Source organism: Spinacia oleracea, chromosome 5 (assembly GCF_020520425.1).
Source record: "Spinacia oleracea cultivar Varoflay chromosome 5, BTI_SOV_V1, whole genome shotgun sequence".
In the NCBI taxonomy this organism is placed as follows: Eukaryota; Viridiplantae; Streptophyta; class Magnoliopsida; order Caryophyllales; family Amaranthaceae; genus Spinacia; species Spinacia oleracea.
The window spans coordinates 81,585,214-81,648,813 of NC_079491.1; the positions used below are offsets into that span (position 1 = coordinate 81,585,214).

Consider the following 63,600-nt stretch of genomic DNA (forward strand, 5'->3'; position numbering starts at 1 on the left):
GTTCAGCACAACAAGAAAATGGTCTATATGTGCTAGATACGAGAAAACATATTTAGAACATAAGTACTAAAAAGGCTAAAACTGGTGATTCAGATCTCACATTTCTGTGGCATTGTCGATTAGGCCATATAAACACAAAGCACATGGAATTACTTCAACGAAAGGGAATTCTAGAATCATTCTACTTAGAGAAGATTGATCAATGCGAATCTTGTTTACTTGGCAAAATGACAAAGCAACCTTTCTCAAAGGTGGGAGAAAGAGCAAGCGAACTACTAGGGCTAATACATACGGACGTATGTGGGCCTATGAGTACGAAAGCTAGAGGTGAGTTCAGCTATTTCATAACGTTTACGGACGATTTCAGTAGATATGGCTATATTTACTTAATGAAACACGAGTCTGAATCGTTTTAGAAATTCCGAGAATTTCAAAATGAAGTAGAGAATCAACATGGAAAGAAAATCAAAGCTCCAAGATCGGATCGAGGAGGTGAATATCTTAGCCACGAGTTTGACGACCATCTAAAAGAATGTGGTATTCTTTCTGAATTGACTGCTCCGGGGACACCTCAATGGAATGGAGTGTCGAAACGGAGAAACAGGACCTTACTCGATATGGTCAGGTCAATGATGGGTCAAGCCGAACTTCCTTTACAATTTTGGGGACATGCGTTGTAAACAGCAGCACTCACACTGAATCGTGCTCCATCAAAAGCTGTTGAAAAGACTTCATACGAATTATGGACTGGGAAACTTCCAAAGTTGTCTTTTCTAAAGATTTGGGGTTGCGAAGCATATGTCAAGCGATTAATTTCGCACAAGCTCGAACCAAAATCTAACAAATGTTTCTTCATTGGGTATCCAAAAGAAACAAAGGGGTATTACTTCTACAACAAGTCAAACAACAAGGTATTCGTTGCTCGTGACGATGTCTTTTTGGAAAGAAATCATATTTCCAAATTGACAAGTGGGAGAATAATAGACCTCGAAGAGATTCGAGATGAACAACGAACCAAGAACTCTTTAGAAGTAGTTCAGGACGAAGAACCTCCAAGGTCTTTAGAAGAGCCAGTGGGAGTAGTTCCTCAAAACGTTGTTGCCCCTCGTAAGTCAAATAGAACTAAGGTTCAGCCGGACAGATGGATAGGCGTCCTCTTGACTGAAAACTTAGACGTTCTCATATTAGATAGTGATGAACCTATGACTTAAAAGCAAGATATGATGAGCCCAAGCTCCACTAAATGGTTAGAGGCCATGAAATCTGATATAGAATCCATGTCTGAAAATCAAGTCTGGGATTTGGTAGATTTGTCGGATGGGTTTACACCTATCGGATGCAAATGGGTCTTCAAAATTAAGAAAGAAAAAGATGGAATTGTATACATATACAAGGCTATATTGGTAGAAAAAGGTTACAGGCAAGTTCACGGCGTTGAGTACGATGAAACCTTTTCTCCAGTCGCGATGCTTAAGTCTATTCGGATAATCCTTGCGATTGCCGCTTTTCATGATTATGAAATATGGCAAATGGATGTCAAAAATGTCTTCTTGAATGGTGTTCTTGAAGAGACTGTGTTTATGACGCAGTCGGAGGGTTTTGTCGATCAAAAGAATCAAGGAAAGGTATGCAAGCTTAAGAAGTCCATTTACGGGCTAAAGTAGGCATCAAGGAGTTGGAATAAGATATTTGATGAAGCAGTCAATAAGTTTGGCTTCATCAAGAATCAGGACAAATCTTGTGTATACAAGAAGGTCAGTGGGAGTAAAATTGCATTCCTAGTCTTGTATGTTGATGACATAATACTTATTGGAAACGACATTCCTATGTTGGAGTCTGTAAAGACTTGGCATGGAAAGTGTTTCTCAATGAAGGACTTAGGAGAGGCACAGTACATACTGGGCATCAAGATCTATAGGGATAGATCTAAGAGGATGATTGGACTAAGCCAGAGCACTTACATTGACAAAGTGCTAGCTTGGTTCAATATGATGGAAGCCAAGAGAGGTCATCTACCCATGTCACATGGCACATATCTAAGCAAGACTCAGTGTCCCAAAACATCTGATGAGCGTAGAAAGATGAGTGGAATTCCATACGCTTCGGCTATTGGATCCATCATGTATGCTATGATTTGTACAAGGACGGATGTTTCGTTCGCACTCGGTGCAACGAGCATGTACCAGTCAGAACCAGGTGAGGCACATTGGACTGCTGCCAAGAACATCCTAAAGTACCTGAAAAGGACTAAGGATCAGTTTCTGGTTTATGGTGGTACAGATGAGTTGATTGTTAAGGGCTATACGGACGCAAGCTTTCAAACCGACAGAAATGATTTCAGATCACAGTCTGGGTTTGTGTTCTGCCTCATTGGCGGAGCAGTAAGCTGGAAAGGTACTAAGCAAAGCACTATTGCGGATTCTACAACTGAATTCGAGTACATTGCTGCCTCAGAAGCAGCAAAGGAAGCTGTTTGGATTCGGAAGTTCATCGAAGCACTTGAGATTGTCCCCTCCATTAAAGGACCAGTGGCTTTGTATTGCGACAATAGCGGAGCCATTGCCCAGGCAAAGGAGCCTAGGAGCCACCAGAAGTCCAAGCACGTACTGCGGCAATTTCATATACTTCGGGAGATCGTTGAAAGGAAAGAAATCGAGATTTGCACAGTTAGAACTGACGACAATGTCGCGGATCCATTGACTAAACCGTTGCCACAAGCGAAACACAATGCATATGTAGCAACCATTGGAATTAAGCATGTTGGAGACTGGCTTTGATTTTCTAAGTTTTGTTTTAGAACATTTTTTAGATCTATGTTTAAACCAATTGGTTTAACCATTTCATATTTATGAAATTTATTATTTCATATTCATTTAATTTTGGTTTAGTATTAAATGATAAGTCCATGTGATTCAAATCATTCAAATGGGATGTCAAGATGGATTCTTCGACAAAGAAACACCCATAAGTGAACTTGAATATTGAAGTCACAAAGGATCCCTAATCCAGGTCATTGAAAGGTGGACGACCAATGACTAATGAAGATTAGATTGCAAGTTGATTTTTGGTTCTGTTTCTTGAACTAGTTTGACTGGATGTCAGAATCTTTTGCATAGATACTTATTGGATCTTGTATCGGATTGACCATGAGAACACTTTAAGATATTAAAGTCATGTCATAAGTAGTTCTCATTAATGGTGATTAGAACCATTCCTCAGAACATGAGCGATTATGTTTGCTCGTTTGAGAATTAGTTCACTTTGATGCTAGCTAAACGTCGCACCGTAAAAGGAGGCTATAAAAGCAGTTATTGGGCGTACTATGAATCAAAGTGAGTGTTCATAGATTGCAAGAATGGATTGTCCTCCTATCTTTGATAGGATATGGTGTTGTTGTGTAACAAGGCCTATCGGAGAGTTAGATACTGTAAAATGCATGGTCGTGCTCAGAATGGTTAAGGCTTAACCTTCTGTAAAAGTTTAACAATTCAGCTCTGTTATCCGAGAAACACTTCTGGGCCTAATAAGGATGGCTTGGATCTTACCTTATGTTCAGTAAGTAACACTAAGTGACAAAGGAATGTGAATGGACACTTGTCTGAATGACAAGTGGGAGACTGAAGGAAATATGTCCTTCACCCAAGGTGCATTAAGTCTAATACTAAGGTTCAGATTAATTGCGAACAATTAATTCAGTGAGATCAAGTGATCAGAACAGCTAGCTGGAGCAATACTTCCGATCAGTGAGTTCTAATGAATATTAAGCACACAACTGACTCTTGACTAAACCTACAAGGTCACACCAATGGCATGTAACAGATCACCGGATTAAATGAATCGAAAATTCATTTAATAGCTTTTCGGGAATTAGTTTTGGAAAACTTATTATACGATACGACCTTGCATCGGAATCGTATATCGTATCACGAATATTCGTAAGCTGGGCAAAACGAATAATCGTATCGTACGACGGTGATTCGTCGTATACGATACGATAAATAATAGCCGTAAGGCGTTAGTCGCGAATACGAGCCGCATCGGAGTTGTCGGCCCGTCGAGCCAAGCGCGCAAGCACGCAAGGCCCAACGAGCTAGCGAGCTCGCAACGCAGCAAGCAAGGCAGCCCACGGGGCGTGGCAGCGCGCGTACTAGCGCAGCAGCACAACAACGAGCCAGCGAGGCCCACGGCCCATGCTGCTCGGCTGCGCGCTGTGGGCTTCGGCCTGCAGTGTGGGCTGTGCGCGGGGAATGTCCGTGTGTGTGTGGTGTGGCCGGTCAAGGCCCCTTGGTCTTGGCTGGTTACACTAATATAATATTTGGGTTATTATATTTTTTCACACACTATAACACATCAGTTATCCAATACCCTAAACCTAATTCTAAATATTACGTTCTTCAGTTTTCTCTGTGTGAAAATTGTTCATCCCAAAAAGCAAAAACCTTGTACTTTGTCTAAGCTACAATATTCAAGGCGGATCTGAATGTGTCGGTGAACCAAGTAGAGGAATGACAAGTGGAGTTCTTTGTTCGTGTTCATTGACAGATTACTTGGGAAACACGCTTCGAATGTAAGTTTGCTTAATCTGTGCTTTATACATGTTTCCTGGCTTTGGGGATTGTTCCGCACATGTTATGTATGTTTAACTGTATTCCCCTACAATTCCTTCCTCTTTGCCTCTACGGCCTTGAGAACGTCGACCGTATACACTTGGGACAACCATTAAGGCATCTTCACCAATCCTTTGTCTTCTGGGGACAAACGATTCATAGCCGAGTCTACACAAGCCAAAGAGATCAACGAAGAACAAGAAAAAACGTTATTGATGATACGCACAAATTGACGTAATACTACCTCTATGTAAATAGGGACAAAGGCCAACAACCGCGAGGAAAACCATATTGGTAAACTGCCCCACATGGGGAAGCCAACTGTTAGGGACCCACACGTGACTCTTCGCAGACAGCCGATACATTTCTGCCTGAAACAAAGGTTTTACAAGCCTCCATTCCCTTGAAAGAAGGCGAGGGTAGGCGTCAGTCCTAGACAGGAAGCGCGGCCTGTAATTCCAGCGAGAAAGACGCCCTGAAAGGGTAAGGTCCTCCATTCGAATAATGGACCACTTGGTCCTCACCATACCCAGCTGGATGACTTACCTACTACCGTCTTATAACCCTGCCGACTATAAAGGGTAAACCACCCCTGGGGAGAACGATAAGATGGGGTAATATCTACGAGCCTAACAAAAGATGAAAAGGAAGGGACAACGTCACTCAACGCACATTTGGCGATATAACCAAAAACATTTGCCCGGGAATTAGGGGTCAGCTGGGCCAGCCCTATGTCAAATCCATCCAAAACTTCCATAACAAAAGGGTGTAAGGGAAACCTAAGGCCAAATCGGAAGGTGGCCGTATAGACAGCAACCTCTCCCGAAGAAAGACAGACTACAGTACTATGAGAGCGGGGGCACTTAAAACTAAAACCATGAGGCAAGAGCAAGAAACGCTCAAAATCACGTCCTTGCCCCTTTAGGTACCTCAAACATTTTCTACTTGGGTAGATATCAGAGGGAAATAGATCCACATCCTCTTTTCCACGAACCATGGGAGGAAGATTCTTGGCAAATTCTTCGTTCGAAGAACTAGAAGAATCATCCTCAAAATCCTCACGTGGGACACGAGGACGGCAAGCCACACTCTTTCGTCTCCTTGGAGAACGGGCCACCCTAGAACCCCCGTCGCCTGAATGATAAGAGGAACTAGCTCCTCTCCTAGTCCTAAGGACGGGTTCGAAAAGGGAACCCTGTTGTCCCTCTCTCGGGGTGCTGCCCATGCACCCACATTGGCCGTCTGCTTAATATGTGTCATGCCGCCCTGCATAAGGAATAGGACGTCCGACTTTAACAAAGTAAACAAGAAGTGATGATGTCGTCTAAATACAAGAGGAACGCGACAAGTGACAAGACGTCTCCCCAAGAAATAGAGGCACCAAAAAGAACTTTAATAAAGACAAATGAAGAAACAAAAAACTAATAGGAACACGTACCAGTAAGCGATCAAACTGTTGAAACTCTCAGTCAAAATCGTCCAAACTCCAAGAACAAAGGATGAAGAACCAAAAAATCCAAGAACACTCAAGGCTCTCACAGGAAGATCTTCAAAGGAAAATCACGTTTTCTCTCTCTAAAAACTTCTGAAATGACAAAAGAGAAATGAAAAGAAAACAAATCTTTGTGGAGGTTTTAAAGGGAGGCTAAGACCTTGAGAGCAACCCCACGTGGCACAACTAAGTCAAGAAGAATGCCCGGGCACCCTCCTTGAGGGGAAAATGATGTGGCCTAAACTAAAGGTCCCCCTAAGGGTGACATGTGGTCGTCTGATGATGAAGTTGATACTTCAGAAGGCCCCCATCCAAAGGAATAAAATAGCAGCCCCAAAAAACAGGCCCAACGCAGAAAGGCACACTAAGCCCTATAAACTTCCTCAAAAGAACACATGTCCCAATCACAGAGGTCATCCAATCATGCAGCTAGGGTTTTGGGATCAATTCTCAAGAAACCCTAGCCCTATAAATAGTTTAGATCCCAAGGTAAAAGGGGGCATTCAATTCATTCCCACCTACCTTAAACTATATTTGCTCTGCCTTCTCTCTACAAATTACTTCTCTCTCTAGCCAATACTTACTTAGGCATCGGACGGAATATTCCTACGGGAATATTCTTGTTTTGCAGGTTGTAGGAAGATCGTGCTGACGCATACTTGATACCTCCAAGGAACGCGTGACACGTCATCACCACAAAAGATCCCACAACAACTATTATTATTATTATTATTATTATTATTATTATTATTATTATTATTATTATTATTATTATTACTATTATTATTATTATTATTATTATTTTGCAACACCCCCAAAATTTAGACCTTTTATATAATCAAAAACCCTTTTTTATTTCATATCGTCCAAACCTTGAAAGTGTCACTGCTACATTTATTCTCCGTAGAAAATAAATACAAAGCAACATTATAATTTAAAATAATTAAAGTCAAAATTAACTAAGTGATCTAAAAGGTGGCCAATAAAATACTACAACCAATTCCCATAAAATAAATAATAAAATCCAACTGAAATAGAAATTGTCTCTTGACTAGGTGATTATTCTAAGCGTCTCCTTACTCGTAGCTAAGTACCCTTACCAACCTGCAAAATAAATAGAAAAAGAGACAAGAGAGACGAACTTCCAAAAATCAGAAAAACTGAGTAATTCCAACTCCATCCCGTAAAATAAATAAGTTTAGTTTGAAAACGTTTTGAGCATATAAAATAAGTTTACAAGAACAAGTATTAATTTAATAATCCCATTATTAAACTTATCACATAAAAATAAATCTCTATTATATAAGGGAAGAGGGGATGGACATTTCGGTAATCCCACTTTTGTTATCCCCAATGTAAAAGACAAAACTACCCTCTAACATTTCAAAATTTAATTAATTAATAAAAATGAATATTCATGTTGTAAAATGAAGATGCTACATTATTGCCAAACATTCTCGGATTAAACACTCAAATCAAACAAAATTCATAATTGCCTTTATTATATTCATAAGGAATAATTGACTGGAAAAATCCCAACTTTGAATGTTTCACTTTTATTAATCCCAACTATGGTTTTTTTTTTAATAATCCAAACTTTTACCCCTAATGACTTTTAACAATCCCAAAAACCGGTAACCTGTTAAAATGGTAAACACTTGCAAACTTGGACTTGGGCTTTTAGTTTCTCTCTAAAAAATTTGGTACACGTCATTCATTCAATATCCATTCACCCAAAGTTAAACCCTTTTTGTTTTTCATCTGCTGTAAAATAAAATAAAAACAAAAATCAAACACCTTCCATGCTCGTATGTTTAACCTTAGATTGTAATTTGACAATTTTTTGATTGTAAAAGGAGGTTCATTTTGACATTTTTGTTTTTACTTTGTGTTATTTGTTTAATTTGGCAGGTAAATAAACTTAAATCATACTACATCATCTTCATCGTGCTTCATTTGGTAACCACCATTTCTGCTATGGTTGTATCCCTTTCAAATAACTGAAATCAAAGGTCATCAACCTTGTTACTACTATTAAGTTACTGGTAGTAACCCATTTAAATAAATTGAACTCTGTATCCTTTAAAAAAAAAAACCCAAAGGAATACACCACCTTGAACCCGAAAATGACCCGGTGGATCTAACATATGAGGTTTACTTCGTTCAGCTATTAAATGTCACATTAAAATATGAGGTTTGAAAACATTTAAAATTTTGGGTGGAGAATCAAAGAAAATGACGAAATGAGAAACAAGGGTTATAAGGAGATTTATTAAGGAAAATAAATAAGGGGGAATAAATGCATTTAAAGAAAAAAAAAACTAACTCTCTATTGCCATGTCAGCGCCACGCCATACATTACCTGCTACAGTAAGTAACTTACCTGCTAGGCCCGTTAAAAGTCAATAGGTGTAAAAGTTCGGATTATTAAAAAAAAACTTATAGTTGGGATTATTAAAAGCAAACCACCTAAAGTTGGGATTATTCTGGTCAATTAATCCTATTCATAATTGCATTCTAAAAATTCATGCACGCATTGCGTGCATAAAATACTAGTATTAATTAAGTGAGGGAAAGAGAACGCTAAGGGTCGCGCGTAACCCTTGAAAATGGCCAAAGTAAGCTGAGTACAGAATGTACCTAGTGTGCACACCCCTCACTAATAAACTATGGTCTCCGCGACCACGCACTGATATAATTAGGAGGAAGAATAAGCAGAAAGTTTAATAGAATAATACAAACCTACTAGAAACCTACCGAGTCTCCACAAAATACACCAATAGAACAACATCTAGCAAGGCAATCTATTTCATACCCTTACGGGCTTTTCCCTCTTAAATTCTGGTTTACGTTATTAGCATTTTAATAAGCCCCAACACGCAAACAACCAATCTCAAGGACCCAAATAACAAAACCTGGCATATTATTAATACCGTACTCGAACCGTTCGCATATATCATAGTTCATGCCTGCAATTCCCAATCAGACCATATCAATTAATTGTTGGGCATGTATTATTCACTATAAAGCACTACACATAATCTTATCATAATACGATAAGCAATAGATATTTATTTTCATCAAAATAATTATAATAGCCTTGGTTTTCAAAGCGCAATTTAGAAGGTGGACCATGGTGCACATAGAGCAAGGTGCACCTTAAGAACACTAGTATATAATTAAAAGAACATCCGGTTACAAGAAAAGAACATGAGTATTTTTTTTATTTAGGTTTTAAATAAATAGTAAAATAATATATTATTTTTATAACAAAAAAGTGAAATATTATATCGCATGTTCTTTTGCCGTAGTGTCATGTACTTTTGCTTATGCACATATGTTCTTTTGGTGTACCATGCTCTATGTGCACCACGGTCCATAGTCCACGAATTGGTTTTCAAAGATAAGGGTAATATTATCAAGCATAATGTCATAAAGTCACATTACTCGATCCACCGTTATCGTCCTATCACATAGTAGCACATACACATGTCCAAGACATTTTACTAACGGGACACTAAAAAAATGATAGACATTAAAAATCACCTTTGTGCGCGCAGATTCCCCAGAGTAACTTCTTTGAGTAACACCTAATTATCCTCCCGCTATAATACTACATAATACACAAGGAACTAAATTATCTTATGTAATCCTCACTATACGGAGGAAATGGTTAGGTAAATATTGATTTAAAGTTATAATTTATAACTTTAACGAAGAAAATCAAGCTTAACGTTTAAAGTAAAAACTATCAGTACTTTTATTTAAATCATGGTAAGATGCTTTTTTTTTGTTAAAATTAGGCCCAAAACGATGAAGGAGAACAATCAATTCCCAAATTTAGAGCAATTTATCACATCTTAGCCAATATTTAAATAACAACTAGTGGTTGGGGTCGGGCGATGCCCCGAAGTATTATGTGAATAACAATTAATTAATTCATTATTATATTCAATGAAAATTATGTCTGAATTTTGTTCACAAGATAGTTTTTCTGTATTATATTAATATTAATTTTGCTAAGATAACATATAAAAAATCATAGCTCAATTGGATAACATTTTAGTGGTGAAAGTGGTGGTCGCGGGGTCGAACCGTATGCATACCATTTATCTCATTTGTAAAAACGCTTTTAATATATACTTCGTAGTATAGATATTAAGACTTTGAAAAACCAAGAAATCTTACAACTTAATACTGACTTTTTTTTTGACATTAACAAAACCAAATGTTAAAACAAATACTCTAAGACAATTTCATAGTTTACTAAACTAAAGAATTGAAAAGATCATATGGTAATATTCATACAATAACAGAATTGGAGCATTAGCCAGACGACGCTCCGGTGCGGCAAGACAGGTTCATAGTGACTGGGTTCAAATACACTATCAGCCATGCGGCTTCTTGTGACAGTGATGGTTGTGTCATATATATGCGGTGAACGTGGTAGGTACTGGTGGTGGTTTTCATTGAAGTAATGATGAGAAGATAAAATGGTGTTGGTGATGATGGTGATGGTGGATACGGCAAAAAAAATGGAGCATAATAGTTTCTTTTAGGAGTCCAAGGAGTATGGACGGCAATTTGGTTTAGCAAATAGTATTTATAGCTTAGGTTAGGTATAGGCCAGGTTTCAATAGTTTATTTTAAAACGAATGATTTATTAAAAAAAAATTGGAAAAACTAGTAAGTTAAAATTGTTAACTCAATTAATAAAAAAATTAGAAAAGCCAACTTTTAATCTTAAAATATTCGGTAAAATTCTCAAAAATTCGGGGTATTACATCTACTTCCCCTTAAAATTGTTCCTCCTCGAACTTAAACGTTATCTCTCACATAAGACCCACTTATTTTAAAATTTCAAGGAATTACATTCACCCCTTCTAAAAATAAATTTAGCACCGAATTTTAATGTTATCTCTCACTTATTATTATTATTATTATTATTATTATTATTATTAGATTATCAAATTTAAAGCCAAATGACCCTATCAAAACTCGAAACTCGAAAAATTCCGATTTGTATATTGAACCGAATTCCTTATAACCCAAACTAGACCCGATCTGACCACCAATAAATTGATTTGAACTGGAAATCCGCAATAAGTCCAATTAAAATTGAAACCCGAATACACCTGAACCATACCCAAAGTAAGAGTGATCTAAATGACCCGAAATCATTGGAACGAATCCAAGCCTAATATGAACTAACGAACCTTTTGCCAGATATAGGTTATATGCCTCTCTTTTTATCAAACGGGTGGTCATGCATGTGATGTGTGCGTGACCTTTCATGTAAATATCATAATTTATATTATTAAATACAGTAAAAATAAATGTACTTTAAAATAATACTACTCCCTTTGTTCTTGAATGTTAGTCCTCTTTCCATATTGAGTTATTTTTATTGTTAGTCCCTTTTGGAATCTTTCCATATTTATCCAACATTTTATCCCTATTATACCCTTATAAATATCTATATGGTCCACTTGTTTACCCCAAATAAACATGTTTCCCCATTATACCCCTTAAATATTTATCTCTCTTACGCACATGGGTTAGATTCTATTGAGATTCATGTGACAAGTGTATTTAAGTTGGATTGTCTTAGATTCCAAAAGGGACTAACATTCAATAACGGAGGGAGTACTCCATTTGTTCCATTTTATTTGCGTCGTTTGACAAAAAAACATAAACAAAATTAGTCAAATGGAGCAAATAAAATACGACTAGGGGGAACAATGATTTTCACAAATAACGCTATAAATATTGTGTTCTGTATATTTTCGAAAATAAATTTACAAGATCATTTTCCACTAAAGCTTCATTTGGTTTGGTGTAAAACGTTTTCATGGAAAATGATTTTTCCTTTTCAATAATTTTACGTTGTTTGGTTTGCCAAGGAATGGAAAACATATTTCAATAACTCCGTTAAAGGTTGAAAATCCTTTTCCATTTGAAAAGTTGGAAAACCACTTCTACACTCTTTTTCCTTCTTCCCATCACTCTTCGCAAACGAGAATTTTTTTTCTTTCTCTCTCTAAAAAAGCTCTCCCTCCAAACCTTAATCAACCGCCAACTTCGAATTACCTAGCGGCTCGCCGGTAATCGGTCCCCTCATCCCTCTGATTGCCGGCGAGTCTGATCTCGTATGTTGATCTTGTATCAAGTGTCGAAGATCCAAAGCTGCATCTCTGCCCGCAATTTAAGAGAAGGAAATTCATCGATTCGGGTTAGGTTTGTGAGTTTAATTACCTTCCATTTAAAAGAAGATGATGCTCAGAATCAGGTTGTTTTCTTGCATTTTGATTTTCAACCTATCTGATCTGTTGTTTTGGGGTATGCAGTTTAGGAGTATAGTTTAGTGCTCCTGTGGTGATTCGGTTGGTTTTATTGCAGTAGTGTTGTTCTTCTTTGTTTGTCCCTTATTTTTATCTTTGTCGGGTTCTAAGGAGGTTGGATTTTCAGATCTGTTCATCGAATGGTTTAATACCAATGCTAATTGAATCCCCGCCGTCTCGTAGTGTCGGAAAACGCCGATCTTGACGGTAAAGGAAAAGATTTGGTTAGGGATTCAAGTTAACTGTATCGCAGCCGTCTTGTAGTGTCGGAAAACGCCGATCTTGACGGTAAAGGTAATAGATTAGGTTATTGTCTCCGGGTTTGTATTAATTGTTTTTCCCGATTTGGGTTGCCTCTGTGTCGTTGGTTTTGGTGTTGAGGTGGCTTTTATCCTTCTCCGTACTTTGTTGGCCTGAGTACTTTTAGTAATGTTTATTTTTATTAAGTTCTTTCTGGTTGCTAGTTTATTCTCTGCTGTTGGAAGTGTTAAGGTTGGGATTGTTGGTTCCTCTATTTCTATGCTGGAGTTGCAAGGTTGGTTAACGATTGGGTATTCGGTGTGCGAATGTCCGACGACGAGGGTTGTTGAGTTTTTGGGATTAGGTGTTTCTCCTTCGGTTGTCGATAGTAAGACAATCATTGTAGTTGATGGGCTTGTCCATGATGATTCTACTTTTGAGGGTAGTGTGTCAGGCGTGAAGATGAAGAAAGAGGGTCATAGGGGTGATTATAGGAATGTATGGTGTTCACGGGGCTTGGTTGTTCAGTTCAGATTGTTGATGAGATGTAATCTCATTACCTTCAAAAAATTTTATCCGAAGACTGCTCCCAAAAATGAAAAGCTTGGGGGTTCATAGCATGTTAACTAAGTCTAGTCTTTCTTGGTCATCGAGAGGACTTCGTGTACCCGTTCTTGAGGGTGTCTTGTTTGTTCGTGAGAATTTCCCTTTTCTTACAAAATCGTTGCAACCATTTTGTGAAATTTCCATCTTTCTGTTTCTTTCGTCGTCTTTCAGGTTTATAACAAGTCCGGGGTTCTCCTTACTGTTTATTGCCCAAGCTCCATCCCAAGTGAAAAAAGGAATGTGAATGTGCAAGGTGGAGGAGACGATCAAAGGCCAACAAGCAAAACTTTAATTATATTTGTCGTTTGTAATGTTCTAGTTTTATTGTGTATTTTATTTCGGTATTAACATATGTACATTGAAATTAGCTTTTGTCAAAAAAAAAAAAAATCTTCTCTCTTCTTCTCCCATTTTTTTTTCAATTAATTTTCTTGTAAGGAACCAAGCAAAGGAAAACTAGTTTGAAATTGTGTTTTTTCCTTGGAATGTTTTCCATGGAAAATCATTTTTCACCGAAGTCTAAATCTTCTTTACGTACATATAGACCAAAAGTACAAAGCTCCAGTTGTTCGCAGGGCCGACAAAGGCTATGTGCATCCTGGTCCTCAACATAGGGCCCCCGAAATTTCAAGGGCCCAATTATATTGGAGCCCAAAATTTTTTTTTCTCTATTTTTTGTTTGCAATGCTTTTGGAATTCCAACCTTCATCACTCTTTTATGGAAATGATCACCCTTAGCTATGGTAATTGAATCGCATTAATTTTGATAATTAAGACCCATTAATTGGTTAATTATCTAAATCTTCACTCTCTTTCTCTCATGCCCCAATACATATCTATTTCATAATTATGAATTGGGCCTCACTTTCATGGATTGGGATTTTTTTGTGAAATTCTAAATTGAGGTCTCTATTTCATAATTAACACAGAGCCTTCAAAATGTTTGAGACGGTCCTGGTTGTTCGTAAAAAAATGGGGGGTCGTTGTAGGACATCGTTGTAACGAAGTTAATGGAATAGTTAATTATTTAGCTAACTATAGAGTATATATAGACATATAGTTTAGGGCATTCCATTAATGATTTTTTTGATCGAGTGGGGAATGAGGATTGATCAATTAGGATTTGATTCTATTGATTGAGCCTTTGAAGTAAGGATACATACATGCAAATATGCGATGACAAATTATGGGATACTACAGTCGCATTCATCCTAGCTAGCTTGTTGAGGTGGTCATGGTTTTGGTTGATTTATGAGTGGGTGTAGAGTCAAAATTCGTACTATTTGACAAATAGTGGGCTTGGTTGTTTTGAAAATTTAATCGCCTCACGTTTACATGTCGGCTGTCAAGCCTTCACATCCAAGATAATGTAATACGGAGAATTTTCTCTATTTCAAAATATATTAGTGTGTGGTTCGGTTGTTGCTTCGCGTTTACTTTTAGTGGGATTCACTTTTTGAGTGGTGCCATTATCGAATTTCCACGTAAGATCAGTGGCCGATCAACAAACTTCCTTCCCATATCCTAAAATCAAAACAAAGTCGAGTCCTCTTATTCATGATTAGTATATTATTTTACCCCTATCAATGTTTCCCTTTTTTTACCCTAAATTTTTTGTTTTCTAAGGTTAAGTTGAGAAGAGAAGAATTATACTCCTTCCGTCCTGGAGTACTCTCCCCCGTTTGACCGACACAGATTTTAAAACTATTTAGGTGACTTATTAATTAACTATGTAGTACGGGTTTATAAGAAAAGCGGGACGAGTGTTAAGGGACGGAGAGAATACATTATAAGTTAAGTAATTAATTCTCTTTTTTCCGGTTTTTTCATTATTATTATTATTCATTTAAACTAATTATCAGTCGACATCCGTTCATAAAACCATCAAGAACGAGTTTTAGACATGCATATAGACATTCTTTGAAACACGGGGGGAGGTATGTCAATGGTTTATGTGCAGCATATTGCATAGCTAACTTCAATGTGCTTCTTAATTGCCTTCACATAATCCCATACTCTCTTCTACAGCTCAGTTCCAACCCCATACAACAAATATGTACCCTTGCTCTATCATACCATAGCTTGTGGTATGCACATGCAACACCTATTTAATTCAAAGCCATGCCTCCAAAACCCTTCACTACTTCCCAACCTGGATTATTTCTTAACACTTCCAAGTACCTCTCTGCCAAATAATCTGCAACGACTTGTTTGTTCCAGCTTGCATAGTAACAATCATGCGTAAGCCTAGTGGTTCTAATATGAAGAGTCTCTTCATCCCGTACCTTTGTTGCTAAAATATTAAAGTTTCACATGATTTTCCCACAAGCACACTTCACTCTCTTTGACCTCTTTGTATTGTAAGGACACTCACATCTATTCACGCAATAAACACTCACCTTAGCCTTTTAAATATGAAGAAAATAGAATTCATAATGATTGTCCACCACGTGATGCCTCAATGCCTTTCTAAACACCTTCACTAATGAAAAATTCAAGTTTGCCCTCAACTTCACTGTCCTAAAATCTACTTTGGGGTGGAATACAGGGGCATCAATCCTCTCATCATCAGATGCATGAATGCTTATGTTATCATCAGAATCATACTCAACTTCATCTTGAATTATCGGTTCCTCCTCTACATCTTGGTTAAATCTAGCATCCCTCTCTTTTTTCTTTGAAACAGATTCACCAGTACCTAAAATCACCTTACCAACACCCTCCAAAATTCCCTTATGAACACCAATACTAAAAAAAATCCACTTATTAGATTTTCAAAATCATGTTCCTGAACCGGAACATCTGATACATACCCTTCTTCTTCCTGTGGATCATGCTCTAAATCAAACTCCGTTCCCTTCTTGATAGACTTCCTTTTTCCCTATTTTACCCCTTTTTCTAATTGGACCCTTGTCTACAACCCTTGAACTTACCCTTTATTGACCTATAAACGGATAAACAAGCTTATGTGCAGCCCTCCTAAGACTTGTGAAGGAAACAGGTGGAGTTGTAGTGGGTGTTGCTATAGTAGGAGCTACTGTAGTGGGAGTGGGAGCTGCTGTATTGGGAGCGGCGGACACTCACTTCTGGCCTCTTGGACTCCTTCTAAGTGGGATACACCCAGAAACAGACCTAGCTCTCGGGTTAGTTATAGGGTTTTTTTTTTTCTTGGTATTAGGGTGTAAAATTTACAACCCTGACTTTACTTGGTGTACTGAAACTACCCCTTGCCAACTCCTCACTTGGTTGAGGCTTCTCAAACTCATAAGCTTGCTAATCTAGGGGTTTTGAATAACGTGTATGAGTATGAAATCCATGATTGCTCACCTCACTACTACAAAAATGGGCTAAGGAACCATTGCTAGGGCATCGCATAAGTCACTTATTAGGTTTCTTAGATAAAGGAACCTATTATCTTAGAAGTGCGGTATCTTAGAAAAAAATATAGGAAACCTCATACCTGAAATATATGAATTCTTAGATAATAAGAATCAAAGGAACCGGAGATCTTTCTAAACAAGTTTCTTACTCATATACTACTCAGTATGGTTTCCCAATTAATTAATTTCGTCAAAAAAAATTAAAAAAAAATTAATTTCGACCCTTTTTAAGAGGTAATTCGACTATTATATAAATGTTCTAATCCACATTTCACTCACTCTCTCCTCACCAGTTTCATTGATTTTAAGGGTGTAGCGGTTTTTTCAAAATTTCAATTATCAAAATCCATATATTCCGGCGAACTCCTTCTTTAATTTTCTCAAAAATCAAAATCCAAGAACTCCTTCTTTTCTCTCTCCTCGATCTGCGATTCAAGCTCGGTCATCAATTCCGGCGAACAACAACGGATTCTGGCGAACAACAGAGCTCTCAGATTCGGCGAACAACAACGCAGCCATGGCGGCCTCAAACTACTCCTTCTTTGTCGTCTTTACCGTGTTATATACACACTTCAATATCTTTTCCCTTATTTCATTCTAATGCACAGATCTATTTTCATTGCAAATGAAACCAATCAGATCAAAATTCCAGATCTCCATAAACCTCCTCACCATTGTTTACAACTCTATTATGGGTTTTTAATTTGCACTTGTGATTGATATTGTTATTTGGCGATTGATAAAGGAAGTAATTAATCCGTGAATCATTATTATTGCTTGAATGAGTATTTATACGGCATATACATAAGATATTCTAAGTAACTAATATCACAAGGATATTTACAAGATCAATCAAGATCAATTAGGATCAATTACAAAAGATTGTATACACATAATCTAACAGATATGCGTTGGGAAGTTTGACAGTCTTTGTGTATCAAAAACTTAGTCTTTGTGTATCAAAAACTTAACAAATGTAAGACCATTTCAATTAAAGTAGCAATTTTTTAAAAAACATTGCTAATTGATGATGCCGACGATGTGGGATGGCGGTGGTGATGATTATGACGATGTAGGATGCGGTTGATGATAAGTTTATTGGAAGAAAAACCCTAGTTAAACTTTTTTTTTTGAAGGAATAATATCAGCATATTTAAAATTTATTATAAAAAAGAAATTTAATAAGAAAAATAAAAAACTAGATATTTAATAAATCATCAAAGAAACCGTAGATGATTAAAATATAGTTTCTTAACAAAATCAAAGGAACCGCACTTTGTAACAAAGTGGTTTCCTAGTACAGCCAAAGAAACCGCATATTTCATCAATTCGGTCTCGTATTCTTTGTATTTAAATTGATAGAAAAGGATCTAAGAAACTAGTTTTCTGTCAAATTCGATTTCTTAGATATATCAAAGAAACCAAGCGAAAACTCCGGTCTCTTATGCTAAGAGACCTACTACCTAGGCACCGTATAAAGTGAGGTTTCTTTGCCTTGTTTTGCCCGGTTTCTTAGGCTATTTTTGTAGTAGTTCCTCCTCACGTTCTTGTTCTACTATCTTAACATGATCGTTAAACTCACTCTTATCAATACCCACAACATTTGGATCTTGATTTTTGTATGTTAGTTTCCTCTTTGAGGTCATTTTTTTGAAGTGTTGGTGTTGTGTTCTTTACTATGGAGGAAAAACTTGGTGGAACTATTGACGGGAGGATGTTTGTGGTTGTATAATCAATGTTAGATTTTTCAGATTTTCCAAACTCATATTTTAGGAAAGGATAATCTTATGTATGGACCACTTGTGGAGCCACACAATGTTCAACCTCAACCCCAACCCCCACCCCACCATTCAACAACACATATACAGTTGTGTTTACTACCACCATCAACTACTATTAATGACCTCAATAAATCTTTCTCATCATCATTAGCAACAATCTTTCTCCGTATGGACAAGGTCTTACCAAATTGTATACACTCCTGCCTCCACATTCAACTTCTCATTTACAAATTTATGCAAAGAAGCGCAATTAAAGTTGCTATAAATAAACCCCCCACTCAACCAACATTTTTACCACCAACCCACATAACTTGTTCTTTCTGCGTAGAAAATACCCCCCCCCATAAAACATCCGCAGGCCAAATACAACAGGGGGAACAAGGAGAGCTTTATTTTTTTTGTAAAAAAGAAACAAACGAAAATTTATTAATTATTACCCAAACTATTTCAATTACTTTATCATATTAATTAGGTCTAATTATTCTATTCAATCAATTCAGAATACTTAATTACCCCAAAAATTACATACAAATAATTAAATTCATACCTTTTAGCTTTAGGTTTCCCATCCTTTGTTGTAGCTCCGTTTGTTGAAGCTATGTCGTTTGTTGAAACTCGATTCATGGTAGATTGAGAATTGCGCAAAGATTATAGATGAGATGAATTAAGTTGAGGAGAGACAACACAACAATTTTTCGCAAACTAATTACACAGAGGAGAGAATCATGCACCATTGTACGTTGCGTTGATGAAGAACATGAAGTTGAAGAACAGTTGATGGAATACAGTCTGGGAAGAGGCATAAGCGTTAAGGGTGTAACTGTTGGCGATTAGGATGGGAAATAAAGTCAGTGTTTTTTTTATTATTGTTAATTTTGATTTTTGGGAATTTAATTAAAATTATTGGAAAGTGTATTAATGACATCTCTTTCCGATAGTTTTCGTCGGAAAGTGAGTCGGGGTTGTAATTTAAAGTGAGATATAAAATTTGAGGTTGTAATTCATAAAAATGAAAGTTTGGGGTTGTAACTCGTAAAGTGCAAGCAAGGTTTTTTGGGTTGTATTTGACAATTTTCCTACTCCGTATTATATATATGGGAAGATATAACATCATTGTGGGTAGCTAAAATGGTAAGAAGTGTAACTTTTAATTCAAGAAGTCTAATATTCGATCTTTGCTACATGCTTTATGGTCGTCAATGACATGCCATGATACTTATTGGTGGTGATGTGGCGTAATAAGGAGGGTTCTACGTGGCACATATACGTTCTTATAAACCTCTTTTAATAGATTAGTATAGATGGGCCGTATTATTAGACTTTTTACAGTATTTATATAATTTGTTTTGACTATTTTTTGGTGATTTATTATGCTTAGAAAAAGAAACCTAAATATTTGCAATCTTGTTAATTAGATTCATCTTAATTTTAATTTAATACTTCGTATTGATTTAAAGGAAACACATGTTATTTATTCCCGATTTTCCTTCATTCTAGACTTTAATCATGTGTGGTCATCTAAAAATCTTAGTTGTAGATGTCAACTAACTTAGTCAGTGTAGTCTAGGGAGGATGGTATCCAAAGCCCGAAATCGAATCCCGTTTACAATATTTATTACGTTTCCCTCTGTGGCTTTCTTTACACCAAAAAAAACCTTGTTAACCCTAGCTTGAACAATTTTTTATTTTTTTTTAGTAAATATAATTATGACTAAAGCTCTCAACTTTTTACAAGTAGACTAAATCTCTCAACTTTTTACAATACTTTTTGTTTTAACAAATTTATTTTATAAGGAACACCAAATTTTGACTTTTTGGTTTCTTCCCTGTGAAATACTTATACTACCCCATTAATGTTAATAATATTTTATAATACATATATGTTGCCGCAACTATCCTGGGTCACGTGACCCAACATTCACTTTAAAAAAAATATGTTTCTTTTATTTAAATACGTCGCGATTTTTGTTATCACGTATTCTTATTTATATGTGGTGTAAAATAAATATTGGGTAGTGGGGGTAAAAGTTAACTTAAAATGCTTAAAAGTTACTCTTGTCTTGTATATGTACTCCGTAAAAGTTATCTCATTTTTAGCAATAAAATTTATCATTTAAATAAAATTATTTTTTCAAAATCATAATAATGTACTGTATAAAATTATTCATTTAACGCTTTAAAATGTTTATCTATCAACTTTTTTATGTTATAAATATAAAGAAATCAAAATATATTAAAACTTACAAAAAAATAATTAAAAGTTAGGAATTTTTCAAAATTACCACATTATAAAATTTTAATTTAAAATTGGATTTTTTGGTATTTACTACCTTAAAAATACACCACTTTTGTATTTACTACCTTATGAAAAATTTATTTTAATTTACTACCTTAAAGTTCCATTTTTTTTGTATTCACTACCATTTTACAGTTTTCTCATTTTAAAATTGAGATATCTCTTTCGTTTCTTAATCATTTTAAGTGATTCAAAGCTTATTCTTCTCATTTATGTGTAAGGATTCCATAGGGATCCTACTTTTTAACATTTCGTAAAAGTTTAAACAAATTAAATATTATTTGTAAAACTTTAAAATATTTATGAATTATCAAATGAATTTCTTTGAAATGACGTTATCAATGAAATCCCTATAGAGAAAGGAAAATAATGAACTTTGAATCACTTTAAACGATTAAGAAACGAAAGAGATATCTTAATTTTAAAATGAGAAAACTGTAAAGTGGTAGTAAATAAAAAAAAGTTGGAAGTTTAAGGTAGTAATTTAAAATAAAAATTTCATAAGGTAGTAAATACAAAAGTGGTGTATTTTAAAGGTAGTAAATACCAAAATTTCCTTTAAAATTACCACCTTATAAAATCACAAACCTTCAAAGTTAGTGGGGCCCAGTTTAATGTATTATGTTATTTTTTTCGTTAGTGGGGCCCAGTTTTGAGTTTATTTATCCAAAACTTTCACTTTTGGGTTTAAAATTACCACCTTATAAAATCACAAACTTTCAGAGTTATTACCTGTTAACGAAATTTTTGGAGGGAATACATAAATAAAACCAAAAGTAGGCCCTGTTAACGGAAAAATTGATAGAATCCGTTAACAGATGGTAACTTTCAAGGTTTGTGATTTTATAAAATGATAATTAAAACTTAAAATTTTATAAGGTGGTGAGTTTAAAAAAGTGGCCTTTATAAGGTGGACTTTATAAGTTTGAAAAAGTGGATTTTATAAGATGGATAAAGTTATATATTCATATACACAAGTAAGTGGTTTTGTGGTATACGGAGTATGAGTCTGCCCCAAGAATTCCAAAGGATGATTTTAAGCGTGTTTTTGCTTCTTTTGATAGGACCCTAGTAGTATATCAATTACCCTCAAGGATCACCTCCAAGACAGTCAACCAAACAATACAATTCCAATACACCACAAATAATCCAACAACCAAATAACCTAACAATCAACCAATAATGGACAACAACCAAACACAAATGCGGAAGAACAAAAAATCCATCAACACACAAGAATTATACGTGAAAACCGGCCCCTTCGATGTGAAGAGTAAAAACCAAGGGACTTGTGAGGAGTCAGGCCACCCTTGTAACCTTCTCTTATTATGATAAAATTGAGGGCAAAAGAACCCAAATCAGACATACAAAGGTTCACAACCCACCAACACTTCCATACATAAGAGATGAACAATTAAGAGGAGGCCGGTGAAGAATATCACCCAAAAACGTAGGTTCTGTCAGCAGCAACCACGGACAAACTAGAGAGCTCAAAACGACGATCCAACCGTTCAAAATGAGGCCCTATATATCCTCAACAAGCTGACCAAAAATCAGCACGATCCGACTATTCAATCTCTGGCAAACGACAGTTTTCTGATGACTGCCCTGAAAGGTATGAACCCTCTCTTCTCTTTCTCTCCTCTCCTTTTTGTGTGTGTGTTTAGATCTGATTTTTTTTTCTCACAGCTGACCTAACTCCCCTTAGGTCATAACTAAACATCAAAAACGCTCCAAGATTTCTAAGATAAGCCAACCAATTTAGCTCCAAGTGGACTAAAAACATAACCCAACATTTGAGCTCACAAAGACAAGATAAATTACTTACTTGTGCAACAAGTGGGCTGGACCCACAACATCTTTAACATTACCATTTATTTTTTCTTCCTTCATTATTTATTTTAGTTCCTTCTATAACAAAATCTAAAATTTGCATCAAGGACTAATGCATTGCTAAAATATATAGAATAACGAAGTAGTTAATTTTTTTTTTTTTTAATTTATTGAGAAGAGACATAATTTTTTATTGTTTAATTGGTGATTGTATGTTTGTATATTATATAATTAAATTGGAAACTGTTGGAGAGCTTCATTTTCTGTTTTTTCATAACTATTGGGTATTGATTTTTTTTTAATAGCAGTTGTATACATATGAATATACGAAGTATTAGTTATTGATTGACATGGTTTATGGACGATGGTGATACACCATCCACAAAATCCCGAATCTACCGTTAACATATCAAATACTTCGTACCAATTGCTTGTTGGTTAAGTCGTGATTGAGGCTGAACTTAGTAGGGAGCTAGAACCCGTGTTCGATCCCCCGCAACAATAATTGGGTGGGGACTGGAACCTATCCACCAAGAACTCACCCCAAATCCGGATTAGCCCTAAGAGTGAATCGGGTGCTAACAACAACAAAAAAAAATCAAATATTTCGTATTATTTTAAGAAATATTTAAGGATCCTATTTTAGGAGTACTATATAAAATTCTCTAAATAAATATTATTGTATAAAATTATACGGAGAAATATTTATATAAAATATCAATTACGCATCGCTGCGTAAAAGCTAGAGATAATGCAGATTGAATGAGAAAACTTGGCAGTGGACCACATTATTTTTGGCTCAAAGGTGTTCTTTTTACGTGTGCATCAGGTAATCACATATATGAAGTATACACCACTAAGGCACTAACTTGTCACTTAAACAAAGTAGAAAACCCATGACTTAGCGTGCACAAAGGTTGTTGCATAAATAATGATATTGATTTCTTTCCACCAAAAAAAAATCTAAATAATCATAATCAATTTTGCAGTCCAAGTACCTCTAAATCGCTAATATCGCAGTCCACTAAATAGTAGCGTATGTTTGAAGGTTATTAGTTCTTTTTCCTTTAAAAAAAATTAAATATATTTGAGAAATTCGTAATCAATATTTGATATATATAAGTACAATTGTATTAAGCACGGTGTATACATTAATGGCAAACTCGTAAATAATTGTAAAGTTTTTAATTAAAAAATATATGAATTTTGCTTTTATGTGTATAACTTTTTTCTATACAACATTTATTTTTGAACAAACCAAATTTGTGTTAAATAGAACTACAGCGCGATATATAGCTTGTTTATATCAAATATGAAATATGTACATGGGGAAGCTCAATATAGTTGTTTTAGGAGGAACAAAGTTGAGTTGTTGAACTCAAGTTGCAGGAGATTCAAAATAACAACATTAATTTCTTATTGAAGATGATGAGAATGTTTTTACAATTTGTTATATTAAAGAGTACAAAACCCAAAATAGGCTTTATGCTAAGTACATCAAATAAATATAATTTAACTAAGTTCTTGGAACATGAGTACCCACACAATAATTAAATCCATCATAAAAAGTCATAAAACTTGTGTTATATTTTTTTTAATAAGTAAGAAGAATAGACCCTACTGAATCAACACCTAACACAGGTTAGTCAGCTCAGCGATGCAAGTTTTAGCTTGAGCCACTCCCAAGCATTTTACAGCTGATGGGGCTAGACCCTGTGACCTCCAAGTCACAAGGTGAGTTCTCCACCAACTTATGTTGGTTAACTTGCGTTATATTGTTACGATAGTATATATGATAGTATATATGGAGTATACGATAATATATTATGTTAATATTGTAATATTATAGATATACGGAGTTACCTAATTAGTCTTCCCAAGTAATATATATATATATATATATATATATATATATATATATATATATATATATATATATATATATATATATATATATATATATATATATATATATATATATATATATATATATATATATATATATATATATATATATATATATATATATATATATATACGTTGAGAATTAATGAGAATATGCGGGCTTTAGTGTTATTTGTCATGGTATCATGAGCCTAGGTTAAAAACCCTAGTTTTTTTTCCCGCACGAGACAATTCGATTGAGATTGAGTACGTGAGTTTTTCTTTGCAATTCCCATTATTATGCAAATGTTTATTCTTAGTTATAGTTATGGCAAAGGACGATGAAGCACCCGATCAGAGTGAGTCAACAGTTATGGCATAAGGATTGTCGGGTGTGTGGAGTGATCAAGTGCTCCAAATTATGGAGATTCTATCTAAGCCTAAGCCTAAATCGTAAGGAAATATAGACTTGCGATGGATTGTCAACACAGGCGCTTTGAATCATGCGACGGGTAATATGTCAATATTGAGAAATATCACCACATCTGGAAATTGACCTGTAGTGTTACCGGATGCTCAGATGGAGAATACAAATCAATATGGTTCTGTAACATCGGATGGCGGATTAGTGCTTGATAATGTTTTATTTGTGCCCAGATTAAACTGCAATTTAATATCTGTAACTCAATTAAGTAACGAATTTAATTGTTCCGCTCAATTTACTAACCAAAATTTGTGTGATTCAGGATCACGTGATGAGGACAGTGATTGGCGTAGGTGACAGATAGGAAAGACTATATTTTTTGTGGGGTTCCACGAGTGAGATTGCTAGACTGCTAGTCGTGCAATGTGTGGTTGACTTATGCAATCAACGAATGAGACATCCGTCGGAGAAGATATTAAAGTTACTCCCTTCTGTGAGTAATACTAGTAGGAAGAATAGTACAATTCGCAACGTATGTCCGCGTGCAAAGCAATATAGAGAGAGTTTTTTCGGTTAGTGATCATCATGCTAGTCGAATGTTTGAATTAGTGCATATTTATTTATGGGGTCCTTATAAAACTCCATCGTCATGTGGAGCGAAATATATTTTTGACAATTGTTGATGATTTTTCAAGAGGTGTGTGGATTTATTAAATTGGCAATAAAATAGAAGTTGAGTCGATGTTTCTTAATTTAATTTGTTGCTATGGTGAAATGTCAATTTGACCAAGTCATTAAAGTTGTTCGGAGTGACAATGGTACGGAGTTTAATTGTTCGCAAGGATATTTCATTAAGCATAGCATGTTGTTTGAATTGTCTTATGTTGGGATGCCTCAACAAAATGGGAGAGTGGAGAGAAAGCATCAACATATTTTGAATGTGTTGAGGGCGTTACGTTTTCAAGAATATTTGCCTAAGAAGCTTTGGGGGAAATGTGTTATGGCCGCTTGTTATCTCATTAACCGTACACCTACCCCTATCCTTGGAAACAAAACCCCTTATGAAATGTTGTTTGCAAAAATGCCTTCCTATGCACCTATACGTTTTTTGGGTTGTTTGTGTTATGCGTATAATCAAAGGAGTAAGGGAGATAAATTGACCCAATAAGTTAAAAATGTGTGTTTCTTGGGTATCCTTCTGGAAAAAAAGGGTGGAAGTTGTACGACTTAGAGACAAGAGATTTCTTAGTTTTACGAGATGTGAAATTTCATGAACAATCACTTCCGTATGCGGGTTCACCAAATGGCATTTCTCATTTGCAAAGTAATGTTGAAGTTTGTGTGCAAGGTATGGGTAGCGATGATGGGTTTGATTAATGGTCTTAGGGAGCAGTGGATGTGCATGAGAATAGATATTCTGAGATGCACGATACTAATGTACCGTCTTTGGTCTTGAGTGAGGCGCTAGATGGGGCTCCAGGCCACGCGAGGGAGGTGCTGAATGATGCGCTAGATGGGCGCTGAGAGATGATGCGTCTGATGGAGATACGGAGCGCACAGAGATAGAGATTGAGGGAGTGAAGCATGCAGCTGTGGGCACAGATGATATGCGGTGCACTACGGGTAGTGTTCCGACCGTATTTCATACGAAGGATACGGAGTGTGAGAAGAGGGCGCGCTGCGGGTAGTGCTGCGCCCACATCTAATACGGAGGATACATAGTGTGGAAGAGGGCGCATTGCGGGTAGTGATGCACCTACATCTCATATGCAGGCTACAGAGTTAGGGAGAGGGTGCGTTGCGAGTAGTGCTGCATCCACATCTTATACGGAGGATACATAGTTAGGAAGAGGGAAGCGTGAGATATTTGCATCGACGAAATTGCGTGACTATGCATACAATACGGGAAAAAATATAGTACTTATGATATCCCACATGGGACATCATCTTCCTCGGGTATCCCTTATCCTATCACATATTTTTTTAATTATGAGCATTTTTCGTCAAAACACATAAATTTTATTGCAGCATTGTAGCAAGAAAAGACACCTAAAACATTTAAACAAGCTATGCAACACGAGGGTTTAAGGAAAGAAATGGCAGCTAAGATTGATGCGCTTGAGGAACAGGGTACTTGGACATTGGAGAGTTTGCCGGCAGGAAAGAAGGCACTTGGTAGCAAATGGGTATATACTGAAAATATGCTTTGTTTGATAGCCAGGTTATTCTGTCTAGGAAACCATCAGGAGGAAGGGTTAGATTATAATGAGACATTCGCACCGGTAACAAAAATGGCGGCAGCTCAAACTTTCTTAGCAGTTTGCAGTTGTTAAACATTAGAAAGTGCATCAGATGGATGTACACAACGCCTTTCATCATGGTGACTTAGAGGAAGAGATTCATATGAAGATTCCTCCTGAATTCCAGAAAAATAACTCCGACAAAGTATGCAGGATGATAAAATCGTTGTATGGTTTGAAATAGGTTTCTTGTTGTTGGTTTCAGAAGTTGTCTACGGCCCTGAAGTACTATGGATTTTCGCAATCTGTAGACGCCTACTTTTGTCCCCATTCCCGAAAGGGAAGGTTCGATGATGAGAACATAAATCTCCACTTGGAAACGCATCTCCTATAAAATAACGAATCTCAATCACCCTTTCATTTCAGCCAAAACTGCTATTTATAGAAACCTGCTAAGAATAGTAACTGCCGTAAAAAGTAGTTGTTAAAAGTGGCAAAATCATAAAAGATAGAAACCTGTCAGAATTAGGTGTTGCACTCCAACATAAATCCTAAAAGAGATAGAATTTACAAAGGAATTCTATTTCTGGTATAATTCGAAAATAAGAGTTACGTATTAATTAAATATCCTAACGAACCTAGAGTTCATAACGGGCCCAGACGCATTCCGTCATAAGTTAATACGCACTAAAAGACTCGGATAAATCTCCCAAAAAGCTCCGTGTTCTAAGATTCCAAATCTGACAAAGAACTCGGCCTAGATCCCATTTTCAACGCCTGGATCTGGGCGCCGAAATCTTCGGCGCCCAGCCCTGGGCGCTGAAAGTGCCTGGGGCCGTTTTATCTCCGGATTCTTTTTGGATTCGTATCTTAAAATCTATCTTTCCACACACTCTTTTCCTATAAATACAGCCTAAAACCGACGTGAAAATAACACACAATTCCATAATCTGAGTATTGACTCTAGCCTTAAGCCTAAGCCTCACGCTGCGAAATTGATCCAGCGTTATGTCGCAATCGACCCAAAAGTCGAACAGAACGCACCCTGCCCCTTTTAGCTTGATGAATTAAGCCTAAATACTGGAACATTGCTTGGAAACCCGAGATTCGCTAAATAAAAGGAGAAATAGAAAAGCCAAGTGGTTAGTTTTCTGAGAACCACAACGCACCTCTCAAGGGTGCGTTGTAATGTGTCCCTCATATGATTTAATCGCTTTCATCACCCTTTTATAAAATTGTCAAACTATTAATTTGATTGATCTATCACGCCTAATAAGATAATACCTTGGACAATTGAATTATCATGCTAGGTACCTTAAATCAATATAAATAAGATAATCACGATCGATTTAGTATTATGTGTTGCATATTGCTAAAATCAATTCAGAATAGTTTAATAGTTTAACGCATGTCCCTTCAATTATTTATGCTGAGCTAGTAAGGATAACCTGCCTCTGGAGTATTATCGATGAGCACTCCTCTCGGTAGTTACAGTCCCCCGAACTCTCAATCTCTGCCCTGCGGGTGTACGTTGAGCGATCCCCACACCAGGGATCACAAGGGAACCTATGGCCGTCGTGGTCGAACATAATGGCACTCCCTTTATGTCACGATAACCGTTTTTGTCAGTTTTTCTCATTGTCGTTAAAAAACTGAATGGCGACTCCTATATTACTAGTCGATCGGGTGTAAACTCACAGGAGATCCAATTACACTTGATCTGACAACGTCACGCCCACGAGGGACGAGGTCACGCATTAGCCTCGTGCTTTTTCGACCCCCTCACACAATCGCACATGATTATTCATTATTTACTTTTTCCAAGGGTAAGTTGGAGCTGAGTGTTTACTTATGCTGATGATTATGATTATCGCAGGAAATAATAAATTTTCACTTCAGAGTTTTTAAAGCATACTTAAGTGAATGCTTTAAAATGAAGGATCTGGGCGCTCTAAAATATTTTCTAGGGCTAGAGGTGGCTCGTAGTAGTCATGGGTTTTACGTCTGTTAGAAAAAATATGCTCTGGATATATTTCATAGACTGGATTGTTGGGTGCAAAGCCCGCGGATTTTCAGATGGAGAAGAATCATAAACTAGCATTGGCATACGGCGCAGACTTGACAGATGGTGAGAAATATAGGCGCTTGATTGAGCGTTTGATTTATTTGGTCGTTACACGACCAGGCTTGGCATACTCTGTACATATTCTGCCACAATTCATGCAGGCACCAAAAGAGGAACATTGGAAAGCGTCTCTGCGAGTGGTAAGGTACTTGAAAAAGTGTCCGGGTCAAGGTATTCTACTTCGCTCTGACAGTGCTTTACAGTTGGAGGGATGGTGTTACTAGGATTGGGCGAGTTGTTCGTTGACTCGTCGCTCGTTGACTGGTTGACTTGTGTTACATATTATGTCTCCGGTGTTTTGGAAGACCAAGAAACAACATATATACCGTTTCTCCTCATCTGCACAGGCAGAATATCGTTCGATTACCGCATTGACGTGTGAATTAAAGTGGTTGAAGCAACTACTACGAGATTTGGGAGTATCGCACAAGCAGGGTATGAGTATGTTCTGTGATAATCAGTCTGCCTTGCATATTGCACAGAACCCAGTGTTTCATGAGCGGACAAAGCACATTGAGTCGGATTGTCATTTTATTCGTGATGCAATCAAGTAGGGGATTATATGTCCTTCAATTCGTATGTATAACGAAGGTTCAGTTAGCGGATATTTTCACCAAAGCGTTGGGGAAGGCGCAATTTGAGTTCTTTCTAAACAAGATGGCAATTCGAGATTTTCATGCTCCACCTAGTTACAATAGTATATACGAAGTATACTATAGTATATATTATGTTAATATTGTAATATTCTAGATATATGAAGTTACCTAATTAGCATTCTCATGTAATATATATTATTTTTACTATTAAAGACATGTTCTTATTATGAAAGTATTTAAACAAGGTAATCCATAAAAAAAACAGTTTTTATTATACTTATATATTATCTTTTATCGTGTAAATAAAAAATAAAAAACCGATCGAAATTACGGATTACGATCTAATAATTTATGTAATTAAATAAAATTAGCCGTGACACAAATAATTTGTCGCAAATTACGGCCTTCATAAATCCGCTATTTATAAATACATACAATATTATTAAAATAAGGAAATTTGGTGAAACACTACTTTAAGTTGGGAGGTTTTGTGAATCGCTACCTTTTAAAAAAAAAATTAAAAAATTAACTACCTTATAAGTTTAATTTGTTTGACAAAGATTACCATTTGACGTTTTCCGTTAAAACTCACTTGAAGCAAGTATTAAGAAACGGAGGAAATACCAAATTGAATCAATTTGGAATTTCTTCGGAAAAAGTAAGGTGGTCAAAGTGGAAAGATTTCACACGCATGAATTGAATACTTTAGAACACTTGAATGGAGTACCACCTATTTGTGTGTGTATATATATATGTAACCTTAGAATAAACTTGTTAGCAAAAAATAATCAATCTTGCAATTCAATGAATAATATTCTTATAAATAAGTTGTTCCAATTTTCATTATGGCTCCTATTGATAATGTTCTTCTCTACTACAATTACCTCAGGTTGCTCGGCAACAGCATCATCATGGCTCCTCCGGCATAAAATCCGACATCAATTACAGGATACTTATAGCTCCTCCACCGCAATGAAAGCTACTACACGTAAAGATTTGGAAATCTTATACTATCCTCAAACAATAGATCATTTCAATTATCAACCAGAAAGTTATATGACATTTAAACAAAAGTACATGATTTATTCCAAGTATTGGGGAGGAGCAAAGGCGAATTCGCCTATATTTGTGTATCTTGGAGATGAGCAAGCAATGCCCGATAATCAAATTGATGGGTTAATTCTTCCAGACTTTGCAGCTAAACTTAAGGCTCTTGTGGTTATTATTGAGGTAACTTGCTTTATTTTTCTTAATTTTTTTATTGGTTAATGGGATTTGCATGCATGATTAAAGTTAATGGGTCGGGTGAATGTAGAACTACAAATTGTCAGACCGCATCGTATAATTATAATACAAAGTACGTAGGTATGTAGCAAACAGGGCCGTCCCAAAGTTTTTGGTGGCCTATGGGCGAAACAATAAATTGGGGCCCTACACACCTTAAGTACGTAATAAGTAGAAATAATTTTTCGTAAATAATGTGTACTTTTGATTGAAAAAATGGATTTTATACATTGTCAACTTTTTACTTTCTAATTCTACTCTGCATCTAATTAAACTACCATAAATTTCTTTTAACTCTATTAACAACATATAAAGATCATTGTCAAAAAAAAAAAAAAAAAACTAACATATGAAGATTTAATTTGCACACCTTCGATCTTGTACAATTAAGCATGAATTTTAATATTTCAAACGTTAATTATCAAACTAACGTAACAAAACACAATAAACCTGTAACACTTTAACACAGGGACCTCTACAAATCGCAAAGTTATTTAAAAGACATGTATTGAATAGAAAATGATGTAATAGAGAATCGTCCTAGAATTTTAACAAGTGGGTAAAATATTTCAAAGTGCGATAAATAAGTAAATTGCATATTCCGTAGTCCATATTCGTACAAAAATTCATTTTTTATATTCCGTAGTCCATATTCGTACAAAAATTCATTTTTTAAAAAAATAATCACAAACTAAAACAGAAGGTGTGATTGAAATAACGAAAAAAGAAGAAAATTTTAGGATTCTAAGAGTTTTGTACTCTATATATTTGTGTGTGCTTGATTAAAATTGAGCAATACTAAATAAAATTGAATAAAAAATATTGTTAAAGTTAGCAAATGAGAAATCGAAATTACATTCGGTAAAAAAAATTATACAACAAAGAAATTTTGGCTTTCTTGGGACTTGAACCAGTCACCTTTTGCACCAAATCCTCGCCAACAACCAATAAGCTAACTTAGTTAATACTACATTATGACACACGGTAATTGTTTTATCAATTAGTTTTGGACCAGATTAAAGAGAAACTTGGGCCTTTTTTCGTTGGGCCCTGGGCGAGTGCCCCTTATGCACTGCCCTAGGGCCGGCCCTGGTAGCAAATTACTTCGTATTATTTATTTCTATAATTTATATACTATACATTCAAAATTTATACGGAGTATGCTCTAGTACTACATTTGTTTTAAAAATGATCTTTACACTTTTTATTTTAATCCGTTTTGTAATGTTTTTACAATATGTTTTATTCATTTTTATTACATTCACCCACATTTTTACATACTCTTCATCTTTTGTGTTAATATTTGTGCAAATAGTATTTATTATAACTATCCGTTTTAATGGGAGGTGTACAAGTGTGGTACAAAGTTGTATTGAGTAGTGAGTACTAGTTGGTACACCATATATTTTAACTTTGTATAAGAAAAATGCTTAATTTCTATCAAAAAATTGTTTAATACGAAGTACGTAGTAATATGTTATACATACTGATCTATCGAGTATATTGTATATTCCCCCATTTTCTGAATACTTCTAACAGTTTGACTGAGATATTTATCAATATAATGCACTATTAATATTTTTTTTTTTTCGAACTAATGAAATAATACGAAATATATTTTCATGACTTGAAGCATCGATTTTATGGAGTGTCAAAACCATTTGGAATGTCAATGGAGGAAATCATTAAAAATGCAACCGTTCGCGGGTATTTCAATTCTGCTCAGGCTATAGCTGATTATGCTGAAGTTATTTTGGATATCAAGAAAAGATTAAATGCACATTATTCACCGGTTATTGTTTTTGGAGGTTCTTATGGTGGAAGTAAGTCAACTTCTCTCTCTTTTCTTTTGCGGAGTAGTTTTTATTTTAATTGTCCTTGGTACAAAAAAAATCTAACTTATTTTTGCTCATTTAGAACATACCAAAGGTGGATAGCTTTTTCACATCATTGAAATTGAATTTTCATGGGCAAAATATTAGTCTTGAATTAGATTAAATCTCGTGTACACACATAGTTATATTATAAATTATTATTTAATCAACTTTTTATAAATTATTTAACTGAAACATTTCTCCGGCCTCCTAAAATTATTATATATGTACCCAATAATTAATAAATTTTGTCTTGTGTCAAAAATAAATTATAAATTTTGAATACATAGTTCTTATTATACGTTTTTAATAGGTAAAATCATATCGTCTCACAATAAGACTTGGTGAAGTTTGTTCGATATATATTGACTCATTGCTCTTAAATAAAGGTACAACTTTTTCGTTTAAAAAAAAAAAAAGAACCTTTTTTATGTCACAATTTGCTTTTTGTGTTGATAATCTTCTATCTATCTATAACTATTACTAAAAGAAATACCGCTGACATCATTTTTACCTCTAAATTGAACACGTGTCGCTCTTTCATGAAATTTTTTCCCGCTCAAATGTCACCCCTCTTGATCCTTTACTGAAAATAAAAGCTTAACCCATTTCCATAAAACACTACATTAAATGAGCAGTAAATGAACAACTTTTTCCAATGCTCAACCTCTGTCTTCTTACTCTTCGTTATCCAACCTTAACCTACATCAATATATTATCTCTCATTCCTCCATTATTTTACCACCCACACCCAACGGCACCGCTGCGCAAGTTGTACCCCCGACACCATTGACGCCGACGCCAATCCTTGCAACCTATGCCGACTACCGCCCCTACGCCCCATCCAACTGCCCCTTTTTATTTTTCCCTCATTTGATTCGCATGTATAAACCTCACCATCACGGTCCACGGCTATACCCCTTTCTCTCTCCTCCTCCACCTTCTCCATCCTGTTTTCTCACTCCTCTTTAAATGGGCATTCCAAATTTCCAATCATCATTTTTCATTACCCATTCAGAAGATATGCTTTAAATTGTACTATATATGATGTTTTGTTTCATTTTGTTGAAATTGGTCAAAGTTTAATCTGTATTTAGTTTATGAGTCTGATCAAAGGATGATTAATTTTTTTTAGAAACAGTAAATCGGTGAAAGACTTCTCTGTTTTACTTAGTACTACATAGCAGACTATTGGATTTATTTCTTCTTCCCTTTCTTTTAAATTGTTTATTTTTTATCTAAAAATTTGGTAACCCAACCCATGCCTGTTGAGATTTGGCAACCCAACCTATACATGTAGTTATTAGAAAGGTGTAGCTTTTAAATTGTGGTTTGCATTAAAATAAAGGAAATTATTGGGTTTTAATTATTTCTTCTGTCTTTTCTTTAATATTGTGGTTTACCTTAAAACTGAAGGAAATTGGTCGTAAGAAACTTACATTAATCTTTGATTAAAACCACTGGCGGAGCCAGGAATTCAACGTTAGGGGGCGAGAAATAAAATGGAACTAAAAAATAGGTAGGGGGGGCGAGGAAAAAAATGTAGAAAGAAAAAGGTATGGTATTTAGGTTCCGAACCCTAAACCAAGGAGTATACATGAAATAAACTAGAAACAACCATTGAGGCAAGTAGCATTTAGTGATATATTTTAGTATTTATTACAATATATAACTGTTCTTAAGAAATGTTTGGGGGGGCCGGCCGCCCCCACCCACCCCCTATTTCCGCCTCTGATTAAAACAATAAATCTGCTAGGACTTGGCATAAACTAAAACCAAAATTTATGAAAATTTGACTAATTGTTCAATTATTATTCAAAACTGAAAATGTCTTGGGTTAGTCCATAAAAAAAGTTGTGACAAAACATATTTACGAAAAGATTAAAATATGATAAAATTATAGGTTCCACCTTTTTATTAGCAAATCGACAAATTGGTTTCATGAAGTGCAAAACGTTTATAGGTTGTGAATTCCAAACTAATGTAAAGTGTTTATTATTCTTCTTAATTTTTGATAAAAAAATAAAAATATCCAGACGTGCATCGCACGGGCACTAACCTAGTGTCATAATATGCTACAGTACGGCGTATTATTGTGACATATTGTCACATGTATAAGAGGCTAAGACTATCTTTAATTAAACGTAATCAACCAATGAACGATAATCAACTTATCATAGTCATGTTGTTTTACGTTAATGTTGATTGCTCAATAATCAATAATAACTCGTCGTGTTGTAGCTTATAAAAAAAATATATGTTTACCATTACATCCTAAAAATATAAAACTTATCTGAAAAGAATTAATTTTGTATAAGCGAAGATTGAACACTTTAGTTGTTGAAAAGGACTAATGAACAACATTAAACCCGTCATCATCATGTTGTTGTGCGTTAATGTTAATTTATTACTCGATCAATCATCAACAATGAGTCCTCGTGTTGTTACTTTAGAAAAAAAAAAAAAGTTCAACATTACATCCTGAAAGATATAAACCTTATCAGTTTAGGAAGAAGTGTCGTATAAGCAAAGAGTCTATGAAAAATTTATTATGGGTCAAAATCATGAATAACCTAATGTTGGTGGTATAGTGTATGTAGAACTAGTTAATCCACAACTATAATCTTTTAATTTGTTTACAGTGCTTGCTTCATGGTTCCGACTCAAATATCCCCATATTGCTCTTGGAGCTCTAGCATCCTCAGCTCCTGTGCTATATTTTGATGACATAATTTCGCCTGATCGTGGCTACTTCTTCGTCGTCACTAAGGATTTCAAAGTAATTTTCACTAACTAATCTATCATTTTCTTTGCTCTATAATTTTGGCAAGGGATAAAAACTTGTTTATTATTATGGTTGATATTTGTGGTTGTGTCATCGACTTTGTAATATTATAATGCAGGAAGCCAGTAAGAGTTGCTATAAAACCATCCAAAAATCGTGGGCCGAAATCGACAAAATTGGATCAAACCCAAATGGGCTCTCTTACCTTAGTAGACTATTCAATACTTGTATGTAAGTACTTCGTATTAATTTTACTCCCTCCCTATTTCTCAAGTGTTACGGTTCCCTGTATAAATAACTAGTTTTGAAACTCATGCGATCTAAGAGATTTGTTTTATTAGTTATATTAGCAATTATTTTTTATTTTTGTTATTGGGTGACACATTTTTTGGTATATCGGGTTGTACAAATTAATTATTTATACATTCAAAAAAATATATGGAGTAAGAAAAAAAAAATGAATAAAGTAAGAGAAAGTGAGCGGGAAATTGTAAATATTGTGGGGTAAAAATGGTAAGGTAGTAAATTTTCATATTATGAAACAGACTAAAACGAAAAGTGTAAAGATCATTTCGAAATGGAGGTAGTATATTCTATTTGGTTTAAAATTTGTTGTTTGTGCAATAAATTATGATTTGTGTATTTTTTTTTTTGAATTATGACTTTTAAAAATGTAAAATAAGTAAAAGAACGAAAATTTTGAAAGTTGAAAGATGTGATTATGTATGTATTGTGAGTTTAATAATACCATCAATTTATCGGTCTTATGATCTGTTTTGTTCGACTTATTTTAACTTATTTCAAACAAAATAAGTTCATATAATATAAATCTAGAATAAATCAATTTTTTCATAAATTTCACACATAAATTAGTTTATTTAAGACAATATAAGTTCTTTTCAGATAAAATAAGTTCAGATAAGTTCAGTTAACCTCAGTTAAGTTTAAATAAGTTCAAGTAATATAAGTTTAGATAAAATAAACCAAATAGAACAATTTTTTTTTTTTTTTTGGAGGTAGAATAGAACAAAACCTTAAAACATCATAAATGTGATGAACTCTAAAATTATACAAAAGTTATATTACTGACAAAGTCATGGGTATAGATATATAGCAAATGAAAATAATTTTCTTATCTTAAGAACTCTACCATAAGTACAATGTTAGCTTGATTTTTATTTTATTTTTTGTATCAATTAATTTATACCTAGTCTTTAAAAAGCAAAACCATAAATCTATAGATGACATGTGACATCCCCTTTTATCATGCATAATTTTTTGACATGTGGCATCCCCTTTTTTAATTCATCATTTTTTTTCCTATTGTTTCTTATATTTTATGACTTTAGCACCTTTTCCACTTCATATTCTCCATTCAACATCGATTTACCATTTTAATTTATATATCATTATTCAATCTTTTCCACTTCATCTCTTTCTTTAACACTTAATATTAATTTCATCATTTAATTTAATTTTATGAAGTATATTCTTTTAACCTTCAAATTTCTCACCTCTTTTAAATCATATATTCCTACTCAAATACAAGCTAGCTTAGCCCTCCAAAAAAATTGAATTTTAAAAGACAGTTTAACAACCGCTAATTGCCCGTTCTTGGAACGGGCTTAAGAGCTAGTTTGAATAAAACACTTACCCGTGCATAGCACGGGATAAAAACTAGTTATTCTAAGATATAAACGTTGTCATATACTACCTCTGTTCCTATATGTTCTTTACTGTTACTGTTTTTACGCACGTGAATTAAGATAAAGGAGAGGTGAGTAAGTGGTGTAGTTATTTGCAAGTGGTAAAAATAATATCTTATTTAAGTGTGAAAGTACATGAATAAATATTGCAAGTGGACCAATAAATATTGCAAGTGGATAAATAAAAAAAAAACAGAACAGAGGGTATAATGGTAAACATTGTATTCCAAAAATAGAATAAAATATAAGTGTAAAGATTTTTCAGGAACAAACTTAAACGGAAAGTGTAAATAATTTTCAGGAACGGATGTAGTATATTTCTATTGTAATTATTTTATTGTATTACGCCTTATTCTTTAAATTAACTTATGTGGTGTCATAAATTTTTTACATCATTCTTTTTTGCTTACATGACACAATTAATTAAAAACATCTACATAAAATCCTCATACCATCAATTTATAGAACTTAATCAATTACAAATATGAATATGGTTAGAACTTTCAATTCCTACTTTGAATAGTTATTGTGCATTAGTATTAGTACGTTTTTTTTCCCTTTCTTTAAAGGGTTATGGGCATTATATATCAATTCTTATATTGAATAGTTATAGTACATTTTTTTAAGGGCATAGGCATTATATGTCAATTAATTTTTTGAAGAGTTATAATGATCATTTAAAAAAAAATATATTAATTAAAATATCTACGTGCATTGATTAGTGTTTTTACGGATTAATTTTTTATTTTGGATTGAATTTTATTTTAGATTTATTTTTAATTATTAGAGTGTTTGATTTTGGATGGAGTTGTATATATGGTAATTACTTAATTAAAATTTGTGTGTGGCACCTAGATATTTATCTACGTGGTGCATACATTTTTTAATTTTTAAAGTAAATTAAAAATCTTCTTTTTCATTGGTCGAAACCTAATGATTCTTATGTGGTGTTCTAATACCTCAAAAAATGTGCCCTCTTTATTTATTTATACTAGATTTTAACCCGTGCGATGCACGAATTCTATTAAATTGTTATGTTTAAATAAAAATCCTATATATATATATATACCACTTTTATATACTTCTTCCGTTCCGGAAATATCGCACCATGGTTGACTTTTACTCCTCTAAGCCTTACTTTGACTCTTAATATCTCACATCGTGTGCAAGTAAAAATTATAAAAATTAATATTTAGAAAATATATATCGACAAAAATCTAACATAACCCCAAATGACTAGAATTTCCTTACGTACGGATCACAAAAAATGGCCAAAGACGTAGTGTGAATAGTGTAAAAAACAAATGGTGTGATATTTCCGGAACGGAGGAAGTATTTGATTAGATTATTTTTTTATTTTGCATTGAATTTCATTTTAGATTTTTTTTTAATTATGAGAGTGTTTGTTTTTGGATGAAATTGTATATGCGTAATATTAATAATTAATTAATAAAAAAATATCTACTTGACACTTAATAATATCTTTACGTGGCACTCGACTTTTTTAATTCAAAATTAATTTTGAAATATTATTTTTCATTGGCCGAAATCATTAGATCTTTCTACGTGGCGCTCTAATATTGGATTAATGTTTGATTTTAAATTGAATTTTATTTATTTTATTTTAGATTATTGTTTGATTTTTGATGACTTTTATTTTAGATTTATTTTTTAATTATTAGAGTGTTTGATTTTAGATGGAGTTGTATATATTAGTAATTAATTAATTAATTAATATATCTACGCGGCACCTAATTAATTATCTACGTGTAAATCAATTATTTTTTAATTATTAGAGTGTTTGATTTTCGATGGAGTTGTATATATTAGTAATTAATCAATTAAAATATCTACGTGGCACCTAATTAATCATCTACGTGGCACTTTATTTTTTTAATTCAAAAAGAAATTAGAAATCTTATTTTTCATTGGCTGAAACCATTAGTAATCCTAGGTGGCGCTCTAATATTTCAGCAAATATTCCTCCATTGGCCGAAGCCATTAGATTTTTCTACGTAGCGCTCTAATATTGGATTAATGTTTGATTTTAAGTTGAATTTTATTTATTTTATTTTAGATTATTGTTTGATTCTGGATGAATTTTATTTTAGATTTATTTTTTAATTATTAGAATGTTTGGTTTTAGATGGAGTTGTATATATTAGTAATTAATTAATTATTTAAAATATCTATGTGGAACCTAATTAATTATCTACGTGGCAATCGATTATTTTTTAATTATTAGAGTGTTTGATTTTCGATGGAGTTATATATATTAATAATTAATTAATTAAAATATCTATGTGGCACTTGATTTTTTTAATTCAAAAAGAAATTAGAAATCTTATTTTTCATTGGCCGAAATCATTAATAATCCTAGGTGGCGCTCTAATCTTTCAGCAAATATGCCTCCTTTATATATGTATATTATATTAGATTAGATTAGACTAATTAATTAAAATATCTACATGGCACCTAATATGTACGTGACACCTAATTATTTATCTACATGACACTCGACTTTTTTAATTCAAAAATAAATTAAAAATATTATTTTTCATTGGTCGAAACAATTAGTTTTCCTACATGACAGTCTAATATTTAAGCAAATATGTCTTTTTTATTTATATATATTAGATTTATGGGGAATAAATCGTGACATCCCATCAATTTTTGTATTGACGAGTAACAATACATTGTTAATGTACAATAATAATATACTTCATGCGTTTCACAAAGATTTTACGGTTACTATTTGCGCAAATATTAAGACAAAAATAAAAAGGTTGGTTGAATATAATAAAATATGGATAAAGTAATAAAAATGTGTAAAAAGGTGGGTGAGTGTAAGAAAAAAGAGAAAGTGAGTGAAAAATTGTAAATATTGTGAAATAAGAAGGGTAAGTTATTAAATTTTCATGTCAAAAAATAAAATAAAACAAAGTGTAAAGAACATTATGAAACGAACTAAAACGGAAAGTGCAGAGATTTTTTTGAAACGAATGTAGTACATATTTAAGGGAACGCCTGAGGCGGCGTAAATATTAATTGTCTATTTTATCCTATACTAAAATTAGAAAAATAAAAAAATATTGTATAATACAATATAGAAGGTAATCAATTTAAAAGATATATATTTACAAAAATCACCAAATATTAAAACTAAGAAAAATAATCATTAAAAAGAGAAAAACAACCAAATAAGTATTATCATGTATGTGTTTTTAATTACAAGCACGCATCGCGTGCGTTCATAGAAAGATAGTAATATCTTCACCAAAATAAAATAGAAAGATAGTAATATACATATGCGTACTAGTCCGATCAGCTTATGAATTAAATGACAAATATTTATATGTAGTACAACGTATGAGTTTAAAAATAATACGGAATAATGTATGTACTACATCCGTTTTAAAATGATCTTTACAGTTGCTATTTGCACAAATATTAAGACAAAAGAGGAAGAATGTCTAAAAAGGTAAGTGGATATAATAAAATATGGATAAAGTAAGAGAAATGTGTAAAAAGGTGGGTGTGTGTATGAATAAAATGAATAAAGTGTAGAAATTGACCAGAAAACTGTAAATGTTGTGGGGGTAAAAGGGTAAGACCATAAATTTTCATGTTAAAAAATAGTATAAAACATAATATATAGATATTTATAAAACAGATTAAAACGAAAAAGTGTAAAGATTATTTTGAAATGGAGGTAGTATAAACTAGTAAGAAAACATTAAATTCGAACAAAGGTAATACACAACAAACTGCCTAAAAGAAGCGATCAAGGGGAGGTAAGTGGTAACTCATATTACTAGAGGAAACCTTCTTTAAATAGAATTACGAATTTAAAGACATTTTAAGATCTAATAGGTGAGTACGACGGATAACTTTACTACAAAAAATTTGTATTTTTAACGACAACCTAATTACGACGGGTCAAAAATTCCGTCGCAAAAAGCTTTTGCGACGGGTCTAACAACCAAACAAAGACGGGAACAACCGTCGCAAATGTCTTTTACGACGGATTAACGACGGATTTTCCATTAACGACGGCCCCCTTTTATGACGGGTTCACGACAGGAAATCCCGTCATTAATCAATGATTATTGGCCTTTATCGACGGGATTTCCCGTTGTTAATGGTACAACTTTTTGTAGTGCTTAAACGTATAGAGAAGCTGCGGAGAATCCTAAGATTTCGTAGCGGCCGCCCAAGAAAGCGTAGCCAGCGGCTCGCCAGCAACCGATCTCCACCTCCCTCCGGTTGTCGGCGAGTCTTCTTTTTAAGATCAAGATTCCGGTTCCAAGTTGATCAACCCATAGCCCGGAGGTCGGAAACTAAACTCCGGCGGTCATAGGTCTTCGTTCGGGTTTGGTATTTTCTCATTCCCCTCCATTTTCGATAGAGGATCTTCAAGCCCAAGGTTACTATTTTCCCTTGAAGTCTGATTCAAATTATTCTCTTTAGTCTGAAAATGGTGTGGCTATTTGGTTAGTTATTTGAAGGGGAGGATTTGCTTTAGTTTTTGGTTAGCTTGTTCGGGAGTAGTTACTAATCTAGATTAATTTTCTAAGTTGTTTATTTGCTTCTATTAGTTATCATGAATAGTTTTGTGGAAATTAGGGGGGATTTGTGTTTATCTCATTTTGAGGAGGATGAGGTTTCTACTGGCAATCTGATTCACACGGTTAATCAGTTGGTAAATCCTATTGGGGTTCTAAACTTTGTTAGAAAGTTGAAAGATGAGGGAAACAAGCTCTACAAGCAGAGTACTAGCTTTGCTATCTCAAAGCACTTCTTTGCACTCAAGATCTTATCATTTATTTCGGTTTATAATGATGAAGATAAATCAGTTTTTTTAGGTCTTGCGGTGTCTCTTAATTTGAACTTGGGTGCATGTTTCATCAAGGAGAAAGACTTTGAAAGAGTAGGTCAATTATGTTCGATGGTGTTGTGTTATGATACTTAAAATGTGAAGGCTTACCATAGAAGGGCAGTGGCATTTTTGGAGCCTAAAAAACCCGACTTAACTTTCATGGATCTTGCACAAGCACTGAAGATTGATCCAGCAAATTGAGAGTTTCAACAAAAACTTAAGGAGGTGGCATCTCTATTGGGATGGTCTCCGAATTTTGTTGAAGACGCACTTGAAGTAGTAAGAGAGGATGAGGTGTTCAAAAACTATGCCCACACTGGGTAGAAGGAAGAAGAACAAAGAAGAAAGGAAAGGGAGGAGAGGGAAAGGAGGAAGATCGGCGTGTTCGTAGGTGTCTTGGTGTGGAAGATAACATCAAAATGGAAAATAATGTTGTGGAAAAAGAACCCAACGTTACTCAAAACAATTATGTTCTGAAGTTGACTTCAGAAACAAAAAAACCAAATCTTGCATGGTTCCATTTCCGGTTTTCAAATCGAAAACGACATGAGACCTTTTTGGGTCTCACTTCATGTTTGTATGGTGTGATTTCCAGTATAAGAACTTTACATTACTATTGTTCTTCCCTAAAGAATTTGATTAGCATCCGAATTCTCGATCCCTCAGAGGAGATGGATCGTAGTGAAACTCGGGAGTTTAATACACCGATGGAGATTAGTTACCCCCCTGTTGAAGGGAAAGATAGGTGTGAAACAACTCCACAGATGGCGCAAGAAGACGGAGCCACAAGTATGGAAACTCTAGCACCATCATATGAAGCTAAGCCGAAGATCCTTCCAAATGCATCAGTCCTTTCCCCGTTCAAGTCTATTGTTCGTCCGGCCGTGTATTCCTCCAAAGAAATGAGGAAGATCGTCTCTTCTCGTCGCTCCATGTTTAGAAGAGAAGATGATACTTGTAAAAGTCAAAGTCCCTCGGTTTTCACTAACTCTTGGTTTTGCAGGATGAATGTTGGCTCCAAAAGAAGTGCATCTGGCCTTACGGGTGATACGTGGTATCCTTCCCGTAAGCCTTTGTATGACCCCTCCCCCCTCCCCCCTCCCCCCGTGTGTTAATGTGTAATTTATTTCCTGATTAATATATGTTGTAATTTGCCAGTGTCAAAAATAAATAAATAATAATATGTGAATATGTGCAGGCAATTGCAGGATACAAAGACATTGAAGGATTACTTGGAGAATATATATGAAGTAGTAGCGCAGTATAGTAACATGAAGAAAAGCCCTTCCATTATTTGCAAAGGAATAGATCATCAAGGAAAGAATGGGAAGAATGACATACTTGGTCGTATTTATCAAGGCGTTGTTGCTTATCTAAATGGAACTCAACATAATTGTACCAATACTAATTACTTTCAGCAATCTTTAGGTGAAACTGGTGTTGGATACACGTGGCAGGTAATTTATCAAACTTTTCTCAGCATTTTATTTTTTAGAACGAGTCATGAGGGGAATACAAATCACAAAACGGGAAGGGGGGATACAGACCCGTGAGTTGAGGATCTAACCTTCTATCCAGACTTTCTGTCCAAGATACTAGGCCAAGACCTAGTTGATAGTTATTTCATCATTATTGACATTCTTTTCCTTTTTCTTTATTAGATTTGTATCGTTTAAATTACCCTATTTTTTTTATATATAAATATGATATGACGTGGCTTCGTTCAATTCACCATAATTTTTACTGAAATTATATTATGTATAGAGCAACAACAACAAAAAAAAGAATAGAGTTGGAAAGTTATTTAGCTTTATAGAATTTTTGGGTAGCTTTTTCATAAATTGATAAAAAGAATACGAAAACTTTAATGTTTTTATAACCATTTTTTCTTTTAATATTCTTTAATCAATATCAAATTGACGATGTTAAAAACATGACAATATATTGAAACTTATTAGAACCTAATTATTAGACAACATAATAATGCAGACATGTAGCGAGATGGTGATGCCGATAGCTCCGGGTACGAGCAAAAGGTCTATGTTTCCTCCTCAAGCTTTCAATTTGCAAGACTTCATGCAAAGTTGTAAGAGCAACTACAATGTTATGCCTCGTCCAAATTGGATAACAACTTACTACGGTGGACATGTATGTCATCATCAATTAATTATTACAAGAATATTCTTACAGTAAGCACGTTTTACTTGTTGGAAGTTCTAACCATGTTTAACCAATTATTTCCTTCTTGATATTAGGATATGAAACTGGTCATTGAAAGATTTGGGTCTAACATTATTTTCTCTAACGGACTCAAAGATCCTTACAGCAGTGCAGGGTAAGTCTCGACATTTTAATGATTTTTTGAGGGACAAGTCTCAGTCATCATATTAGTTATAATATTGTCGATCCATCTTAGATCCTCAAATGATAAAAATATAATTGCATTCCTAACTCGAGTTTTTTTTTGTGTGTGGTTATACTTCTACTTTATTCCTATTTTAGCAAAAGTTCTACTCTCTAATATATCACACTGCACAAACCCCACTTGCAATTATCTTTTTTTTTTATTATAGAAATCTGACTTGTTTCACTCTTTCTTCACAAGCCCCTCTTTCTTTTCTCTCACCTTCTTATAAATTCTTGTATATACAGTAACCGTAAAATAAAAAATAAAAAATCGAAGGGAGTATCATTTTCGTTTCTCCATAGGATTAGTGCCATCAATATAAGAGATCCACTTAAATTGAATTATACCTGGTACTTCATATACGCAAAATACACATGACACTTTTTTTTGACATGTATCCCAAAATATAACTCCTTCACCTCTTGCAGTTTGGATTATACACCTTGATGCATAGTGTTAATTATGCACGCCGTTGAACGTTTATTGAGCATCTAATGAACATGAAAAGTGATTTCAATGTACATGTAGAAGTGAAATATTTGAACTATATGTTCAATTACTATATGTTCTTTGGTTATGAATGATATGTTATTTGTATTTGAACTATACGTTTATTTAAAAATAGGATGCACAGTGAACATTTGCACCCGAATGCATAAATCATATTTTGTTCACCTCTTACTAATTTGCCACATCTTTACTAATGTCCTCTCCTTTGATTTTCTAATTTGTTTCATGGTGATAGGGTGTTGCACAACTTAAATAACAACATTGTTGCTCTTTACACAACAGAAGGTTAGTATCTACAGTAGTTTATAATTGAAATATTATGATTTTCCACTCTTTTTAATTGAAAAATATTAGATATATTTTGTCACTGAATTCAGAACATTAATTTGTTGTTAGTACATTCTAGGATCACACTGCATGGACATAGTTACAGCCAAAGAAGATGATCCTAAATGGTTGGTAGACCAACGAAAAAGAGAAATTGAGATCATTACTGGGTGGATCCAAAAATACCAAGAGGATCTTAATGGTAGCGCTTTTGGGCAGAAGCAGGGTAAGCGATTGAACAAGACCCCAAATTTTAGGGATTCTCAAAACTCAGATATAGTTTAATTAGCTTTCCAAACATATGGTAAAACAAAGTTGGAGTTAAGATGTTGTTGTGTAATATGCCTTGTAACAATTGCTTTCTTTTTTATTTTGGCGATCTATATATCACATTAAATGACAGTTGGAAGCCATCTGGCTGTCTCATTCCTTTTTAGTTTTTATGTTTATTGTTGATAGAAACTCAATGTTACCCAAATGGTTTGTCACATTGGAGAGAAACAAGAGAGAAAATACCAATGTATAACTGTATAAATTTGGGTAGTTATTCTCACTATTGTCAATTGGTTTTAGTGTAGAACCCCGTGTGGCTGTGTGTTTTCTTTCAATTCTTGTTTTATCTTTTTTTTTGTTGTTGTTTTTTCCAATTTTAGCTTTTGCTAGATTCTCTTGTTTTTTTTTTATGCAAGCTGTGAATTTAATTCAATAATCAAACCAGAACAACAAGTTTAGGGAGGTAAGTCCTCCAATAATACATCCAAAATGAAGTTCGGTGGTGCTTCCCACAAATTAACATAGTTTAAAACATAACTTGTCCTACAATGCTTAGCAAGCCTATCAGGTGCTTTATTCCCAGCTCTTTGTTCATGCTCTAATTTTATCTCTTCATGCTTCTTCAAGAGGTCCCTGCATTTTTTAACCATAATAAAGTTTACATCACGAACTACAAAACCATCAAGAATAGCGCTCACTGCCTGCATTGAGTCCGAACAGATTATAACATTGCTCCTACCCTTCTTGTCGATCTGTTCTAAGCCCATTAGTATGGCCTTACTTTCTCCCATTACAACCGAGCATGTTCTACTTCTTTTCCCGTAGCCCAGTTTCCAATTACCATCGGAGTCCCCGAAAATGCATGCCAGTCCTACAAAATCTTCTGAATTCTTGAAAGACACATCACAATTTGAATTGATTTAAACCATAAGGGAGGGGGTGGTTTCCAGCGGGTGGGGGGATTTTTTGGATTAGCGATAGATTTACAATATCTTGAAGTATGGAATTCTCAAGCTAAAGCTCGGGCTTCAGAGCGCATCTATCCGGGGTTGAATGTTGTTGGGTAAAGATAAACTCGTTTCTCCTAATCCAGATTTTCCATATGGAAAAAGAAAAAAGGGTCTGCCATGGTAAGGAGATTATATCAGAGTGCTCATTAGGTTTAAGGGTGAGATTTGAGGAAAGCCAAAGTGGAAGAGAGTCATTACAAAAAGCCTCTGAAACATTATATAACTCCCAATCTTCTTTTGCTCGTGGGCAATCCCTAAGAACACGGAGGGTGTTCTCAGGTATATTTGCACACGAGGTACAAAAATCATATTGAATGATATGTCTCCTGTTTAGCAACACACTGTGAGGAAGTCTATCTAGAAAAGCCAACCATATAAAAAATTTAACTTTTGGCAAGGTTTTAACTTTCCAAATCCAACTTACCTCGGCATTAATAAAGCACATATTTCCATTATTTAGCACTTTCATCGCACTGGCAAAATGAAATTTTCTAAGAGAAGTAAAATCTGAGTACATGAAATCCATAGAGTTTGGGCCATTCCCAGGGATAGAGACACTACAACATTGGTTAACCAGATTAGAAGGAAGATCGAAAGATAAAGCATTGAAATTCCAAGTATAACCTTGCCAAACATTAGCAACCAGAATTTTTTCTTCCTCTCTCTGAAAAGGGCCATGAATACTGCTTGTAAGAGTTTGAACCCCGTTCCATTTATCATTCCACAAAGAGATCCTAGTGCCATCCCCAATCCCCCAATGAAGGCTATCCTAGAAAATTTGACAGACTTTTTCCATTCTCTTCCACAAGTGAGATCCCGAGTTGAAAGCTCTAAAGGTTTGTTTGATTTACAATACTTATCCCTAAGAACCCGGACAACCCATTTATTTTCCATATTTAACATTTTTCACCAAAGTTTTAGCATATGGGTTCTATTCAATTTTTTTTGCACATCTAATTCCCAGTTCTCTTCCTCTCTCGGCTTAGAGATCCCGTCCCAACCCACAAGATGTAACCCTCTCTCCCCTTCCCCTTTACCCCAAAGAAATTTTGCAATCCTGGAATTTAGGTGTTGAAGGGTAGCTTCCGGGAGCATCATACATTGCATGTAGTAATTTGGGATGAAGTTGAGAGTGGAGGAAATTAGGCATAGTCTCCCAGCCTTAGTCAAGAATTTTGTCTTTCACGAGGCTAACTTACTCATGATCTTTTAGGTAATGAACTTAACTTGGTATTTTGAGGGCCTGACACTGGATAAGGGAAAACCTAGATATGGATTAATGTTATTAGTTTCCCGCATATTCAGAGCATCACACACACAACTGCCTATCCTCAAGGGATGTGTTTTTTGAAAATAACATTCGACTTTTATCCACACTGATGGTCTACCCTGATATATCGCAAAACTGATCTAGCACACTCTTCAAAACCCAAATATTAACCATAGAAGTCTCACCGAAAAGTAAAATATCATCTGCAAAAAGAAGATGGGAACCTCTTTCCTACGCATGCTGAAGTCTGACTAGCACCTGTTGTAATGATCTTACCGAGACGGCGAGGTCTACCGTTACACCCACATGTGGTGTAGTAGCCATAGGATCCTCGCTTTTCCGCTCAGATTCTCCAACAGGTTGGAAGTCTACCATGTTACCGTACCTCCCCACAGGCGGCACCAAATGATGTGAGGTTTTTCCGGATGCTGACGTGTTGACCCTTCAAAGGGGGTATCTGTAGGGGAATACAGTTAAACATAATAACATGTGCGGAAACAATCCCCAAAGCCAGGAAGCATGTATAAAGCACAGATTAAGCATACTTACGTTTGAAGCGTGTTTTCCACAAATTGTCAACGAACACGAACTTAGAACTCCACTTGTCGTTCCTCTACTTGGTTCACCGACACGATAAGATCTGTCTTGATTATCGTAGCTTAGACAATCGATCAAGATACTTTGCTTTTGGGAAGAACTCGCTTTGGAGGCACAGAGAGAATTAGGGTTCTCTGTGACTCTAGGGTTTGAGTATGACTGAATTGTGTGTGTTGGAAAAAGGGGTTAGAAGGTTATTAACATAACCTTACTAACCGACCAAGCCACAAGGGCAAGGTCGGCCAGCAAGCCCGCACAAGCGCACACGAGCACGCACAGCGAGCTGGGCCGTGGGCCGCGCTGCTGCTGCTGTGTCGTTGCCTTAGCCCGCGCGCACACACATGCAGCTGCTCGGCCATGGGCCAGCGCTGCTGTGTCGTGGCCTTGCTTCCGTGCCTAGCGCCCATGGGCCTTGAGTGCTTCGCGCACTCGGCTCTAGGGCTGCTCCTCGTAGTCGCGACTTAATATCGATCCGGATATTATTTATCGTTTTGTATACGACGAATCACCGTCGCACGATACGATTTATTCGTGTCGCCTAGCTTACGAATATTCGCGATACGATATACGATTCCGATGCAAGGTCGTATCGTATAATACGTTTTCCAACTAATTCCCGAAAAACTATTAAATGAATTTCCGATTCATTTAATCCGGTGATCTGTTACGTGTCATTGGTGTGACCTTGTAGGTTCAGTCAAGAGTAAGCTGTGAGTTTAATATTCATTAGCACTCACTGATCGGAAGCATTGCTCCAGCTAGCTGTTCCGATCACTTGATCTCACTGAATTAATTGTTCGCAATTAATCTGAACCTTGGTATTAGACTTAATGCACCTTGGGTGAAGGACATATTTCCTTCAGTCTCCCACTTGTCATTCAGACAAGTGTGCATTCACATTCCTTTGTCACTTAGTGTTACTTACTGAACATAAGGTAAGATCCAAGCCATCCTTATTAGGTCCAGAAGTGTTTCTCGGATTACAGAGCTCAACTGTTAAACTTTTGCAGAAGGTTAAGCCTTAACCATTCTGAGCACGGCCATGCATTTTACAGTGTCTAACTCTCCGAGAGGCCTTGTTACACAACAACACCATATCCTATCAAAGATAGGAGGACAATCCATTCTTGCAATCTATGAACACTCACTTTGATTCATAGTACGCCCAATAACTGCTTTTATAGCCTCCTTTTACGCTGCAACGTTTAGCGAGCATCAAAGCGAACTAATTCTCAAACGAGCAGACATAATCACTCATGTTCTGAGGAACGGTTTCTAATCACCTTTAATGAGAACTATCTATGACATGACTTTAATTTCTTAAAGTGTTCTCATGGTCAATCCGATACAAGATCCAATAAGTATCTATGCAAAAGATTCTGACATCCAGTCACTCTAGTTCAAGAAACAGAACTAAGTAATCTACTTGCAATCTAATCTTCATTAGTCATTGGTCGTCCAGCTTTCAATGACCTGGATTAGGGATCCTTTGTGACTTCAATATTCAAGTTCACTTATAGGTGTTTCTTTGTCGAAGAATCCATCTTGACATCCCATTTGAATGATTTGAATCACATGGACTTATCATTTAATACTAAACCAAAATTAAATGAATATGAAATAATAAATTTCATAAATATGAAATGGTTAAACCAATTGTTTTAAACATAGATCTAACAGATGTTCTAAAACAATACTTAGAAAATCAAAGCCATTCTCCAACATGCTTGATTCCCATGGTTGCTACATGTGCTTTGTGTTTCACTTGTGGCAACGGTTTAGTCAATGGATCCGCGACGTTGTCGTCAGTTCCAACCTTACAAATCTCGATTTCTTTTCTTTCAACGATCTCTCCAAGTATATGAAATCTCCGCAGTACGTGCTTGGACTTCTAGTGGCTCCTAGGCTCCTTTGCCTGGGCAATGGCTCCGCTATTGTCGCAATACAAAGCCACTGGTCCTTTAATGGAGGGGACAACCCCAAGTTCTTTGATGAACTTCCGAATCCAAACAGCTTCCTTTGCTGCTTCTGAGGCAGCAATGTACTCGGCTTCAGTTGTAGAATCCGCAATAGTGCTTTGCTTAAAACTTTTCCAGCTTATTGCTCCGTCGGTGAGGCATAACACAAACCCAGACTGTGATCTGAAATCATCTCTGTCGGTTTGAAAGCTTGCGTCCGTATAGCCCTTAACAATCAACTCATCTGTACCACCATAAACCAGAAACTGATCCTTAGTCCTTTTCAAGTACTTTAGGATGTTCTTGGCCAAAGTCCAATGAGCCTCACCTGGTTCTGGCTGGTGCCTGCTCGTTGCACTGAGTGCGAACGAAACATCCGTCCTTGTACAAATCATAGCATACATGATGGATCCAATAGCCGAAGCGTATGGAATTCCACTCATCTTTCTATGCTCATCAGATGTTCTAGGACACTGATTCTTGCTTAGATATGTTCCATGTGACTGTTAGGTTATGATACATATGACAATTCATAAATCATGCGGAAAAACTATTTAGCCAGGAATACATATTATTTACACATAATCATATAGCATAGTTTAGATGCATACTCTTTGTTGCGTGCCTTCCCTAGCTGCGCCCGAACCGAACAAGAACAAGTCTTTAGGACTCCAAGTGTCGTCCCTCCGTAGATAGTCCACAGCACGTCCGGATCCGCCTTAAGATTGACCAACTAGAATCGCCCTTAAGGTACTAATAATTTCGGCACTTTTAGGCAAGGTATGTGACTGAATTTTTCTCTCAAAAACTCACTTTGAATACTTGAATAATCTATGTAAATATGTGACCCTAGGCACCTATTTATAGAGTTTATGGAAAAGGTTTTGGAATCCTATTAGGATACTAATTTATTTAATTATAATCCTACTAGGACTCTAATTAAATAATCATTATCTAATAGTTTTAGGATTTAATCATATTTCGAATCCCGATTGCTTTAGGATTCCCGCACAAGCATTGCATGAGCACCGTACACCCGCGCAAGCCTTGCGGCCCACGCTAGGCGCACAGCGCTCGGCCCACTGCTGTGCTCTCGCGCGCGCGCCCCAGGCCTTGGCTGGGCCTGGCCTTGCGCTGGGCCTGGTGGAGGCTTGGCATGCGATGGTGCGTGTTGGCTCGCTGGGCGATGGCCTGGCTTCGTGTTGGGCCTTCGTCTAGCGGGCCTCGTCCGATGCTAATTCGTACGATACGCTTCCGATTAAATTCCCGATTCCGGAATTCATTTCCGATACGAACAATATTTAATATTTCCGATTCCGGAATCAATTTCCGTTTCGAACAAATATTTAATATTTCCGTTTCCGGAATTATTTTCCGATTCCGATAATATTTCCGATTCTGACAATATTTCCGTTTCCGGCAATATTTCCGATTCCGACAATATTTCCATTTCCGATAATATTTTCCGATACGTACCATGTTTCCGTTTCCGGCAACATCTACGACTTGGATAATATTTATATTTCCGATACGATCCATATTTCCGTTTCCGGCAATATCATCGTTTCCGGAGTATTCATTTCTTGCCTGTGACGATCTCAGCTCCCACTGAAACCAAGATCCGTCGATTCCGAATATCCATAGATGGAGTATTTAATGCCATTAAATACTTGATCCGTTTACGTACTATTTGTGTGACCCTACGGGTTCAGTCAAGAGTAAGCTGTGGATTAATATCATTAATTCCACTTGAACTGAAGCGGCCTCTAGCTAGGCATTCAGCTCACTTGATCTCACTGAATTATTAACTTGTTAATTAATACTGAACCGCATATATTAGACTTATCATTGAATGCATACTTGGACCAAGGGAATTATTTCCTTCAGTCTCCCACTTGTCCTTAGGGACAAGTGTGTATTTCCTAATTCCTTTGTCGCTCGATGCTTGCTCTTGAACATAAGGTAAGAGTTGTCATCCTTATTATGTCCAGAGGTGTTTCTCGGTTTCAGAGTTCAACTGATCAAATAAACAGATAATCATAGCCTATGATTTATCCGAGCACGGCCATGCATTTCACAGTTTCTAGCTCTCCGAGTGGCCTTGTACAACTTTTAAGCATCTCATCCCGATTTATGGGAGGACAATCCCAATCTTGCGATCTTGAGATTAGACTTCGTTTGATAGGTGATTACCTGAGCGTTGCCTTTATAGCCTCCTTTTACGGTGCGACGGTTGGTCAACGTCAAAGCAACCAGTTCTCAAACAAGTAATCTCAAATCACTCAGGTATTGAGGATTTAGTGTCTAATAATTTTAATGAAATTTACTTATGACAGATTTTCATCTCTTACAGTAAAGTTTCATAGGTCTTGTCCGATACTAGTCTTCACAAAGTAAGTGTCTATGCAAATGATTATGACATTGCCATGTCCACATAGTTCAAGAAACAGAACTACTAGTCATCTTGCATTCTAGTCGTTCTAATTTTATAGAAAACTCCGACTAGGGACCATTTTCAACCTTTGACATTCAAGTTCACTTGATAGACATTTCTTAGTCACAGAACTGGTCCTGACAGTCTATCTTGAATATATCGTCAAATTGACGGGACTCATCATTTAATAAACCACAAATTAAATGGAAAAATAAATTCTCTTCATTTATTGTGAATGATTAACCAATAATGTTTTACAAAGATTTAAACTCTAAAACTTTAAAACATTAAACAGAGACATCAAAGCCATTCTCCAATATGCTTGATTCCCATAGCTGCAGTGTGCGAGTTGTGCTTCGCCTGCGGCAGAGGTTTAGTCAATGGATCTGATATGTTGTCATCAGTTCCAATTTTGCTTATCTCGACTTCTTTTCTTTCAACGAACTCTCGTAGAAGGTTAAATCTACGAAGTACATGCTTGACTCTCTGGTGGTGTCTAGGCTCCTTTGCCTATGCAATAGCTCCGTTATTATCACAATACAGGGCTATTGGTCCTTTAATGGAGGGGACTACACCAAGTTCACCTATGAACTTCCTTAGCCATATAGCTTCCTTTGCTGCTTCATGTGCAGCAATGTACTCCGCTTCAGTTGTAGAATCCGCAATGGTGCTTTGCTTAGCACTTTTCCAGCTTACTGCTCCTCCGTTGAGGCAGAAGACAAACCCAGACTGTGATCTGAAATCATCTTTGTCGGTTTGGAAACTTGCGTCCGTATAGCCTCTAACAATTAATTCATCATCTCCACCATAGACCAGGAAGTCATCTTTGTGCCTTTTCAGGTACTTCAGAATATTCTTGGCAGCAGTCCAATGCGCCTCTCCTGGGTCTGACTGGTATCTGCTCGTAGCACTGAGTGCGTACGCAACATCCGGGCGTGTACATATCATAGCATACATTATTGAACCAATCAATGATGCATATGGAATCCCATTCATTCGTCTACGCTCATCAAGTGTTTTTGGGCACTGATTCTTGCTTAGTGTCATTCCATGAGACATGGGTAGGTAGCCTCGCTTGGAGTCCGCCATCTTGAACCTATCAAGCACCTTATTGATATAAGTGCTTTGACTAAGTCCAATCATCTTTTTAGATCTATCTCTGTAAATCTTGATGCCCAATATGTACTGTGCTTCTCCTAGATCTTTCATCGAAAAACATTTCCCAAGCCAAATCTTGACAGAGTTCAACATAGGAATGTCATTTCCGATAAGTAATATATCGTCGACATATAATACCAGGAAAGCAATTTTGCTCCCACTGACCTTCTTGTATACACAAGATTCGTCTGCGTTCTTGATGAAACCAAAGTCACTGACTGCTTCATCAAAACGTATATTCCAGCTCCTGGATGCCTGCTTCAATCCGTAGATTGACTTCTTTAGCTTGCATACCTTTTTAGCATTCTTTGGATCCTCAAAACCTTCAGGCTGTGTCATAAACACAGTTTCTGTTAAAACGCCGTTTAAGAAAGCAGTTTTGACATCCATCTGCCATATTTCGTAATCGTAATATGCAGCGATTGCTAACATTATCCGAATAGACTTTAGCATTGCAACTGGTGAAAAGGTTTCATCGTAATCCACACCGTGGACTTGCCTGTAAACTTTTGCAACCAATCTAGCTTTGAAAACTTCAAGTTTCCCATCCTTGTCCTTTTTCAGTTTGAAAACCCATTTGCTTCCAATGGCTTGGTAGCCATCTGGCAAATCGACCAAATCCCATACTTGGTTTTCAGACATGGAGTCTAATTCAGATTGCATGGCTTCTTGCCATTGCTTGGAGCTAGGGCTCGTCACAGCTTGTTTGTAAGTCGCAGGTTCATCACTTTCAAGTAATAGAACGTCATAGCTCTCGTTCGTCAAAATACCTAAGTACCTTTCCGGTTGAGATCTATATCTTTGCGATCTACGCGGGGTAACATTTCTAGTTTGACCATGATTCTCACCAGATTCTTCTAAAGATCTCTGAGTTTCATCCTGAATGTCATCTTGAGCATTCTCTAGAGTTTGTTGTTCGACTCGAATTTCTTCGAGGTCTACTTTTCTCCCACTTGTCATTTTGGAAATGTGATCTTTCTCCAAAAAGACACCATCTCGAGCAACAAACACCTTGTTCTCAGATGTATTGTAGAAGTAATACCCCTTTGTTTCCTTTGGATAGCCCACAAGGATACATTTGTCAGATTTTGGATGAAGTTTGTCTGAAATTAATCGTTTGACGTATACTTCACATCCCCAAATCTTAAGAAAAGACACATTTGGAGGCTTTCCAAACCATAATTCATATGGAGTCTTTTCGACAGCTTTAGACGGAGCTCTATTTATAGTGAGTGCAGCTGTATTTAGTGCATGTCCCCAAAATTATAATGGAAGTTTGGCCTGACCCATCATTGACCTGACCATGTCTAGCAAGGTTCTGTTCCGACACACCGTTCCATTGTGGTGTTCCTGGAGGAGTCAATTCTGATAGAATTCCACATTCTTTCAGATGGTCATCAAATTCATAGCTCAGATATTCACCGCCTCTATCAGACCGCAGTGCCTTAATCTTCTTGCCTAATTGATTCTCTACTTCACTCTGAAATTCCTTGAATTTGTCAAAGGATTCAGACTTATGCTTCATTAGGTAGACATAACCATACCTACTGGAGTCATCAGTAAAAGTGATAAAGTAGCTGAAACCACCTCTAGCATTTGTACTCATTGGTCCACATACATCTGTATGGATTAAACCCAATAGTTCATTTGCTCTTTCTCCAACTTTAGAGAAAGGTTGCTTTGTCATTTTGCCAAGTAAACATGATTCGCATTTACCATAATCCTCTAAGTCAAATGGTTCTAGAATTCCATACTTTTGAAGTCTTTCTAAGCGTTTCAAGTTTATATGGCCTAATCGACAATGCCACAGATAGGTGAGATCTGAATCATCCTTTTTGGCCTTTTTGGTATTTATGTTATATACTTGTTTGTCGTGATCTAATAAATAAAGTCCATTGACTAATCTAGCAGATCCATAAAACATCTCTTTAAAATAAAACGAACAACTATTGTCTTTTATTAAAAAGGAAAATCCCTTAGCATCTAAGCAAGAAACTGAAATGATGTTTTTAGTAAGACTTGGAACATGGAAACATTCTTCCAGTTCCAAAACTAGCCCGGAGGGCAACGACAAATAGTAAGTTCCTACAGCTAATGCAGCAATCCGTGCTCCATTTCCCACTCGTAGGTCGACTTCACCCTTGCTTAACTTTCTACTTCTTCTTAGTCCCTGTGGATTGGAACATAAGTGTGAGCCACAACCTGTATCTAATACCCAAGAAGTTGAATTAGCAAGTATACAGTCTATAACGAAAATACCTGAAGATGGAACGACTGTTCCGTTCTTCTGATCTTCCTTTAGCTTCAAGCAATCTCTCTTCCAATGCCCCTTCTTCTTGCAGTAGAAGCATTCGGATTCAGAAGTGGGTTGACTGACCTTCCTCTTTACAGATTTGGCGCCAGTTTGCTTAGTTGGGCTGGCCTTGTTGCCACCTTTCTTAGCATTCCTCTTCTTTCCAGATTTCTTGAACTTGCCCCCACGCACCATAAGCACATCCTGCTTATCACTTTTGAGCGTCTTTTCAGCGGTCTTCAGCATACCGTGAAGCTCAGTGAGCGTTTTGTCCAGACTATTCATACTGTAGTTCAGTTTGAACTGATCATACCCGCTATGAAGAGAATGGAGGATGGTGTCTATAGCCATTTCCTGAGAAAATTGCTGATCCAGCCGACTCATATTCTCAATGAGTCCAATCATTTTGAGAACATGTGGACTTACGGGCTCGCCTTTCTTAAGCTTGGTCTCAAGAATTTTCCTATGAGTCTCGAATCTTTCGACTCGAGCCAGATCTTGGAACATGTTCTTCAACTCACTGATGATTGTGAAAGCATCTGAGTTGATGAACGTTTTCTGCAGATCCGCACTCATGGTGGCGGGCATTAGACATTTCACATCCTTGTTGGCATCAATCCAACGATTGAGGGCTGCCTGAGTGACCCCGTCGCCTGCGGCTTCGGGCATCGCCTCTTCTAGGACATACTCCTTTTCTTCCTGCATAAGAACTATTTGCAAGTTTCTTTGCCAGTCAAGGAAGTTTTTCCCGTTCAACTTCTCCTTTTCGAGAATTGATCGAATGTTGAATTAATTATTGTTTGCCATATTAAAAACTACAATTGAAAAGAATAAACAAATAAATAACCATTCACAGTTTCTCTTAATAAACTTAAATTCTAGCATACATGCATAATTCAATGTTTATTAAGCATTTTATTCAAGTTATGTGTTCCGGCAGGTGTGAATAAAATGATTCCAAGATCCTAAAATCATTGAAGAACTAAGCACAGTTTGTCGACTTAATCCTAAAACATCTTAGGTAAGCAAAAGCCTTTTGCTAATAGTCTAGAAACTATTCTTGGTTGATAGGTACGTCTAAGAACTTATTAGGTAAACCTATCGATTTTGCCACGACATAAAAGGACTCCTTACTTATATCGTTGAGTTTAACCAAAACTAACATGTACTCACAATTATTTGTGTACCTTGCCCCTTTAGGACCAATAAGTAACACCTCGCTGAGCGAAAACTATTACTAGATTGATGTAAAGGATATCCAAGCAAGTGTATATTTTGGCATGGCACCTTTTAGCTCAATTTTTAAGTTTGGAACTTAAGGCTCTTACTATGTTGGTTAGATTTTAAGTGAACTAAAATCCTTAATCATGCAACATAATCAAGCTTTTGATCTCATGCATTTTAAGACATATTTAAAAGCAATAAATAACTTAAAACATGCATAAGATAAATGTGATCTAGTATGGCCCGACTTCATCTTGAAGCTTTAACTTCAAAGTCCGTCTTGAAAATCTCCGTGGGAGGCACCATTTTCTTCAAATAGAATAAGCTATAATTAAAACTAATTACAACTATTTGATGGTACGCAGACCATATTTGAATTGAAAAACGACTTTGGTACTTTAGACCAATTACATTCAAATTAATGGTACGCAGACCATATTTTCTATCCTATTTGGGCCATACTAGTCACTTCATAACCTGCAAAACAGTACATATACAATATATACCATTCACCCATTCATTATCATGAATGGCCCACATAGCTGGTTAGTAAAACACATTATGCATCACGTAAACATTTGCAGCAATTAATCAAGGGCACCAATAATCTACCAATTATTCAGTCCTTATTAATTCTAATCAAGTTGTTTTAACCTTAAGGATTTGTAGACCTAATCAAGAGTTTATGACTAAAAGGGCTCCCACTTAAACCAATAAATTCATATGCTTTACTAATTTTAAACAAAAAAATGTATTTCTAGTCTAACCGGAAACATACAAATTTAATTAAAATTTAAAGCTCATATAAATTTATAATTGAATCCAAAAAGTTTAATTTAATTTCAGTCGTATTTAAATTAATTCATGATTTTAATTTTAGTAAAATAATTAGAATAAATAAAATTTATTATAATTACAATATTCAAAATTAAAATCCAAGAAAATAATTTAAATTATTAATTTTAAAATTAATTAAAATTACTCAAACTGAAAATTTCAAATTAAAATTTCAAAACGATCTAATCGCAACGCAAACACCTCACGCATCACACGCCCACGGGCCACACGCACACAACCATCGCTGGCCATGTGCGCACAGCCCATGCGCTGCGTCGCATAGCTGCTGCTTCTACCCTTCGCAAGCCATCGCGCGAGCTGGTGCTCGCTGCGCGCGCGCCAGCGCTCGATGAACGCGAGCCAGCGCTCGCTTCGTGCACTCGCCAGCGCATGCTGTGCGCGCTCGCTAGCGCTCGCTTGGTGCGAGCCAGCGCTCGCTGCGCACGGCATCGACGCTGGGCGCAGCACCCGTGGCACGCGAGCTTGTGGTCGCTGCGCGCGAGGCTGCGCGCGCTTGCGCGAGGCAGTGCGCGTTGTGGCGCAGCTCGCTTGCTGCCCACACGCGACTGCCGTGCCTTGCCTTCGCCCATGCCCATTCGTCAATTGCTCATAGCCCACGACACAAGGCAGGGCTGCTGCCTTGTGCTCGTGCGCCATGCCCTTGCTCATTGCATTCGTGCCGCATGGGCGACGAGCTCCCTTGCTCGTCGTCACATGCCCGCACTATACAATACCCCTTAAGGGTAACACGTAGCGTCCATTGCTTTGTGCGTGCAAGTTATATGAACGAATCGCATAAAATTTAAAAAATTTATATTTAAAATTAATGACAAATTAATAAATAATATTAATTTCATAATTTTAGGGCGAAAAATCGAAAATTTATTATTCAATTGATTTCCGATTAACATGGATTCAAGTCTAGGTCATAAAAATTTAAAATTTAACATAAATTTACAATTTTTTATGGTGGTTTTTAATCATAGGTATCTAATTAAATTATAATTAATTATGAAAATCAAATTAATTCTAAATTATTCTAATTTTCAACAAATTAATCATAATTACAAATTAGATTGCATAATTAACAAGGCTAGGCATTCAAACTTGTTAAACATATACAGTAGGTCAATCAAAAATTCAAGATTTATCAACAAGAATCGCAAATATTTAATTTAACATCTTAAATTTACGAAATTTTGCATTCGAAAAACTAAAACCTTCGAAAAGTCATAGTTAGGCTTCGAATTTGAGAATTCTGAGTTCGGCCGAAAATATTATTTTTGTCAAAATTTTAGAATGCCTTTTACATGCGGAATTGACACAAAAATCACTCGATTTGGATGAGTAACGAAGAAACTGCCGAAAAATTGCGTACGTATAATTAAATAAACGCAATTTGCAATTAATTAACAATTACGAAAATTAATCACCCCTTTTAATTCTTGCAAATTTGTAATATTTAACCATGTTCATGCAATTTAGATTATGAAAATAATAAGAGGTTTGTGATACCACTGTTAGGTTATGATACATATGACAATTCATAAATCATGCGGAAAAACCATTTAGCCAGGAATACATATTATTTACACATAATCATATAGCATAGTTTAGATGCATACTCTTTGTTGCGTGCCTTCCCTAGCTGCGCCCGAACCGAACAAGAACAAGTCTTTAGGACTCCAAGTGTCGTCCCTCCGTAGATAGTCCACAGCACGTCCGGATCCGCCTTAAGATTGACCAACTAGAATCGCCCTTAAGGTACTAATAATTTCGGCACTTTTAGGCAAGGTATGTGACTGAATTTTTCTCTCAAAAACTCACTTTGAATACTTGAATAATCTATGTAAATATGTGACCCTAGGCACCTATTTATAGAGTTTATGGAAAAGGTTTTGGAATCCTATTAGGATACTAATTTATTTAATTATAATCCTACTAGGACTCTAATTAAATAATCATTATCTAATAGTTTTAGGATTTAATCATATTTCGAATCCCGATTGCTTTAGGATTCCCGCACAAGCATTGCATGAGCACCGTACACCCGCGCAAGCCTTGCGGCCCACGCTAGGCGCACAGCGCTCGGCCCACTGCTGTGCTCTCGCGCGCGCGCCCCAGGCCTTGGCTGGGCCTGGCCTTGCGCTGGGCCTGGTCGAGGCTTGGCATGCGATGGTGCGTGTTGGCTCGCTGGGCGATGGCCTGGCTTCGTGCTGGGCCTTCGTCTAGCGGGCCTCGTCCGATGCTAATTCGTACGATACGCTTCCGATTAAATTCCCGATTCCGGAATTCATTTCCGATACGAACAATATTTAATATTTCCGATTCCGGAATCAATTTCCGTTTCGAACAAATATTTAATATTTCCGTTTCCGGAATTATTTTCCGATTCCGATAATATTTCCGATTCTGACAATATTTCCGTTTCCGGCAATATTTCCGATTCCGGCAATATTTCCGATTCCGGCAATATTTCCATTTCCGATAATATTTTCCGATACGTACCATGTTTCCGTTTCCGGCAACATCTACGACTTGGATAATATTTATATTTCCGATACGATCCATATTTCCGTTTCCGGCAATATCATCGTTTCCGGAGTATTCATTTCTTGCCTGTGACGATCTCAGCTCCCACTGAAACCAAGATCCGTCGATTCCGAATATCCATAGATGGAGTATTTAATGCCATTAAATACTTGATCCGTTTACGTACTATTTGTGTGACCCTACGGGTTCAGTCAAGAGTAAGCTGTGGATTAATATCATTAATTCCACTTGAACTGAAGCGGCCTCTAGCTAGGCATTCAGCTCACTTGATCTCACTGAATTATTAACTTGTTAATTAATACTGAACCGCATATATTAGACTTATCATTGAATGCATACTTGGACCAAGGGCATTATTTCCTTCAGTGACATGGGTAGATGGCCTCTCTTGGCTTCCATCATATTGAACCTAGCTAGCACTTTGTCAATGTAAGTGCTTTGGCTTAGTCCAATCATCCTCTTAGATCTATCCCTATAGATCTTGATGCCCAATATGTACTGTGCCTCTCAGCTCCTAAGTCCTTCATTGAGAAACACTTTCCAAGCCAAGTCTTTACAGACTCCAACATAGGAATGTCGTTTCCAATAAGCAGTATGTCGTCAACATACAAGACTAGGAATGAAATTTTACCTTCTTGTATACACAAGATTCGTCCTGATTCTTGATGAAGCCAAACTTATTGACTGATTCATCAAATCGTTTATTCAAACTCCTTGATGCCTGCTTTAGTTTGTAGATGGACTTCTTAAGCATGCATACCTTTTCTTGATTCTTTTGATCGACAAAACCCTCCGGCTGCGTCATAAACACAGTCTCTTCAAGAACACCATTCAAAAAGGCAGTTTTGACATCCATTTGCCATATTTCATAGTCATGAAAAGCGGCAATCGCAAGGATTATCCGAATAGACTTAAGCATCGCGACTGGAGAAAAGGTTTCATCGTAGTCAACACCGTGAACTTGCCTGTAACCTTTTGCTACCAATCTAGCCTTGTATATGTATACAATTCCATCTTTGTCTTTCTTCAACTTGAAGACCCATTTGCATCCGATAGGTGTAAACCCATCCGGCAAATCAACCAAATCCCATACTTGATTTTCAGACATGGAGTCTATTTCAGATTGCATGGCCTCTAGCCATTTAGTGGAGCTTAGGCTCGTCATAGCTTGCTTGTAAGTCATAGGTTCATCACTATCCAATATGAGAACGTCTAAGTTTTCAGTCAAGAGGACGCATGTCCATCTGTCCGGCTGAAAAATAGTTCTACTTGACTTACGAGGGGCAACAACGTTTTGAGGAACTAATCCCACTGGCTCTTCTAAAGACCTTGGAGGTTCATCAACCTGAACTTCTTCTGAAGAGTTCTGAGTTCGTTGTTCATCTCGAATCTCTTCGAGGTCTATTATTGTCCCACTTGTCAATTTGGAAATATGATTTCTTTCCAAAAAGACACCGTCCGAGCAACGAAAACCTTGTTGTCTGACTTGTTGTAGAAATAATACCCCTTTGTTTCTTTTGGATACCCAACGAAGAAACATTTGTCAGATTTAGGTTGTAGCTTGTCCGAAATTATTCGCTTGACATATGCTTCACAACCCCAAATCTTCAGAAAAGACAACTTTGGAAGTTTCCCAGTCCATAATTCGTATGGAGTCTTTTCAACAGCTTTTGACGGAGCACGATTCAGTGTGAGTGCTGCAATTTGCAACGCATGTCCCCAGAACTGTAAAGGAAGTTCAGCCTGACCCATCATTGACCTGACCATATCGATTAAGGTCCTGTTTCTCCGTTCCAACACTCCATTCCATTGAGGTGTCCCCGGAGTAGTCAATTCAGAAAGAATACCGCATTCTTTTAGATGGTCATCAAACTCGTGGCTAAGATATTCACCTCCTCGATCCGATCTTAGAGCTTTGATTTTCTTGCCATGTTGATTCTCTACTTTATTTTGAAATTCTCGGAATTTCTCAAACGATTCAGACTTGTGCTTCATTAAGTAAATATAGCCATATCTACTGAAGTCGTCCGTAAACGTTATGAAATAGCTGAACTCACCTCTAGCTTTCGTACTCATAGGCCCACATTCGTCCGTATGTATTAGCCCTAGTAGTTCTCTTGCTCTTTCTCCCACCTTTGAGAAAGGTTGCTTTGTCATTTTGCCAAGTAAACAAGATTCGCATTGATCAATCTTCTCTAAGTCGAATGATTCTAGAATTACTTTCCGTTGAAGTAATTCCATGCGCTTTGTGTTTATATGGCCTAATCGACAATGCCACAGAAATGTGAGATTCCAATCACCAGTTTTAGCCTTTTTGGTATTTATGTTATAAATGTGTTTGCTCGTATCTAGCACATATTGACCGTTTTCTTGTTG

General features: G+C 36.0%; 1 protein-coding gene across 2 annotated transcripts; it reads left to right on the forward strand.

The window, feature by feature from the left end:
* The first annotated feature begins 30,608 nt into the window (after positions 1–30,608).
* Positions 30,609–46,053, forward strand: LOC110791386 (uncharacterized). Of its 2 annotated transcripts, none has more exons than XM_056828811.1 (9): positions 30,609–31,075; positions 32,763–32,952; positions 35,646–35,782; positions 35,907–36,019; positions 43,572–43,830; positions 44,363–44,521; positions 44,629–44,708; positions 45,526–45,575; positions 45,687–45,885. In XM_056828811.1, exons 1-9 carry the CDS (start codon positions 30,650–30,652, stop codon positions 45,734–45,736), a joined length of 1,464 nt encoding a protein of 487 aa, XP_056684789.1. In that variant the 5' UTR covers positions 30,609–30,649; the 3' UTR covers positions 45,737–45,885. The 2 variants fall into 2 exon arrangements, with proteins under 2 accessions (XP_056684789.1, XP_056684788.1); XM_056828810.1 differs by having other exon boundaries at positions 30,610–31,075; positions 45,697–46,053.
* The last annotated feature ends 17,547 nt before the right edge of the window (positions 46,054–63,600 follow it).

Coding starts and splice junctions, on each gene's coding strand:
- LOC110791386 (XM_056828810.1), top strand. CDS start 30,650: ATGAATAATATTCTTATAAATAAGTTGTTCCAATTTTCATTATGGCTC. Junction 31,076..32,762: donor CTCTTGTGGTTATTATTGAG/GTAACTTGCTTT, acceptor CATGACTTGAAG/CATCGATTTTATGGAGTGTC. Junction 44,522..44,628: donor CAACTTACTACGGTGGACAT/GTATGTCATCAT, acceptor TCTTGATATTAG/GATATGAAACTGGTCATTGA.